At 34.8% G+C, this 72,089-nt stretch overlaps 2 protein-coding genes across 11 annotated transcripts in view; one reads left to right on the top strand and one right to left on the bottom strand.

The window, feature by feature from the left end:
- Positions 1 to 3,262: 3,262 nt before the first annotated feature.
- Positions 3,263 to 47,279, top strand: LOC148622840 (uncharacterized). Of its 3 annotated transcripts, XM_088573089.1 has the most exons (5): positions 3,263 to 3,432; positions 21,926 to 22,005; positions 33,921 to 33,990; positions 36,613 to 36,716; positions 45,940 to 47,279. In XM_088573089.1, the coding sequence occupies exons 3-5, from the start codon at positions 33,967 to 33,969 to the stop codon at positions 46,331 to 46,333; spliced, it is 522 nt and encodes a 173-aa protein (XP_088429215.1). In that variant the 5' UTR covers positions 3,263 to 3,432; positions 21,926 to 22,005; positions 33,921 to 33,966; the 3' UTR covers positions 46,334 to 47,279. The 3 variants fall into 3 exon arrangements, with proteins under 3 accessions (XP_088429215.1, XP_088429214.1, XP_088429216.1); XM_088573088.1 differs by lacking the exon at positions 21,926 to 22,005 and having other exon boundaries at positions 3,264 to 3,432; XM_088573090.1 differs by lacking the exons at positions 3,263 to 3,432; positions 21,926 to 22,005 and adding an exon at positions 29,724 to 29,919.
- A 14,824-nt stretch (positions 47,280 to 62,103) lies between these two features.
- LOC148622841 (uncharacterized) overlaps positions 62,104 to 72,089 on the bottom strand; it is a 25,484-nt gene continuing 15,498 nt past the window's right edge. The window contains exons 3-7 of one of the 8 annotated variants that reach the window (XM_088573094.1): positions 71,717 to 72,036; positions 69,981 to 70,036; positions 65,382 to 65,455; positions 64,658 to 64,978; positions 62,104 to 62,947 (exon numbers count right to left, since the gene is read on the bottom strand). In XM_088573094.1, the coding sequence (XP_088429220.1) occupies positions 62,106 to 62,933 (828 nt within the window). In that variant the 5' untranslated portion in view covers positions 62,934 to 62,947; positions 64,658 to 64,978; positions 65,382 to 65,455; positions 69,981 to 70,036; positions 71,717 to 72,036 and the 3' untranslated portion in view covers positions 62,104 to 62,105. Of the gene's footprint in view, positions 62,948 to 64,657; positions 64,979 to 65,381; positions 65,456 to 65,540; positions 65,644 to 65,684; positions 65,723 to 65,765; positions 69,854 to 69,883; positions 70,037 to 71,716; positions 72,037 to 72,089 lie in introns of those variants that run through there. The other 7 variants (XM_088573091.1, XM_088573095.1, XM_088573096.1 and 4 more) reach the window with 7 other exon arrangements.

Consider the following 72,089-nt stretch of genomic DNA (forward strand, 5'->3'; position numbering starts at 1 on the left):
TTTCATTTCATGTTCATTGTATCATCAATTTCATGGTCATTGTCTGAATATAGCTGAAATATTGCTGCTCGGACGTTAAACCCCAACAAACAAACAAAACAAACATTTGACTTTTCACATGACCATTTGATTCTTGGTGATCCTCGACCTGAGTGTATCCCATGATTATCCTTTTTCCATTAAACATGTTCTAGATTGTGTGGATTTTGTCAACACCAGGCAAAAGTACTTTGATAAGGACAATTTGATTTGTTCAAGACCGTTTGTTTAAAAAACATTATCGATTTCTTGCAAGACATCGGTTGATGTAATAAAGTTTAATTTTTGATGCTTTTTAGATATTTCATGATTGTAATATTTTATCGGAGTAATGTTTCTTTGTCTCAAACCATAGTTGTGCAGGTCCGGGTGTCAAAAGAATAGGCCTGCAGCAGCGCTAAGCTTGTCGTAACAGGCGACTAAAGAGTGCTCAGAAACCTAGCCGGGGGCTAGGCGCTCTGCGCACAGAGCAACTGGGATGTGTGCCCCAGGTGGTGGAATGGGGTACCCCTGACATGTTACATGCTGGGGTTGTCAGACTATAATACGGAAAACCTGACCGCAAACCATAGTGGTGCACCGTGTTGGGAAAGATGCCACGTTCCTCGCACGTTAAAGAACCCTGCTGTGGTATTCGATTGGAGTAGGAACCTTTGCGCTCCGGCACAGGAGGCTAAATTGCCCGACCTTACGCATCCCTCCCTTTTGCTAGGGCAATCAAAATTTGTCGACCCTACTGTCCTTGTGTCTCATCCCGTTTTTCATTTCATCATTTCATGTTCATTTTATCATCCGTTTCATGTTCATCGTCTGAATATTGCTGAAATATTGCTGCTCGGACGTTAAACCCCAACAATCAATCAATCAGTCAAAAGTTGCTGAATCGTGTGTTTTGAGTTTAATTAGAATAAATCTTTTTGTTCGACCAGCATCACAATTTGATGCATTGAAATCAATGTTTATTTTTCTGAAAGAAAATAGACTACGTTTGTCATACATTTGCCAAAAACAAAATGTATAATTTAATAACTCCACATTTATATGGAGTTGTCTTAGATAAATGATGAAAGAATAAAGTTTGTTTTTGTTGTTTGTTGGGGTTTAACGTCCGAGCAGCAATATTTCAGCTATATTCAGACGATGAACATGAAATGAAAAACAAAGGATGGGACACAAGGACAATAGGGTCAACAAATTTTGATTGCCACTGGAAAAAAGGGGGATGGGTAAGGTCGGGCAATTTAGCCTCCTGTGGCGGAGCGCAATGGTTCCTACTCCTATCGAATACCACAGCATGGTTCTTCAACGTGCGAGGAAAGTGGCATCTTTCCTAACACGGTGCACCACTATGGTTTGCGGTCAGGTTTTCCGTATTATAGCCTGACAACCCCAGCATGTAACACGCCAGGGGTACCCCATTCAACCACCTGGGGCACACATCACAGTTGCTCTGTGGGCAGAGCGCCTAGCCCCCAGCTAGGTTTCTGAGCACCATTTAGTCGCCTTATACGACAAGCTTAGCGCTGCTGCAGGCCTATTCTTTTAACACCCGGACCTGCACGGGGCTAAAAGTGACATGATTAATTTTGTTTTAATGTGGACAATATTTTTAATGGTGTACATTTCAGTTAAAATTAAATGTCTTTATGATTTTATCTCCCTTCCTAAACGCCAATGACAAAAAGGGTTATGCAGTACGTTCGTACTTAGGATTAGATATTGATGTCTAGCATGAAAGGTTGTGAAGTTTTTCACGGTGACATATTTCTTGCTTCCCACATTCGACAAACAAAAATCCTTAAAGGGCTTTACAGTTTGATTTTTTAGTTTCTTTTTCCGTTGATTGTTGGGGTTTATTGCCCGAGCAGCACTATTTCAGCTATATTCAGGCGATTAACATGAAAGGTTTGTTTGTTTGTTGGGGTTTAACGTCCGAGCAGCAATATTTCAGCTATATGCAGACGATGAACATGAAATGGATGATAAAATAAACATAAAAAGATGATAAAATGGAAAAAGGAATTGGACACAAGGATAATAGGGTCGACAAATTTTGATTGCCACTGGAAATAGGGAGAGGTGGGTAGGGTCGGGCAATTTAGCCTCCTGTGGCGGAGCCTTATGGTTCCTACTGCGGGAGAATACCACAGTAGGGTTCTTTAACGTGCGAGTAACGTAGCATCTTTCCCAACACGGTGCACCACTATGGATTGCGGTCAGGTTTTCCGTATTATAGCCTGACAACCCCAGCATGTAACACGCCAGGGGTACCCCATTCAACCACCTGGGGCACACATCTAAGTTACTCTGTGGGCAAAGCGCCCTAGTCCCCGGCTAGGGTTCTGAGCACTATTTAGTCGCCTTTTACGACAAGCTTAGCGCTGCTGCAGGCCTATTCTTTTAACACCCGGACCTGCACGGGGCAGTTCGTATGGTAATTTACGTGTTTATTTATTGTAACATGATAAATATTTCATACAACACCAAGATCTACAGATGTGATAATTGGTTGATTGATTGTAGGGGTTTAACGTCCGAGCAGCAGTATTTCAGCTATATTCAGACGATGTAATAAATGGTATCTTCAGTGGTGTTGGTTGAAATATTTTTCCTTATTGTGTTATTCGTTCTCCTCCCTCACATTCCTTGTCATGTTGTTATTCATAAATACACAAAATTGAGTGTTAAAACGACCTTTCGTTATTTCCTATTCTTGTATTGTTCTTTCAATCAGACACAATAGAATGTGGAGGTAATGATGAGATATTATGAAAATGTTATTGCCAACAAAATCGATCTGCTCATTGTCCCTATGATTGTTACCGATAACACGACGTTTACTGTTCATCCGCTCGGAAGAAATAAATACAGTACCAGTTTTATTAAGTAATTAGAATATAACTGCCAAGTAAAAAATCAAAAGCACACACAAATGACAGATCCTTGTAAAAATGTCTAAAGAACTTTGTTTGAAATCTTATCCCTTTAATTCGTTGATTTATTTTAAATATTGCAATATCTGACTTTGGTATTACAAATTACTGTTAATTAGCCATTAAAGAGTAAACTATGGGTCTACTTTTAGGTCCTATAGTCGTAAAGACTATTTAAATATTGTTTTGTCTTATCGGTAAGTTGTTCTTGAATTAATTAATATTAATATGTCACCAAAAAATTACAGTTAGTGATAAGGTAAACCTTAGTACGTAATCGATACTGGGTATAATTAAAACCAATTAGAGCCCATAGGGTGTGATACCTGCAACAAAGTTATGTTTACCATGAACAATTGAAGGTGTTGAACAGCTTCCATTCATTTCGTCATATAACTTTTCTGTTTGTCTCTGTCATATGATGTCATGGAAAATCGGATTTATATAACAAATATTAAAGGTAGGTAAATTTTAAATTCTATTTTGAAGAAGCAACTCTTTTATTATAGATAAGAACCTAGGAAAATATATTGTTAACCTTTTTCATTCAGAACTTTCACCAATACAGCAGTATCTTTCATCATATTATATAACATAAAATTGAAGGTTATAATGAAAGTCATTAAGAAAACCGGTGATATTTTTGAAGACTTATTCTCAAATATTTGGGAAGAAAAGAGACAATAAAGTAATGATAAATACTGATAATTCTGACATGAAACTGATATAAATTTTAAATTTGTTTCATTCTACATGAATTTTACTTCAGAGGCATAATGAATCTTTGATAGATATCTTCCTTTACCAAAATGATACCTCATTCCTCGACCTACGATGTTCAATCAATGTTTTTTTTTCTATAAAAAATTGACGCCTTTAAAGACAAGACTTTAATACTTAAAAACTAAATTGTAGAGTTAGTATTAGTTAACTTAGCTCGACGTTAGTCTCTTTGTTTTATAAGTATTTTGTTAATTTAAGTTAATTTTTTGTGCAGTAGTCTTTTTTTTTCATATTACGGAATGCAAGCATTTTAGCAAGTTTTTCAAAGGGACATAACCCCTCCCCCAACCTGGTTGGAGGTCTTACTGGGGAAAGGGAAACAGTAAACATCTTTCTTGGAAACTTACTCTTTCTACTTCGGTAAGTTCCTGAAGGTTTAAAATAAGTTATTTAAAAGTAATCAAGTGCATACCGCGGGTCTAATAACTTGAATATTGGAATTTAAAGTCTACTGCTGTCCATTGCTCCAATTTGACAAGTCTGTCGGATGACAAATTTGTAGAAAGTTACTCCATTTCGGTTGAATTCTTAAAAAAGAAGCCTAAGTCGGGAAACCGGAAAAGGACTATTGAAAGAAATATCTGCAATGACGAATACATACGGTTGCGAAAATGTTTTGGTACGTTTGATAAATGGTGTATGATAGACAGTTCTTAAAATATATATTGTTTGTTTGTTCAGCTTTAACGTCCGAGCAGCAATATTTCAGCTATATTCAGACGATGAACATGAAATTGATGATAAAATCAACATGAATTAATGATGAAATGAAAAAGGGATGAGACACAAGGACAATGGGGTCAAAAAGTTTTGATTGCCATTGGAAATAGGGAAAGATGGGTAGGGTCGGGCAATTTAGCCTCCTGTGGCGGAGCGCAACGGTTCCTACTCCTATCGAATACCACAGCGGGGTTCTTTAATGTGCGAGTAACGTGGCATCTTTCCCAACACGATGCACCACTATGGTTTGCGGTCAGGTTTTCCGTATTATAGCCTGACAACCCCAGCATGTAACACGCCAGGGGTAACCCCATTCAACCACCTGGGGCACACATCCCAGTTGCTTTGTGGGCAGAGCGCCCTAGCCCCCAGCTAAGGTTCTGAGTACTATTTAGTCGCCTTATACGACAAGCTTAGCGCTGCTGCAGGCCTATTCTTTTAACACCCGAACCTGCACGGGGACTTAAATTATATAAAATGTGTCGAATATCAGTAAAATCAAAAATAAATTACGATATTTTGACCGGTTCGATATACTTCGTACTCTTCTGGATTTTTTTTAAATTGAATTGGTTGATTAACTGATTGTTAGGATTTAACGTCCGAGCAGCAATATTTCAGCTATATTTAGACGATGAACATGAAATGGGATGAAAACATGAAAAATGGGATGGGACACAAGGACAAAGAGGTCGACAAATTTTGACTGCCACTGGAAATAGGGAGATGTGGGTAGGGTCGGGCAATTTAGACTCCTGTGGCGGGGCCCTATGGTTCCTACTCCGGGAGAATACCACAGTAGGGTTCTGTATAACGTTCAAGGAAGGTTGCATCTTTCCCAACACGGTGCACTACTATAGTTTGCGGTCAGTTTTTCCGTATTATAGCCTGACAAACCCAGCATGTAACACGCCAGGGGTACCCCATTCCACCACCTGCGGCACACATCCCAGTTGCTCAGTAAGCAGAGCGCCCTAGCCCCAGCTAGATTTGTGAGCACTATTTAGTCGCCTTTTACGACAAGCTTAGCGCTGCAACAGGCTTATTCTTTTGACACCGGGACCTGCACGGGACTAAATTGAATTAGAATAACCACTATAAAAGCTACATTCAAAATGAAAGAAGCCAATGAACAAAAAAGATGAACAGAAACTGGACAGAGTCAGCAGAAAAAAAAAATAAGCATTCTGGTCTCCATTATGATTTGAGCAATAGACCAGTTCTATTTATCTTTGAAACGATGACAACAATGTAAGTATTTTTATTGAAAAGTTAAAACTATGATAAGATGAACTAAAGAACAGATAAAGACTTGTCTACAAAATATACAATACTGACTGAAGTGTACATTTACAAAAACTTGTCACTATTTACTTCCAACTCTTAAATGATGAGTTATTAATATTAAAAATATATATATAAGTCAATTAAAAGAGCATGAAATGAATAATTGTACAGCAAGTATCACATTTTTTTCTCTTTTGTAAGATGACGCCACTGAATTTGGTTTATCACAAGATGTGCTATCATTGTCTTTTACAATGTCTTTTTATTCATTTCTTTTATAAAATTTATTGTTATTTCAATGGAAATCATGTTGATAAACACTTTTATTCATACTCTTTTTTACTCTTATACTGTGGTAGTATAACAATGTCGGAATCATATATTATAATTATCAACACTATTACGTTTGTTTGTTTGATTTTATTATAGAAAATCTCAATAATAATTTGTGACTCATTGTATGGCTTTGATTTAAATGTTAAGTTTCGACTTGGGGCTATAGCTAGAAAGGTATTATTTATCATTCTTTTAGGTTGAACTTTTGTGCAACATACTTAAGAAGTGAATACTTCCCGACATTGTAATGGAACAAATTGTAGTGATACCCAAAGTGTTATAGTAATTCCTGACTCTAACATTATTATGCTTTTAAATAAATGCATTATATTTCTTGAAAACCTTTTTTTTTCAATTAAGATTTTTGTAATATTGGCAGAAAAATGGGGCGAACCCAAACATCATCAATACCAAAGAATTGAGACTCATGCTTTGACTTTGCTCACATATTAAGTTAGGGAAATGAAGATATGACTGGAAAAAGTCAGATTATATATTGTAGCTCTGTCATTGTTTTGAAGGGGGAATTTTTTCAAAGTTTTACTACTGTCGCCTATGTGAAATAAATAGTACCGTTCTACCTTTATGGTGTTTCACATTTCGCCATTCACTCAGCATTCCATTTCAATGAACTGTAAACGTTTTAAATTTAAAAACGTTTTTGCTTCTAAATAACATATAGGTAACTCTAAACAAACTCGAGGTTTGAAACGTTTTAACTTAAAAATGTCACGTACTATACTATACAAGCAAATGAGTATCTCAGTCTTTCCTAGCAGATAGGCCCCGTGCAGGTCCGGGTGTTAAAAGAATAGGCCTGCAGCAGCGCTAAGCTTGTCGTATAAGGCGACTAAATAGTGCTCAGAAACCTAGCCAGGGGCTAGGCGCTCTGCCCACAAAGCAACTGGGATGTGTGCCCCAGGTGGTGGAATGGGGTACCCCTGGCGTGTTACATGCTGGGGTTGTCAGGCTATAATACGGAAAACCTGACCGCAAACCATAGTGGTGCAGCGTGTTGGAAAAGATGCCACGTTCCTCGCACGTTAAAGAACCCTGCTGTGGAATTCGATAGGAGTAGGAACCTTTGCGCTCCGCCACAGAAGGCTAAATTGCCCTACCTTACCCATCCCCCCTTTTTCCAGTGGCAATCAAAATTTGTCGACCCTATTATCCTTGTGACCCATCTTTTTTTTCTTCATTTCATGTTCATTTTGTCATCCATTTCATGTTCATTGTCTGAATATAGCTGAAATATTGCTGCTCGGACGTTAAACCCCAACAAACAAACCTAGCAGATAGACTAGTTTAGTTAGAATACATACTATTTATAAAGTAGGATAAGGGTAATAAATTGTACGTATCCATACAAAGGAAATGAAATTGGATACACTGTCATAAATCGGAAGCCGGGGCTAGGCGCTCTGCCCACAGAGCAACTCGAATGTGTGCCTCGGGTGGTGGAATGGGGGTGTTATCAAGCTATAATACAGAAAATATGACCGCAAAGCATAGTGGAGCACCTTGTTGGGAAAGATGCCACGTTCCTCGCACATCATAAACCCCTGCTGTGGTATTTGATAGGAGTAGGAACCTTTGCGCTCCCCCACAGGAGGCGAAATTGCCCGAACCTACCCATCCCTCCCTTTTCTAGTGGTAATCTAAATTTGTCAACCCTGTTGCCCTTGTGTCCCATCCCTTTTTCATATCATCATTTCATGTTCATTTTATCATGAAAGTTAATCAGTTTCTTTAAATGAGTCTCTTGCAGACAGAATGTAACTTGAATGAAATATTGAACAGAACAGTTAACTCTAAAATATGACCTTTTAAACCTCGACAATTCTATTGAATAAATTTGGCCATTTTGTTTTGCCGCCATATGATCCGCAACCCCTGGCTAGGGTTCCGAGCACATATTTAGTCGCCTTTTGCGACATGCTAAGCACTGCTGCGGGCCTATTCTTTTGACACCCGGACCTGTACGGGGCTGCTCAAATAGAACGATTGGAGTATAAAATATAATTTGGTTCAGATTTAATCATCATTGGAAACATACATATACCATTAGTATGATAATGTTATAGTTTTTCTGATTAATTTAAAGGTTATGATGTAAATATATGGCATCTACAAGTGTAAATCACTTTTAAAAATCTTCAGAAATAGGTTAAGAACTTTTAATGAGAAAAAAGCCTGAATATCTACATCTGAAAGTTCGTCTGGATTGTAGTATAATTGCCTTGTGTACTTAAATGTAAAACTACCTTCGCTGACTTCTGGAAATCTAATAACTTACTATGTTATGACAAAAGGAAGACTTGTGTAGGTTACGTATTGTTTTAGTTTTGTTTGTTTGTTGAGGTTTAACGTTCGAGCAGCAATTTTTCAGTTATATTCAGACGATGAACATGAAATGATGATGAAATGAAAAAGGGATGGGACACAAGGACAATGGGGTCGACAAATTTTGATTGCCACTAGAAATAGGGAGAGGTGGTAGGGTCGGTCAATTTAGCCTCCCGTGGCGGAGCCCTATGGTTCCTACTCCGGGAAAATACCATAGTAGGGTTTTTTAACGTGCGAGGAACGTGGCATCTTTCCCAACGCGGTGCACCACTATGTTTGCGGTCAGGTTTTCCGTATTATAGCCTGACAACTTCAGCATGTAACCTGCACGAGGCCGTATTGTTTTAGCATTTCAATTAAGATTGTAATTGTGAAATGGTAAAAGTTGAACGATGAATGTGATAAGAGTCCAAGAAAACGAAGACAGAAAAAAGCAAACTATATATATAAACCAAGTGTGGGTATAAAGTAATCACGTTCTGTATGAATGAGAACAATACCGAATTTTTAATATCATTTCTTGGGAACATTGAAAACATTTTGTTTTATACTTAGGGCTATTTTGTGCAGTGATATTTTACACCTACTTATTCAGTCCGTTATTTGACAATTGTTGTTTTCAGTAACTCAATAATATATATCATGTTAGTAATGTGGATGGATTGATGTTTGATTTGTTTGTTTGTTGGGGTTTAACGTCCGAGCAGCAATATTTCAGCTATATTCAGACAATGAACATGAAATGGATGATAAAATGAACAGGAAATAAAAAAAAGAAAGGATGGGTCACAAGGACAATAGGGTCGACAAGGGCAAGGTCGGGCAATCTAGCCTCCCGTAGCGGAGCGCAAAGGTTCCTACTCCCATCGAATACCACAGCAGGGTTCTTTAACGTGCGAGGAACGTGGCATCTTTCCCAACGCGGTGCACCACTATGTTTGCGGTCAGGTTTTCCGTATTATAGCTTGACAACTCCAGCATGTAACCTGTACGAGGCCGTATTGTTTTAGCATTTCAATTAAGATTGTAATTGTGAAATGGTAAAAGTTGAACGATGAATGTGATAAGAGTCCAAGAAAACGAAGACAGAAAAAAGCAAACTATATATATAAACCAAGTGTGGGTATAAAGTAATCACGTTCTGTATGAATGAGAACAATACCGAATTTTTAATATCATTTCTTGGGAACATTGAAAACATTTTGTTTTATACTTAGGGCTATTTTGTGCAGTGATATTTTACACCTACTTATTCAGTCCGTTATTTGACAATTGTTGTTTTCAGTAACTCAATAATATATATCATGTTAGTAATGTGGATGGATTGATGTTTGATTTGTTTGTTTGTTGGGGTTTAACGTCCGAGCAGCAATATTTCAGCTATATTCAGACAATGAACATGAAATGGATGATAAAATGAACAGGAAATAAAAAAAAGAAAGGATGGGTCACAAGGACAATAGGGTCGACAAGGGCAAGGTCGGGCAATCTAGCCTCCCGTAGCGGAGCGCAAAGGTTCCTACTCCCATGGAATACCACAGCAGGGTTCTTTAACGTGCGAGGAACGTGGCATCTTTCCCAACACGGTGCACCACTATGGTTTGCGGTCAGGTTTTCCGTATTATAGCCTGACAACCCCAGCATGTAACACGCCAGGGGTACCCCATTCCACCACCTGGGGCACACATCCCAGTTGCTCTGTGGGCAGAGCGCCTAGCCCCCGGCTAGGTTTCTGAGCACTATTTAGTCGCCTTTTACGACAAGCTTAGCGCTGCTGCAGGCCTATTCTTTTAACACCCGGACCTGCACGGGGCGATTGATGTTTGATGAGACTATTATAACACATTAATATTAGAAGTAAGATAATGTAAATACTATATATCTTTATACCTTAACATATACCATTTGGATTATAAGATGTACCAGAAAAAACATTATCGACATTTAACTTTATATGATGAACATTTATTATATGGCCTATTTTGCTCCTTTGTAAATAGTCTTTTGTATCTACACAAGCTGAGATTTTCTTTGAATGAAACATCGTGACAGAATAACAGGAAATCCCCACATATACGATGGTTGTGAATGGTCATTAGTGCGATACTTTGACATTTACTTGTAACTATAGAATCGCCAATATCAATTATGTTTGTATATATAGTATAACGCATACGTCTAATATTAAGTAAAGTTCCTTATTCCTTAACAGGGAGCTTGTGAACGGAGTGTTGTGTTTAAGGGGTAATAAACTGATCCTATAAACTTAGGTCATTATCTGTAGGTATATCATGGAAGTACTTTTATTTTGATTTTATTATGCTTGGGATTTTTGAGAGTATGTTTGTATATCGTTGTTTTACATTTAGATTTCATTCAAATATTCTTGCATAGGATTTTTACGACAAAACAATCCTAAGTAAATTAATGAACTGGATATCCATTCTCAGTAAATTAATGCACTGGATATTCATACTTAATAAATTAATGCACTGTATATCCCTCCTTAGTAAATCCCCGTGCAGGTCCGGGTGTTTAAAAGAATAGGCCTGCAGAAGCGCTAAGCTTGTAGTAAAAGGCGACTAAATAGTGCTCAGAAACCTAGCCGGGGGTTAGGCGCTCTGCCCACAGTGCAACTGGGACGTGTGCCCCAGGTGGTGGAATGGGGTACCCTTGGCGTGTTACATGCTGGGGTTGTCAGGCTATAATACGGAAAACCTGACCGCAAACCATAGTGGTGGACCGTGTTGGGAAAGATGCCACGTTCCTCGCATGTTAAAGAACCCTGCTGTGGTATTCGATAGGAGTAGGAACCTTTGGGCTCCGCCACAGGAGGCTAAGTTGCCCGACCTTACCCATCTCCCTTTTTCCAGTGGCAATCAAAATTTGTCTACCCTATTGTCCTTGTGACCCATCCTTTTTTTTTTATCATTTCATGTTCATCAGGCTAAATTGTCCGACCTTACCCATCCCTCCTTTTTCCGAGCAGCAATATTTCAGCTATATTCAGACAATGAATATGAAATGAAAAAAAGAAAGGATGGGTCACAAGGATAATAGGGTCGACAAATTTTGATTGCCACTGGAAAAAGGGGGGATGGGTAACGTAGGGCAATTTAGCTTCCTGTGGCGGAGCGCAAAGGTTCCTACTCCTATCGAATACCACAACAGGGTTCTTTAACCATCCCCCCTTTTTCTAGTGGCAATCAAAATTTGTCGACCCTATTGTCCTTGTGACCCATCCTTTTTTTTTATCATTTCATGTTCATTTTATTATCCATTTCATGTTCATTTTATTATCCATTTCATGTTCATTGTCTGAATATAGCTGAAATATTGCTGCTCGGACGTTAAACCCCAACAAACAAGTCAAATATTCTTGCAAAGGATTTTTACGACAAAACAATCCTAAGTAAATTAATGAACTGGATATCCATTCTCAGTAAATTAATGCACTGGATATTCATACTTAATAAATTAATGCACTGTATATCCCTTCTTAGTAAATTAATGCACAGGGAATTCCTTCTTGGCAAATAAATGCACTGGATAACCCCATTTGGTAAATTAATGCACTGGATATCCCTTCTTAGTAAATTAATTCACTGGATATCAACCTTAGTTAAGTAATGCATTGAATACCCTTACTTAAAGGGTCAATTATTGTCTATTAGATGAACGCATGGTGAGGCAGAATGTGTAATAAAAAATCGTCTTAACGGAACTATTATGTTTACGATCCACTTGTACATAAGTCATGATAAAATTCCCGAATATTCTTTTCAATAATTACTATTGCAATATTAAGATAAAATAATTGGTATAAGTTTAACTAATTTTTTGTGGAAACCATATATTACCAGTTTTCAAGATAATTGCTTGGATATCTTTCCATGTACATTATGTTAATTATCTGTTAAATCGTTCAGGTACTGACCCTAAACTACACAGAAATATTCTTGGTACTTTTAACAAAAGGAGTTTTATGACAATATTTTGTAACTGTTTTTTTTTAAATAAGGAGCTGAAATATTGCTACTCTAACAATCAATCAATCAATTATAAGTTTGAAACATTAAATTTCTGTTTAGACAAAATTGGGTGTTATTGGAAGGGATATTTTAATTTGAATAATTCTTCTACATCGATTTTAAGAACCTGACTTTCAAGCAAAACTGTTCTTATAATTTGTAACTTAAAAGAAACTGAAATCTTTTTTGGTTTCGTCTAAACGATTATTCAATAAGGAGTTCCATGTGCCATATTGCATTGTTACTTGGAAAGTCGTAAAGAACGTACGAGGCAAATATTTCCAAACACTATTAGTAGAATTTACATAGGTTTCCCTATATCAGTGGTGACTATATTGTTACCAGTAGATCGATTGTTATACAGAGATACTCCACTATTGACGATGTTGTGTCTCTTCCTACCTTTTCTTGTAAAGAGCGGAAAGATCAAAGATTAAACAATGTCAACCTTGAATAAATATTCTTCGAATTATAATTAACCAAATCACCAGTCTTTATCCAGCATTATAAATCTATTACAACCTTTTACATGCGTGGGAGAAGATCAATTAATAATGCATATCTATGCTAATTTAAACATTTTTTGAGAGATTAAACTTGGAAGTTCAAAGTGCTAATATCGTATACATGACCTTCAGCTTGTTTCTCTTGAAATCGGAATAGAGGATTGAATTTAAATATATATCAAAAGGAAATGCTCAATCATTATCCAAGTTACATAAATCGTTTCTGCCTTACACGTTTTAGTTAGTGAGCGAGAGAGTGTTATAATGTATCAATACAGCAGAGCGTAAATAGATACCATATGCCGTTATTAGTAATATGATTTTGTAACCAGTCCAATAATTGTAATGATTGACTTACAGTCTATATGGGTCATTTTAAAGAGTATTTGTGTAAATAGAGGACATTGGAAAAGAGGGTTTTGACTGCTGTGAGACTATCGTATTTCCTGTCAGCCGAGGGTAGTGACTATATATATAGACACAGTTCACTTTTATAGATATCGAATCTAACCATCAAATATTATTAACCTTGTTACAAAATAGGGCAAAATAAACACAAAGACAAATTTCTACTGTAACAGCAGAATTAGTAAGGATCCTTTGAAAATGATGTTTCTTATGTTGCAGGCGTTGTAATGCACAGAAGTCAACATGAGACGTACTTCTCCGATATATTTGATGTTTGTTTGTTCGTTGGAGTTTAACGTCCGAGAAGCAATATTTCAGCTATATTCAGACAATGAAAATGAAATGGATGATAAAATGAACATGAAATGAAAAAAAAAGGATGGGACACAAGGACAATAGGGTCGACAAACTTTGATTGCCACTGGAAAAAGGGGGATGGGTAAGGTCGGGCAATTTAGCCTCCTGTGGCGGAGCGCAAAGGTTCCTACTCCTATCGAATACCACAGCAGGGTTCTTTAACGTGCGAGGAACACGGTGCACCACTATGGTTTGCGGTCAGGTTTTCCGTATTACAGCCTGACAACCCCAGCATGTAACACGTCAGGGGTACCCCATTCCACCACCTGGGGCACACATCCCAGTTGCTCTGTGTGCAGAGCGCCCTAGCCCCCGGCTATGGTTCTGAGCACTATTTAGTCGCCTTTTACGACAAGCTTAGTGCTGCTGCAGGCCTATTCTTTTAACACCCGGACCTGCACGAGGCCGATATATTTGAAATGAACGTTGTGTTACTGTTAAATAGCGCCTGACGTTCCACGAGGAAACTAAGTTACACTCAGGTATGTGGCCTAGCAACACCCGGGTATGTGGAATTATTAAGTCATAGACAATCAAAATCCTAGAAATGTTCTAGTACGATATAATTTCAGAAAAGAAGCATTTGGCTTATCTGGTTTTATATATGATTAATTGATTGTTGGGGTTTAACGTCCGGGCAGCATTATTTCAGCTCTATTCAGACGATGAACATGAAATGATTTTGTTTGTCTGTTGGGGTTTAACGTCCGAGCAGCAATATTTCAGCTATATTCAGACGATGAACATGAAATGGATGATCAAATAAACATGAAATGATGATGAAATGAAAAAGGGATGGGACACAAGGACAATGGGGTCGACAAATTTTGATTGCCACTAGAAATAGGGAGAGGTGGGTAGGGTCGGGCAATTTAGCCTCCTGTGGCGGAGCCCTATGTTTCCTACTCCGGGAGAATACCACAGTAGGGTTCTTTCACGTGCGAGGAACGTGGCATCTTTCCCAACACGGTGCACCACTATGGTTTGCGGTCAGGTTTTCCGTATTATATAGCTTGACAACCCCAGCATGCAACACGCCAGGGGTACCCCATTCCACCACCTGGGGCACACATCCCAGTTGTTCTATAGGCAGAGCGCCTAGCCCCCGAATAGGTTTCTGAGCACCATTTTGTCGCCTTTTACGACAAGCTTATCTCTGCTGCAGGCCTATTCTTTTGACACCCGGACCCGCACGAGGCGTGACGTCGTAAAGATTACTTTGAAATTATATAGACTCGGGCACTTATCCAAATATTCTTTAGGAATAGATAATCGTTATTTAGTATAAAAAGACTCATTGCAGTGCTGACTAAATACACTACAAGATAATTCACAGACCAAGTTGATGGTAAAACACAAGAAACAAACTCAAATATATAAACACAGCTTCAGACAATATTTGATATACATAGCAAAAATTACTTTAAATTTCAAGCAACTTGTTTAGCTACAGGCAATTTTAAAAAGTTTCCTGCAGGTCATTGCTACAGGTTGATATTTTTGTATTCATAGTTTTCTGTTGAAACCACGTGTATCTAATACAAAGTCTTACGAATAACATACGAGCAAATTTTAGCTACTTGTGAAGTTCCTTAAGAAAGACGTTTGAAGAATATAGCAGGGTTTTTTTCGTATTTGGATATTGGTTACTATTGTTACTGTCTACCAAAGGATTGATTGATTGCTTATTGGGGTTTAACGCCCGAGCAGCAATATTTCAGCTATATTCAGGCGATGAACATGAAATGATAATGAAAAGAAAATAAGGATGGGACACAGGGGTTATCGAGTTGATAAATTTAGATTGCCACAAGAAATAGGGGGTGGGTAGGGTCGGGCAATTTAGCCTCCTGTGGCGGAGCGCAAAGGTTCCTACTATCGAATACCACGGCAGGGTTCTTTAACGTGCAAGGAACGTGGCATCTTTCCCAACACGGTGCACCACTATGGTTTGCGGTCAGGTTTGCCGTATTATAGCCTGACAACCCCAGCATGTAACACGCCAGGAGTACCCCATTCCACCACCTGGGGCACACATCCCAGTTGCTCTGTGGGCAGAGCGCCTAGCCCCCGGCTAGGATTCTGAGCACTATTCAGTATTCTTTGAAACCCATGACCTGTACCAAAGAAGAGATTCAAGTTACCGTTGATTCCTTTTAATTGGTCTATAGTCTTACGATTAACTTAGTTTAAATGCAATTAAAAATACATGTTTTTGCTCTTGATAAACGGTTGTATAAATTGTATTTATCGATCAGTTCACTTGCTTAGAGGTTGCTGATTTGTCGTAAATTAAAACGTCGATTAGGAAAAGAAAATTGTTCAGGAAATGAAAACGGAAATCAAATTTATTTTAACTGAGCTAAATGAATTCTAGTAACATGGTCTTCTTTATTTCCCTAGTAAATATTTTAGGAAAAGAATTTGATACAGATTTCTGCACTTCGTCCAACAGAGCAGTTCTTCCAACTTTTTATCAATGGTTTTGCTGTTATTTATTAAACGGCTTTCGCACAAATTTGGACCTAGTACAATATATTTCTACATTTTTACATAGTAGGTATTCAGATTCAAAATCATGGGCTACGTGTTCGGCATTGTAACGAACTTACCGGCTGATCTTACAGTTAAAAGCTTAAACAAAAGAAAAAATCTATTTTGTTTTAATTATGGTACCTTTTTTTGAAACATGCTTTTTAAGTGTATGCAATACAACTGTCATATCACAAAAGGTATTTTTTCATAAATTTGTTGCATGCGTCAACATCAAAATTTAGTTGCAACAAACTCCCGAAAGAGAAATAACACCTCCAGTAATTTTGTCTGCATTATATAGTTTAATTTTCTAGAAAGCCTCATTGTAAGAAACATTCATAAATGTAGTCAACAGTAATATTAGACATTCAGACTGTTAATTATTGATTACAGAAACAAGTTTACGGGTTCATTAGCGGGGGTGTATTGATGTATTAGATTTATTGCTTCGTTAATCATATTGATTGTTAATTTTCCTTCACTCAACTATTCAATTGTGAATTTCCAGATAACAGCAGATACCCATAATAAATATGCGACTGTTCATTCTTACAAGCACTGAACATGCTCTAAGACTTTAAAATGATTGAAGTCTTTTTTTTTTATTCTTATTAGGCATATGATTTACAAATATGTAATATACATTGTATATACATAGGCTTGGATATTAAATAGAACTCACATTGAACCATGTCAGATAATATTGGGGGGCATCAAATGACGAAACTCAGCCGGAAACGTCAGAGATACAAGAGTTGTTAAACAATTAACACAGACACAAGTGAACTAAAAGTGCAAACATAAATCAACAAAACAAATGCCTTCACGAATCCAGAGAAAACACGTTGGATGGTGAGTAGTTCCTGCTCCTTGCAAAATACATGTTATGCTGATCTTCGGAGGTCACATCATGTGAAAAAGGAACATGTTTGACAGATAAAGACCGTTATCAATGAGCATCGGTATTCTACCATACAAATCGATTGTCGTTAAACTTAAGCCAATTAACTGTATTTTGATACGATATTAATAATCTGTTTTTTCACATGCCTCAATTAAGTTAACTAATTCCGATTATATTATGAACCAGTTCAATTTGAGTTCCTGTGCGAATTACGGAGCCAATATGGACATGGTCTGTTTTAATATTTGCAATATCATTCAATTTAGCAACGTACGTACATTGTTGTAGTAATGTAGATGATAAATATACCATGAAGCTGTGGCCCCGTGCAGGTCCGGGTGTTAAAAGAATAGGCCTGCAGCAGCGCTAAGCTTGTCGTAAAAGGCGACTAAATAGTGCTCAGAAACCTAGTCGGGGGCTAGGCGCTCTGCCCACAGAGCAACTGGGATGTGTGCCCCAGGTGGTGGAATGGGGTACCCCTGGCGTGTTACATGCTGGGGTTGTCAGGCTATAATACGGAAAACCTGACCGCAAACCATAGTGGTGCACCGTGTTGGGAAAGATACCATGTTCCTCGCACGTTAAAGAACCCTGCTGTGGTATTCGATAGGAGTAGGAACCTTTGCGCTCCGCCACAGGAGGCTAAATTGCCTGACGTTACCCATCCCCCTTTTTCCAGTGGCAATCAAAATTTGTCGACCCTATTATCCTTGTGACCCATCCTTTTTTTTTCATTTCATGTTCATTTTATCATCTATTTCATGTTCATTGTCTGAATATAGCTGAAATATTGCTGCTCGGACGTTAAACCCCAACAAACAAACAAACAAACCATGAAGCTGTGTCCAAACATTTAAGTAGCAGTCCGGCTAAGAATCATGCAATTTTCACTGAAAGTGATTTATTGATGTCAGATATTTTATCCAAATTGACTTTAAATCAGTTGGATATATCAGACAAAACAATGAATAAAATGGGAAAATGTTTACACCGTTACTATAGCAACAACCACTCCTAAGCAACCACCAATTTAGGGCCTAATAATCACAAAAATGTCACAATTTGAATGTATTTTTTATATCTAATGGTGGAAATTTACCAAACTAAATAATTATATTAATGAAGTGTGTATTATGGACAACAATTTACAATAAAGTACAATGCAATCTGATTGGTTAAGATCTGGTTACCATAGTTACCATAGCAACCAAAATTCCTAATTTCTGACAATTTGAAATATACGAAAATAGGCTATATTTAGACCCGTTTTGCCTTTGACTCCAAGGTCAAATGACATACAAAATTTTGGCTAAATATCATACAAACTTTTGTCCGGGGTTTAATTATCTTTTGTCTTTTTTCTGAGACATCTGATATTTCGTATGGGGGTTAGGTTTTCTCAAGGCGAGGCGCCTCGTACTAGATTGGTTGACATTTGAACTTGACCTTTGACCTCATGGTCAAATAACAGCAACTTTTGGCCCCGTGCAGGTCCGGGTGTTAAAAGAATAGGCCTGCAGCAGCGGTAAGCTTGTCGTGAAAGGCGAATAAATAGTGCTCAGAACCCTAGTCGGGGGCTAAGGTGCTCTGCCCACAGAGCAACTGGGATGTGTGTCCCAGATGGTGGAATGGGGTACCCCTGACGTGTTACACGCTTGGTTTGTCAGGCTATAATACGGAAAACCTGACCGCAAACCATAGTGGTGCACCGTGTTGGGAAAGATGCCACGTTCCTCGCACATTAAAGAATCCTACTGTGGTATTCTCCCGGAGTAGGAACCATATGGCTCCGCCACAGGAGGCTAAATTGCCCGACCCTACCCACCTCTCCCTATATCTAGTGGCAATCAAAATTTGTCGACCCCATTGTCCTTGTATCCCATCCATTTTTTTCATTTCATCATCATTTTATGTTCATTTAATCATCAATTTCATGTTCATCGTCTGAATATAGCTGAAATATTGTTGCTCGGACGTTAAAACCCAACAAACAAACAAACAATATCAACTTTTGACTTGATGAGTGTTAATGAGGGCAGATGTCATATGACTGATACTAAATTGTTTTTTTTTTAATTTCCTGTATTTTGAGAGAATTCAATCAGACCCAAGAGTAATATTTCTTGTTTTTGTTGATCAACTCTTGACATTATATCCCATTTCCATTTTTTAACTCCTGTTTTACTGAAATGCACATCTTTTTATCAAAATTTCCCGGGATTACACTCTTTTGTTTTCCGCTAGAATCTTGGTTCCCATGATTACTCTTGTAAACATGAACATGTAGATTCTTTACAGAATATTTCACCCCCGTGCAGGTCCGGATGTTACAAGAATAGGCCTGCAGCAGCGCTAAGCTTGTCGTAAAAGGCGACTAAATAGTGCTCAGAACCCTAGTCGGGGGCTAGGGCGCTCTGACCACAAAGCAACTGGGATGTGTGCCCCAGGTGGTGGAATGGGGTACCCCTGGCGTGTTACATGCTGGGGTTGTCAGGCTATAATACGGAAAACCTGACCGCAAACCATAGTGGTGCATCGTGTTGGGAAAGATGCCACGTTACTTGCCCGTTAAAGAACCCTACTGTGGTATTCTCCCGGAGTAGGAACCATAGGGCTCCGCCACAGGAGGCTAAATTGCCCGATCCTACCCACCTCTCCCTATTTCCAGGGGCAATCAAAATTTGTTGACCCTATTGTCCTTGTGTCCCATCCCTTTTTCATTTCATCATCAATTTCATGTTCATCGTCTGAATATAGCTGAAATATTGCTGCTCGGACGTTAAACCCCAACAAACAAACAAACATACAGAATATTTCAAAATGTTTTATAATTTTGTTGTTTAAAGTAATACACAATACTGTGACTTATTCAACATGGAATTTTGTGTCAGAAATTTAGATAAGAACAATTGGGAAATCAACATTAAATTTTATAATATATTATAACTAGAGACTTAAGACAGCCTGAATCGTTCACCTGGTTTACCATTTGCTTATTATAAAAAAAAATGGCAATGAGACAGGCTAAGTTAAAATTAACTGTATAGTCAAATGCAGGAAACGGTTTTGATAGCATTTTATGACCTGAACTAAAATTTTGCTGAAGGCAACAGTTTTTGAATTATTTAAAAAAAAACTCTTCTGACCCCTATGTTCCATTTTTAGTATAGGCAGCCATATACATTTTTAATGGATTAAAATATACAAGTCATTTCGAGCACAATACACTAAAGAATTAATATGCTTTATTTCCATTAATTGATCTTAAATGGTTTAAGAGAAGAAGGTTTTCAAAATTGCACATATACAAGTGGAAAAATTAAGAATTATTTCAGGAGCCATAACTCCTACATTAGTAAACGAATCGTTTCGAAAATGTCGGTATTTGTCAATTTTTTTATGCTGAACTATATAATCCTCCAAAAAAAGGGCAACAACCTTTGAGTTGTTTGCAAAAAAATGCCTTCTGACTCCTGTTATAGCCCCGTGCAGGTCCGGGTGTTAAAAGAATAGGCCGGCAGCAGCGCTAAGCTTGTCGTAAAAGGCGACTAAATAGTGCTCAGAACCCACAGAGCAACTGGGATGTGTGCCCCAGGTGGTGAAATGGGGTACCCCTGGCGTGTTACATGCTGGGGTTGTCAGGCTATAATACGGAAAACCTGATCGCAAACCATAGTGGTGCACCGTGTTGGGAAAGATGCCACGTTCCTCGCACGTTAAAGATCCCTACTGTGGTATTCTCCCGGAGTAGGACCCATACGGGAGGCTAAATTACCCGACCCTACCCCCCTCTCCCTATTTCCAGTGGCCATCAAAATTTGTCGACCTTGTGGCCCATCCCTTTTTCATTTCATCATCGTTTCATGTTCATTTTGTCATCAATTTCATGTTCATCGCCTGAATATAGCTGAAATATTGCTGCTCGGACGTTAAACCCCAACAAACAAACAAAACGCCAGACTTTGATTAATTTAAGTTTTAATTAATCAGAATTAAATATTATCTATTGGAACTTGTATTGTAACTTATCACGGTTAATTTATAATAAAAATCATGTCAATATCTGCAAATGTTCAGAAAATAAAATGTCAGGAAAACGGTTATTTCTGTGAATTGATGATTACAGAGCCCGTAATTTCGGTAAAAATTATCGAAAAGTATACTGTCCTTTATCTTATCATGGTGAACTTATTAACCAAAAAAATATTTCAATATCTGCAAGTGTTTAAAAAAAAGTCCGGAAAACGTCTGATGGACTGACGGTCAGACGGACGGGTCAAACACATTTTACCCAGCGCAACTGCATTGCGTGGGGCATAATTAATTAAGCTCAGAGTTCTCCTTTTAAATTAAGAGAACCCATATTCCATAACAGATGTAAAAGATTAGTACTGCAACTGGAGTTACGCACAATCAGGTGATAACGGGCAAGTGATTCTTTACAATTACGACATACTGTGAGGTGAAATATTGCATGAAATCAGTCATGAACTTAAGCCAAAATTGTGTATGTCATTTGACCATAAGGTCAAAGGTCATGTTCAATAGTCACACACCTTAATTGATACATGACACGCAACCTTGGCGTGAAATACACACATACCAAATGTCAGATATCTTAGTAAAAAGGCAAAAAAGTTACGGCACAGGCAAAACTTGGGTGGTATATTGCCAATATGTGTATCTTATTTGACCATGAGGTTGACAGATTAAATTCAGGTAAAATTTCATATATTCTAGGACGCAACACTCCACCTTGAGAGGATATACCAACATACTAAATATTAGAAGTCTAGGTCAAAAAGACAAAAAGCGTTAAGGTATGGACAAATTTTGTATAAATGGCGTCAAACTTTGGTATGTTATATGAACATGAGGTCAAAAGTCAAGTTCAAATGTCAACCACCCTAATATGTGGTGCCTGGCCTTCAGGTTTTATAATCCCATACCAAATATCAGATGTCTAAGTGAAAAGACAAAACAATTTTAGCCCAGACAAATTTTTGTCTGGTATTTGGCCAAAATTATGTATGTCATTTGATATTGGAGTCAAAATTCAAGGTCAAAAGTTATCCTATCTTGAACATTACACTCTACCTTAATATGATTTACTTACATACCAAAAATCAGATATCTTGGTAAAAAGATAAACTGCAATATGGCCAAGAAAAAGTTTTTATGGTATTTTTCCAAAGCTTATATATTTTTTTTTCCTCGGGGCCAAAGGTCAAAATCAAAGGTCACCCACCTAAAACATTACTCCCTGCCTTGGTGTGATATACTTAAATGCCAAAGATCATGTATATAAATAAAAAACCAAATAATAATGGCACAGATAAAATTATGTATCGTATTTTGCCGAAATTTGTATGTTATTTGACCTTGATGTTAAAGGTCAAGGTCAAAAGTCTACAACTCTGGTATGCAACAATCTTCCCTGAGAAGTTATACCAACATACCAAATATTAGAAGTCTAGGTCAAAAAACAAAAAAGATATGGTCTGGACAAAGTTTGTATGAAAAACGTTAAGAAGAAGAAAAGTCCTTACAGGGGGTGAATTTGGGTGCAGATGAGCAAAAAAAAGATATGTTACATATTTTTATTTTTTATATGTTTCAGTGGAGAGCACCTACTACACATCCATGCATACATTTTATTAATATCTTCTTGCTCCTGTTAGCAAAACGGGTCTGAACATAGCCTATTTTCGTATATTTCAAATTGTCAAAAATTAAAAATTTAGGTTGCCATGGTAACCAGATCTAAACCAATCTGATTGCTTTGTACGTTTTTGTAAATTGTTTTTCATAAGACATACTTCATTAATATAATTATGTAGTTTGACAAATTTCCACCATTAGATACAAAAAATACATTCAAATTGTGATGTTTTTGTGTTTTTAGGCCCAAAATTGGTGGTTGCTAAGGAATGGTCGTTGCTATGGTTACGGTGAAAACATTTTTCATTTTTTTATATTAATTCTTGTTTTTTCCATTAAATCCTACATATTGCAAGTTAATTTGGTTCAAATGTCTGACATCGATAAATCACCCACTGCATGATTCTTAGGTGGACTGCTACTTAAAGCAAAAAGTGATTGAAATTTGAACTGAAAAGGAAGATAACTTTTGTTAGTGTTATAAACTATTAATTCTTGAGTTGTTTTGTCTTGTTTTTTGGGGGGTTTTTTTCGGAAAGAGGTTGTATATTCACATTGTAAAGACGTAAAATAAAAGACGGGTAAAATGACTATACAACAATAGATATACAAAAAAACATCTGAATGGGGTTGAGAAGAAAGATTTCAATAAGTCACTGAATTTTCAAAACGTTTAAAAAGGGGTAATTCATACTACAATAAAAGCAAATTTTAAAACAAATAAAACGATATAAAATGAAGTTAATAACGACAAAGGACAAACCTACAAATCTAATTCATTGTGACAAAGAATGAAAATGGAACACACAGTATAATAAACTAAATTGATAATACATTGTTACCTTCGGCTACTCCTCGTGGTTATAATGACAAAGGGTTTGTAACCCATTGATGATACATTGTTACCTTCGGCTTCTCCTCGTGGTTATAATGATAAAGGGTTTGTAACCCATTGATGATACATTGCTACCTCCGGCTACTCATAGCAGTTACTATGATAAATAGTTTGTAACCCATTGATAATACATTGTTACCTTTGGCTACTCCTTGCGGTTATAATGATGTTATCGGGTAAACAAACTGCTCTACCACCCTTTAGCTGTATGTTATTTATCAAATATCATATTTGTCAACATTGGTGTTGCGTTCAGGCCTTCCTGTTTCATGCATACATGTTTTGGTGACACATGCAATGCACTAGATAACGGTAATATGTTGTCATTCATTTTTGTTAACAGAATAGATAATTACTAATTCAATTATTCCAGACACATAAAACACATCCTTGTGTGCAATTCTTTTTTTTTTCAAAAACGATCACTTGAATATAAAATTGACATTCAGGTTGATTCTGCTGATAGAGGTTATTTCCTCTATGTGTCAGAGTTCATCATAACAAGTACATATTTTACTGGGAAATATTGCAAACCTACTACTGTAATTGGTCGTTAGGGTTTTGTGTTTTTGTGATAATGAGGTCTAGGTGTATAGGGACAAAACAATGACTTAACGCGGAACATCGCATTTTATGTAATGTTAATGTATTAGACACACATAGAAGGTATAAAGCTCTACAATAAATCAACACTTGATTTGTATTGGAAAGTCCGCAGATTGTAGTTTTTGCAATAAAATACTGGAATGTGTACTTTAACAAAATCGTGTTCAAACAGTAGATGGTATAAAGTTGCTTTTGTAAAACTCTTTCAGTATATTTTGCAAAAGGATTGGTTTTGTCCGTATGTGAATATCTAAATTGCATCTTGGTTGATTACGCCAAAATGTACATCTCATAATTTCGGCAGTGTAAAAACACAAATATTGAAAACAAAATTCGGTAAAGCAAACTTCGGAACTGTTTGGTGAAACCCGAGAACTACGGCCCGACAATACTTTAAAAAAAGAAAAAACAAACACCATTAATTCAATCGTGTACTTGCTAAATTGAAGTTATAGAAATTATATCCCCTACTGTTGATTCATGCACTCAGATGTACTAAGATATATAGGTAATTGAAAATAATCCTCTCGTCAATTACCCTGACTTAGTCGAATTGTTCACTTCATCGAGTATATCTTGCATGTCAAATGTTTCGTAAAATTCTTGCTTAACAAAACGAGGTAATTGCTCTAATGAGGTTAATATTTTTTCTTCCAAGTTAACCATAAGTAGTCTATTTAAAACAAACATAAGAACATAATGTACTGATGTCTTCACTCCCTCAACTGATAAAATATTCATAGAAAGCTTCTATCTATATCTTTATTGGTTTTCTTCCAATAGGTGAAATATCGATTTTATTTTTTTTTTGTATTTGATCATGAGTTTGTAAGGATCATTTTCTCAAAACATCAAGCAAACTTTGACTTAGAAATGGCCCCGTGCAGGTCCGGATGTTGAAAGAATAGGCCTGCAGCAGCGCTAAGCTTGTCGTAAAAGGCGACTAAATAGTGCTCAGAAACCTAGCCAGGGGCTAGACGCTCTGCCCACAGAGCAACTGGGATGTGTGCCCCAGGTGGTGGAATGGGGTACCCCCTGGCGTGTTACATGCTGGGGTTGTCAGGCTATAATACGGAAAACCTGACCGCAAACCATAGTGGTGCATCGTGTTGTGAAAGATGCCACGTTACTCGCACGTTAAAGAACCCTGTTGTGGTATTCGATAGGAGTAGGAACCTTCGCGCTCCGCCACAGGAGGCTAAATTGCCCGACCTTACCCATCCCCCCTTTTTCTGGTGGCAATCGAAATTTCTCGACCCTATTATCCTTGTGTCCCATCTCTTTTTTAATTTCATGTTCGTTTTGTCATCCATTCCATGTTCATCGTCTGATTATAGCTGAAATATTGCTGCTCGGACGTTAAATCCAACAAACAAACAAACAAATTGACTTAGAAATGAGGATAAGTGTATCTTTAGTTGGTGTAACCGCTTAGCTATATTGCAGAGTAAATACGGTGTCCTTTTTTACAATCATGAAATGTCGAAATAATACAAAAGTATTACAACAGAGGAAAACGTCTGCCTGTGCAGGTCCAGCTGTCAAAAGAGTTGGCCTGCAATAGCGCTAAGTGTGTCGTGAAAGGCGACTATATAGCACTCAGAACCCTGGCCGGGGGGGTTGTGTGCCCCAGATTGTTGAATGGGGTAACACTGGCATGCTACATGCAAGGGTCGTGAAGCTATAATACGGAAAGTCTGACGCAAACCATGGTGATGCACCGTGCACATTTAAAATTAAGTAGTTATGACGACCATAAATCTTCTTGAAGTGAAATTAACCAAGACATACCCTTGTCTGAGAAGCTTATGTAGCAGTATCCGCACTCCAATAAATAAAGATTAATACAAAAATACCGAATTCATAGGTAAACTCTAGGCAGTGGTCAGAAGAAATAGACAAAAAAAGGAAAATCTGTACAACAAATAACACTTTTAAGGCAAAACGAAAGTTGGAAACAACCATAAAAATCCTTACTTAGCACAGACATTTCTGATTAAAATCGTGGGTTCAACAAGGTGTTATAGCCCACCAGACATCACGTCAGCGAGTTTTCAAATCATATTCACGAAAGTTACGGACCAATCATGATAAGTATACACCATAGTCTGGAAATGTTACATTTTTGTCACTTTGAAAGGAAAATGTTTTATTGGAAAGTCAAAATTATTTCGTTTGTCATAAATCACCTGTTTCGTTTTCTTTATAGATTAAGGACTAGGAATGAAGCAGAAGTTACAAACAACAGTTGTTGCTTTAATTGGTGTTCATTTAAGTAGATCAAATTTAATTAATCTTCGATTTTCTAAATAGTACTATTCGGTGACAAGTCTTCATTTTTATTACAAAAAACTAAAACTGAACGACTGAGGTAGTTAATACTCTTTTTCTCTATTCGCCCCTGTCAAAATCTAGCTTCATACATATATAGAAACAGAATGACGCAGAACGACGCACAATTTTATCCCATAGGTATTCCAATGCCGTTTTAGAGTACTTGCCCTTCAAACTCGACTTTTCCACCAATAAGGTGCACACTTGAAGCATCACAGTACAAACAGATCTTTGACATGTCAGATACCTATTTTGGTATTTTCATACAAGTAACTTAATACAGTGAATTAAGTTATTAAAATATGGTTGCAATTATCACTACAGACATGATAATCTGCATCGAATAATCTACGATTTATTATTATTTCTACAACATGTGTACTGGATTATGTACACCAGATAAACACATTAATGTTCCGTGTGCCATGCCGTCATTTATTTGGGGAAGTATGAAGATCTAGTCCCTTTCTTTTGTTTGTTTAATGTATTATTTGGCAGGATGATGTAAATGACAACATTAATCAGTTGTCTGTTTTGTTTATTTGTCGGGGTTTAACGCCCGAGCATCAATATTTTCCTTGCATTAAATGTTCTTGCCGTGATATGGCCCTGGTCGCCGAAACGGCAATAAACAACAACAATCAATCAATCAATCAATATTTCAGCTATATTCAGACGATGAACATGAAGTGGATGATAAAATGAAGATGAAATGATGAAATGAAAAATGGGACGGGACACAAGGACAATGAGGTTGAGAAATTTTGATTGCCACTGGAAATAGGGAGAAGTGGGTAGGGTCGGGCAATTTAGCCTCCTGTGACGGAGCCTTATGGTTCTTGCTCCGGGAGAATACTTATTTCCTAACACGGTGCACCACTATGGTTTGCGGTCAGGTTTTCCGTATTATAGCCTGACAACCCCAGCATGTAACACGTCAGGGTACCCCATTCCACAATCTGGGGCACACATCCCAGTTGCTCTGTGGGCTTAGCGCCCTAGCCCCAGGCTAGCACTATTCTGAGCACTATTTAGTCGCCTTTTACGACAAGCTTAGCGCTGCTGCAGGTCTATTCTTTTGACACCCGGACCTGCGCGGGGCTACTTTAATATAAGTAAAAAATATTTGCTTAGCTGATTAAATCTACAAGGTACATTCTAAAACAATCCTAATCACATAAATATGTCTTTTCGGCGCATTACGTACTTTCATTTAAGCTTAGCTCTGTGTGTATGTTTATATGATATTTATGTGATTAAAATTGTTACCACTATGGTTTGCGGTCAGGTTTTCCGTATTATAGCCTGACAACCCCAGCATATGACACACCAGGGGTACCCCATTCCACCGCCTGGGGCACACAACCCAGTTGCTCTGTGGGCAAAGCGCCCTAGCCTCCGCCTAGGGTTCTGAGCACTATTTAGCCGCCTTTTACGACAAGCTTAGCGCTGCTGCAGGCCTATTCGTTTGACACCCGGACCTGCACGGGGCTTAATCAGTTGTCAATATTCCATTTTATTTCCTTAAGTTCGATTTTTTTTTCATATCATAAAATTGTATTCGTGTTTTTACATCACACAATAAAGCCAAAGCATCCTCGGCAGTTAATTTTAGGAAAAGTGCATAGGTAGCGGGTAAATCTTATCATTGTAATATTGAATTGCAAATAAAATAGAGCAAAGCGATTATGTTTACTTCATTTCGCATGAAATATTTTCATACTCATTTTCCATAACTGTTTTCATTTTATCTCTTACATTTTGACGATTAAGTAAGTGCATACACGAGCATACATGCATAATTTGGTGTTCTATTCGAAAACAACGTTAGAAATAAGTTCACATATTTGAAAAAAAAAATATTTGCATAGCTGATTAAATCTACTAGGTACATTCTAAAACAATTTTAATCACATAAATATCATATAAACATACACACAGAGCTAAGCTTAAATGAAAGTACGTAATGCGCCGAAAAGACATATTTATGTGATTAGGATTGTTTTAGAATGTACCTAGTAGATTTAATCAGCTATGCAAATATTTTTTATATATATTAAAGTAGCCCCGCGCAGGTCCGGGTGTCAAAAGAATAGACCTGCAGCAGCGCTAAGCTTGTCGTAAAAGGCGACTAAATAGTGATTCTCCAGGAGTAGGAACCATAGGACTCCGCCACAGGGGCTAAATTGCCCGACCCTACCCACCTCTCCCTATTTCCAGTGGCAATCAAAATTTGTCGACCCCATTGTCCTTGTGTCCCATCCCTTTTTCATTTCATCATCATTTCATGTTCATTTTATCATCAATTTCATGTTCATCGTCTGAATATAGCTGAAATATTGCTGCTTGGACGTTAAACCCCGACAAACAAACAAACAAATATATATTAAAGTAGAACATGTAGTTCATTAAGTTCCTTGTTTTCCTAACACATGTTCTTGTAAAAGAAGCAAAGAAGCAGTAAGTTCTCGAGGTGAATCAGTTCGTCATTTATGAATTTGTTTTTTTCTTCCCAATCTGGTCAAGCATCGGAAGCCCTGAAAATGATGTAAGTCATCTAAGAATATATATACACAGTTTTTATTCCTAATCTTGGTCGCAACATCCTTAACATATAGAAGGCTTCGGCTTTAGGAAACTTATCAGAACACTTCAATGCAACTCGGTAATTTGTCTACAAAATGAAAAGCTAAACATTTTTCGCTTAACAGTCTTCATATTGTTCACCATTTTGAAATTCTTAAAACACTTCGGAACATCTTTTAATTTACCTGAATGTTTAAGTCTTAGAAGTTTTGTATTTTTGCAGTGAAATTCTCATTAAACCGTATTTGTATTTTAGGAAGCGACTATATTAAATCTATGATTGTGTATGTTTATTTGGTATTTCTCATCAACGAATTGTTTCGAGTCCACCAATTGATTAGCTCCATAGCGGAGATCACTGTATTGTATTACAACCTGCTAATTCACGGGAACTAATTTCATCACCTTTATATCAATATTGCGGCAATATTTAACCCACTGGAGACAAAGTTTTTCATTTGTACACCAACTAACAATAGGCTACAAAGACGAGACTATATCGCCTGAAGCCGTAAAATACCCGCCAACGCAGGACATGTAGCAAGTAACTTGAGTATCTTTATATGGTTCCTGGATCTGTGTCCTATCTCACTAATAAGTTTCACCAATAACTTGGATACATTCAAATAATGTATGTTATAATTTGATAAAGGTAAGTTATTTTGTTAACTTTACTATAAAAAGGGAAATAAGTTTGAAATAAAGGAAATTGCAAAAAAAAAAGAAATTAAAATGTAAATGAAATTCAAATCTGACTACTCCATGCTTTCTTATGACTTATTCAATGTTGCTGCCTATTCTTCTATAAACGCAAAACGTTTGGTTCATAACAAATTGCCTTATACCTTTATATGTAAGATTTTAATGGAATAATGAGTGGTTCGTGTTCTATTTGAACAGACTGCTGCTATATTTAATCTATTTAAGTGCAATAAATATGCCCCCCAAAAAAATGTATTTTGTATGGTGGATCGTGATCCTTAATTGGTTTTCGATATATATTTGGTTATGTAATTATTTTAGATTTCTTATATAATAATGTTATGTTATATTTTAATCATTTTATCTATTAAGTTTGATTTTAAACATTGTATCAGTAAATTTCATCAACATTTCTGTAGGTAGAAACATTTCATATATGACAAAAATAAACAGGCGAAATAACTACATATTACAATTAGGAATAATATATAGGGCAAAGTTAAAAGATAATTATGAATTATGAATAATTCATAATCATTGAGGGCTGTTACAATAAGAAATATGGTCAATGCCTTAAAAAACCTTATCAGGTACATGCAACTTGAAACAAACAGTGCCACCAACACTAGGATGGTTTTGTTTACTTCAAGGTAACATAAAACACAACCAATCGATATTTAATAAATAATTTAAACATTGAGTACCACAAATAAGTATGCATTTTCTAAAATTGTGAGTACTTTAGTATATTTTACTAAATTATGGTTGTAAGTTCATTCTGATTTCGAACTTAGCTGAATAATTATTATTCGATTTTTTTTTAAATGACAAGAGAAAGTAGTAAAATATGTTTTTATGTCTTTCCAAACACACAAGAAAACCTTTGCTAGTTTATATCGGCCAATGCTTAAGTATAAGCTAATTATTAAGATTAACGAAAATTGTACTGCATGTACAGAATTATCTGAGTTACTGAATGATCATACATTTAGGGAGTTTTTATATCATTTATATGCTGAACTATGAAGAATACTTTTTTTGTAGTTCAATTCAGACAACAAAGCTACATGACTTATTCGTTGAAATTAAGACATTTTATATAATCTAGATGTGTAATAAAATTCCACTACATATTTACCTTCTGAGACCTTCATAATGTCATTTTTTATTGTTATTTTCCTCAGCAAATTACTGTATACATGTAATGATGAATCCTACTTTCGTTTTAATACAAAGCCCGAGTGTTCAGCGTTCATTTAGGAACAGCTAAAGGTGCAAAATATGATATAACATAATTACCGAGCTGATAAAAGCTAGGCAATAGTCAACGTGAAGTCCGTATATTAAATTGCAATATTAAAGAAAGAACCGGAAAGTTTGATACCACCGCAGTTGCAAATGGTCCCGAGTTGGTACAGGCTGGTGGGTTAAACCAGGTTTTATAGCATGCTTTACTCATATAATTATAATTTATAATCATTATTATCGTAAACGGGCAGCATATAATTGCCTCCAGTCAAAGTCGGAAAAACAGTAGGAAAAATAGTACAAAAGATGTTAACAATAAATAAATGAAAGTAAAGGAGCTAAATACAATTGGAATAAAGTAATTCCAGAAAATACCAGCTTGTATCAAATATCTTAATCTTAACATCTGCAAGCCAAATACCGAAGCGTGAACGATGGACAATTCAAATACGTCAAAAAGTTTATGTGACAATACACATGGTCTACTGAGAAAGTCCTTGTAACAATTACAAGCTCAACTGTGAATGTATATTCCTTAGCATTGAGATGTATATATATATATATATATATATATATATATATATATATATATATTGCCACTACGAAAGGGGAAGTACTAGTATACAATTGGGAAGTCAAAATCATCACGTTTGTCATAAAGATTTCAAGCGTCCTGTATTGTCAATGTTAAGGTCTAAGAAGGTGTGTATCAGTTTTCTCTTTGATTTCAAGTTCCTTTGGGCAGATTATATGTAGATATAAGTCCTTAAACTAGTATTATTCAGATATAATACATCATCTTTAAAACGGACATTTAAATTGAAGGACAGGGCCACTCGGTTCTTTTTTTTCCGGAATGTCCTTGCAAATTTCTGACTTGGATAAGATAAAGATCACCAGACATGAGTAGTCTGAGATTAACTCAATAACTTCCACTACGGATAGAACATACAATGCCTGACCTTGATCTCATTAGGCATCCCAAAAGCTATGAAAAAATCGGTTTTGTTAATTTTTTTAACAAGTTATCAGAAAGATAATGCAATTTAAGTGTAATTCTGGTCAGAAAATCTCCAGTTAGACACTTCGCATCCTGGTGCAGATAATTGTGCATTGACGAAACTTAACTGACATAACTATACCAAGTTTTTATTAAGAAAATTCTGAGACGTTCTCCTGAATCAAAGCCTTTATTGATAAAATTCTTTAAAAAAATATTTGTCGTATAGATAAGTTCACCAATTTATTTTTTTCTTTTCAAAATGACTTATACAATCAGATAGTAATTTAAGTAGTGGTCTTTATGAACATCAGGCAGAAAGTGCTTCATGCATATCAAAAACCGAACAAATTCACTTATATTTCTTATTCAGAATCAGTTACAAACCACATAACCAGTCACAGTTTTTCAATTGGGTGTTGCGCTTTTGAAAAAAAAATATAGATTGTACATGAAACAAGCACTTTGCAAGTTATCGTTCTTGATTTTGTTCAGTTTCGTTGATTTTCCTGGGAGATAAATGTATGATTTTTTTTCAAAAGTACAGATCTGAATATGGAAAATTCAACTGTTATGTAAAATATAGCATATGTAAATTGAAAAAGCATTGTTTATTCGGTGGGCTTTCCTTCTCCGTGAATTACTTCAATATGAACAGTGTCTGAATTTTGTATGGACTGGTACATAAATGATCTCACGACATTTCATAGCACCAGCCCGTGATATTTTATTTATTTATTTATTTTTTTTTTTACGATGATCCTATGCATTCAAAATAATGATTTAAATCGAAAATAGAAGAATATTTATCAAATTTGTAAGAATGGAGTATAGTCTGTCAGAAGTTGTTTTTTATATAAAATATTGACTTACTAGTATTTTGCAAAACCATGTGTTTGAAGAAATTGTAATGATTTATTTTTAATTTCATTGTTTAGTTGCAATATATAATTAGAGTACATATATAGTGCAAAGTAAATTTGATCCCCCCCTTTTGTCACAAGCAATTCATAAATCAACATCATACTGTCTACCTTGTTTCGTTCAGGTAACTTATAAATTGTTTGTTCTGTATTGTCTTCGTTTTTTTGTTGTAGCTCTTGTTCATTTATTTATTTATTTATTTTTGCTTTACTGCCATCGATTAAAATGTCCTTTCTTATACAAATAGCATCGATTAAAATGTATCTTCTTATAAAGTTGAAACAACCAGATTTATTGAAGTGGTGTTCAATTTTCTTTTATTATGATATTCTTTTCATAAAAAATAATCATTAACTGAAAATTACCTTCTTTCTTCGACGGTTTTCAACATTGTCAAGTAAACCAACTTCAGACAGGCATGCAAGTTTTTATAAATTAAATATTTCAAAAACATATCATGTTGGAATATTTATCTTGTTGAATTGTTTAAAAAAAAAAAGAGGAAATTCCTTAAACAAACAAACAGTGCGTAAAACCTGTTAGCTTTTTATTTTCGATCGCCGGACCTGAATGTTGTACATTCGACCTTATTCCAGCGGTAAACTGATGTTAAAAACCAAAGTTTAAACGATACTTAGTTGAGTAAGATTAATAATACATTTCTTTGACAAAATAATTGACGCATTCACAAGTTACGAAGAGCTTGGGTCGAGAAAATTATCCATTACATCACTTATTTGTCTTCTATTTATATATTAATATGATTCAATTTTTTATAGGATTCTAGCAGACAACTCTCTCTTTACCATTGCCAATGATCGAACTATGCACATACTCACATTTATATGGGTAAGATACATTTTTGTATGGATGTTGTATTACGCATCGCAAATGTAAAGGCTTTTCTTTCTTATCCAACCATATTTGCTTAACAATATATATCTATATAGGTCTGAAAAATCCCAACGATGTTAGAACTGTCAAATTTGCGATGCAAATTTTTGGTCGTTCCCTCCGCGGGACTCGAACTTGTACCGCTGTGACATCTATGGCAACACCGCCTGCACTAAGTCCAGCGCCCTTGACCACTAAGCCAGCTAGGCTATATAAAAATATAGCTTTCGCTGGCCGGGTTATTCCTCCTCATAGGATTAATCTAGGGTTGTAACTAAGTACACGATATATGGTAGTACGAGACAGCTCATTTAGATGTTATTATGTAGGATTGAGGATCAAATTAATGATGCATGTCACAACAAATCAATATTATACAACGTCTCAGAATGTGACGACTATTCGCTACACTGCTCCATCGGATCAAATTGGTACAGGGAAGATATGTAAAGGTATAGAAAGGTCTGAAAAATTCCAGCGATGTTCGAACTGTCGAGGGAACGACCAAAAATTTGCATCGCAAATTTGACAGTTCTAACATCGTTGGGAATTTTTCAGACCTTTCTATACGTTTACATATCTTCCCTGTATTAATTTGATCCGATGGAGCAGTGTAGCAAATAGAGTCGTCACATTCTGAGACGTTGTATATATGTATATGTTGTAAATGCCAATATAGGCTTTTGTAGCCAAGAGTAAACCATGGAACCAAGATTCTAGAGTAAAATCAAAAGAATGTAATACAAGGACAAATACGGGTAACGACCAACGGGATACAATATAACAACAGATGGATAGGATAAATCGTTCCGCCTTCGTTGAAATACTAACACTTACATAGCCTCTATGTAGAGCAAAACAAAAGTTAGTCAAGACAATGGAAAAGATTGCGTGCTGTAGAAACGCTTTAGGTTATCTATTAAAATGAAGACGGTACTAATTCAGGACTAGTCATGTAACCGTCGGTAAATTTAGGATTTTGGCATTATATAGAACAAAAACAAAATACAAGAAAGTAACAATCAATTATCATAAAGACCAGCAAAACGAATAAAGAAACACAAAGAGTATATTTCATCTGACTTTTTTTTTATTTTTCACGTATTCATTCTTGTCGAGGTCTGAAATAGAATTTGTGTGTATATGAAGTAAACTTGAAGGTGAGAGTATTGAGACGTTACACTACCTTAATTCTGTCTCCATGGTTGTTGACTTCTATCTTCGTTTATCATATTATTACACCTCTAATTTTATCATTCCTCTTTCTCATCGTGATTCTTGGGCTATTATACATGTATAAATCGTCATCTCTAAACAATGAGGTAAGAATTCCTCTCTTTCTGTGTAAAAAAACGACTTGGACTAAATTTGTGTTGTCTAAGTCGCTTTATAATTGCATTTCTTTGGGTTTCACTTAATTAAGTACTTTGAAAACGTCTGTTGATTCTCGATTACAATTTAAGTATTTTCCCTACTTGAAATGTAGACAATTCTTATTTGTATGTGATGTTGAGGCAAATGAAATACGTTGTTGAAGATATCCAATTATCGATATGAAAGATTTCAATGGCTAAACTTCTTTTCAAATACAATCTAAAAAGAAATGAAACCTCATCATACTTTCTCGGGTCCTTAGGGTCAATTGAACTAGTTAAGCAGTAAAGTCTATTAATTTTCTTACATTAAACTTCTGGGTTAGTTCTCCAATATTCGCAAAGTGAAATCCTAAAGGGTACATTAAATGTGTATTGTCTTGAAATGAACATTTAAGTCCTTGTTTCAGTTGACTACTGAAATCTTGAACTTAATATCATCACTATTGTAATCTCCCTAGACAAGAATAGTAGTACAGTCCCTATAAATATCATCGTTGTTCATTTTTAATCCAAGGTTGATCGATCTGACTTTACAAATATGACTCAAGTTAATATTGTCAAGCAAATCATTCCTTAAAATTAATGTTTGTTTCAAAATTGCGATGCATGCATGGTTTCGGGAACACTAGACTAGTTCATTAGCGTTGTTGACTTGATACATTTTCGTAGTTTTCCTTTCCTCTTTTGTCTACCCCGGACTTGATTTTTATGACCAACTCGGCGTGTGTTTCTAGAAAAGCAGAGGACGCTTACCCTACCGGTGCACCTGGTCCATGCTCCAAGTTTTTAGCGCAGTCCGAGTTGTTCATTTGCTTGTGTTACTTTGTGTGTATGATTTTAGTTACTTAATGTTCTTTGTTGTGTATGTCTGTTTTCCATGTGTGGTCTTTGTCCTTGGATTACATTCATTTGATTACCGCTGTAACCTTGGTTCCCCTTGATTACTGTTTTATTAAAAGACTTTTCAAAGTCATTGGGCAATTAAGGTTTTATTTTTGTTAGAAGAGAACACCATTGTGTATCCAATATCAGTTAAAATTATGTCGAGTTTGTTCTTTTATCCCTTCTCAATGATCTGTCCCCCCACCCCCAAAAAAAAGACATTATTATATTTAATTGATAGTCGTTCTTATTTCACAATCTCCCTCTTTTAATGTCAATATTGAAAAGTTTTTCACTATAAAGTAAATTAATTTTGCAGGTTATACTTTCAACATTGCCCTTAATGAGCCGTGGTAGAGTAGATTCAAGATCTGACATTAACAGACACACAAACTTACTTACAGCAATACTTTGGGAAGAAAGGTAAGACTTGAAGTTAAAAAGTAATGGGTGAACTACAGAAAAAAATTGTGAACTGACATTTGCAGAATGAAAAACAATGAGTAAAGACCTTTGGAAAAATGGATGCAAATGAAGGTTCATAACAAAATTATCGAACTTATAAAATCTGTACACTAGTCAAATGGAGTAGTCAAATGAAAATTCCGTATATAAAATGGCAATATCGCGGTAAAGACAATTGGAAACTTCCGCAATGCTCCAAAAATGAAACAGGCATTACTGATAGGATCGATGGGTTAAACCAGGATTTATAGCGGGACTTGAATTTGTACCGCTGTGACATTTATGGCAACACCGCCTGCACAAAGTCCAGCGCCCTAGACCACTCGGCCATTTTCCCGCGGAGGGAACGACCAAAAATTTGACAGTTGTAGGGAATTTTTCAGACTCTATATCGATTTGATCCGATGGACCAGTGTAGCGAATAGAATCGTCACATTCTGAGATGTTTGTATGTATGTGTATGTAAATAACAAAGGTTTTTTTTTATCAAAATTAAAAATAAAAATTAACTGTGAAAAACAATTAAAAAAAAGGTCAAAATTTAGTAGTACGTCGTATTGATGTATAGCATGTAGTGCAGTACCAGCCTTAGATCAAGACCTATTTAGACGTTTATTTAATTTATTGTTATGTTTCGCATCGTTTTTAACGATCCATCACCCCGTAAAAGTGATTGCTGACTTTTATTTAGACGAATATATGTATATAAACGTCTAAATATATTTAACATCACCAAAAGATGGTAAAATTTGCATTGAATATTTCGGATAACTGATATCCTTCTTCAGCATAAAACTCATATATATAAATATGAGACTCGGAACTGCGATGATTAGACATGATTGTTTTCTGCCAATAGCATAGCATAAATGCGTTTGCCACTACGAGGAGGTGCGGTTTTGTACTTCGCTGAAATGCTTTGACTATCGTGTAGATTTTTTTCCGTTGATACCGTAAATATACGATTATCTTGAAATTCTACCGATATGATATTAGTCTACATGCAATCAGAAAAAAAATGCTTTCATTTTGTTCGTATTTCCAACTATCGAGGAAATTATAAAAACAAATTTAATTTTTCTCCATTTTTTTTCCTACACCCAGTTGAAAATTGAATAAAACTGGCAGTCTCTTAGAAGGACGAGTACTCTTTAATATGAAAATATTTCTTGACTAGCTTAGCTATAGAATGGTTGTGGATAGCTTTAAGATTTCTGTATTAGCGTATAAACTACATGTACTACATAAAAAAACTGACCTATAGTACCTGTAGAATCTGCAAATACAAATGTAATGTAGTATAAGACGGTGCTTTTTTCTGCATGTGTGTCATCATATACACTACTGCTAAGGTTATCGAAGAATGATTGATGCTACAGAGGTCTTACTAGATTTGATGGATTAACGGACTATACGTAATATGAAGAGAAACGTGCCAGTCTAGTCTACCGGAACTTCGACATTCTATTACAGTTTTAACTTGTATATTACAGTTTCTATTTCGCCTTTCAACTATAGAATACGCTGCATGATTCGTTGTGTAATCATGTCTTACTTTCAAAAGGTAAAATTCCATGATATCAAATTTATAAAAAAGCAATATTTTTTCGATTTTTAATACAATTATACATGTAACAAAGTTGTCCCGGTAAATCTTTTAATTATATCTGTTATAGTTTTCATGATGCATGAAATACGACTTTCAGTATCCGCTATCTTTTTTAACCTATAGCTACAGTTTGTTTCTCGAATTACCTCGAGTGTCGTAGCGTATCTTTTAAGTTTTGATACTGCATTAAATACATGTACTGTTAACACTCAATAATTACAATGATGCATGCTACGTTTGTTAATACAGCAACAATATACTAGCTACTTTCATGACTTGCCTTTCAGTTTGTTAGTTTTCTCTGTAACATTGTACGCGCTTATGCACATAAAATTTCGTGGGGACGTTAGTGTACCAACGCGCTTCTGCACCGTTGCGTTAAACATCAAACGTACTTCAGCGTTGACCATCGCACTTCCGAGTCCTACATACATATATATATCTCTCTCAAGACTAAGCTATACCCTAATTCTAGAATTGATGCAAGGTTGCAAATTTGCGATGTAAATTTGGTCACTCCCTCGGCGGGATTCGAACCCCTTCTCTGATATCTATGGCAAGGCAACATCGCCAAACGCTCTAGACCACTCGTCCAACTAGGCTATGTAAAATTATAGCTTTCGTTAACCAAGTGATACTTCCTCGTAAGTGAATCTAGAGAGCGAACATTTGCACATGATGTGACTGAACAGGACAACCTCTGATGGTATCGGCCAAGATACATAGTATGCACGACAAGGATCAACAAAGAATGCTAATACAAGGATGCATGTATATATATATATAATCAACTCTAAGCTACACCCCAACTCGATCTAGAATCGATGCAAGGTTGCAAATTTGCGATGAATAAATATATATAAACATTTGAGGTAGAAGTAAAACAAAAATGTTTAAGCAGAATGTTTTTTCCCAATGGAATCGTCTGTTGAAGCAATAGGCGAATATTAATGGTAAACAATATCCGTGTCTTGAAAAAAAAACAGCAAAACAAACAAGAATATTTACTGAATGCAGAACTGAACACGACGCCTTACATGTACATGTATGTCTAATAAATCAATCTTTGCAGGATAAAAATAGATATGTATCTTTAACATGCCATCTTCAGCGATTATCTTTATTATAAGCAGCTAAAAGTTTTATAAATAGACGCAGATCTGTCATTATAAAATGTTGTCTGATATTTGTTTAGTTCTGTATGACACGTACTTCCTTCGAGTACTTGTGTCCAAAGATTTTAATGGTATCCATAGCACGACATTGCGTGTGGTTTTTCGCCTACTTTCGTGCTCTCCATTCTTTAATATAATTTGAAAACTTGAAACCAACTCCTTTAAAGAGTAACTGTATAATAGTAGAATTAAAAATATCTATGTTTATTGTTCCCTTATAGATAAAAGATAGACTCGTGAAAGGTTGACAGTAATATGTGTCTATAGATTTAGTACTGTCATGACCTTGATTTGTATTATAGTTTATCTTACCTAAACAGAAACGACCTCCTAATCAACTTTACTTTCTTGCACATGTAAAATAAAAATGTTCAAAGTACTTATTTCATTGTATCTTATTTTTACCATCTGATTTAAGTTTAATCCATCATTTCTATCGAAAATGTTCGTACTAAGTCAGAACCATTGTGGTGGTTTCCAACTTTCCGGTTATTTACCCTGGTATTGCCCTTTGTTACACGGACTTTCCTTTTGACTATTGCCTAGGTTTGATCAGAACGGTAATTTTCTTATTACCCTTCATTTAAAGTAAGTTTCCCAATTCGGTGAAAATTTTCCGACCCTACCCACCTCTCCCATTTCCAGTGGCAATCAAAATTTGTCGACCCCATTGCCCTTGTGTCCCATCTCTTTTTCATTTCATCATTATTTCATTTTCATGTTATCATCAATTTCATGTTCATCGTCTGAATATAGCTGAAATATTGCTGCTCGGACGTTAAACCCCAACAAACAAACAAACCAATTCGGTGTAATTTTCTGTGTTGTTCATTTTGGCTGAAACTTTTTTCATTGCATAGCTCACGATTATTTCAAAGATTTTTAACCTTTTAGAACCGAAAGTTTATCCCCGCCCTACCCTGTTTTCAAACAGAATATCAGTATTAAGTATACATGTTAAGAGCAAATTGGAATCCAGAGGGATCCGGAATTCTCCTAGGGCAAAGGAAAATTCTAATTTCTTTTAGGACAAAGTTGAACTCCAATTTGCCCTGGATCTTAACCAGTGCAAATCAGAATTTATCCTAAGAGAAATTAAAATATCTGTTTTCATGATTTTATGTCAGTTACATAGTCATATGAAAGATTTTTGTGTATTTCATCTAATGGTTTTAAACCAATTATCTCATACTGTAAACCATTTGACTTAATCCTTTGAATAAAGATCAAAAGTGTTGCTCACATATTTACCTAAATCACAACTAAAATGAAACTTGACATGTATAAAAAAAAAAATTGTTCTACGAAGAATAAGAAAGAGAAAAGATTGTTTTTGTTTTCTGGAACAAAGTACAAGGCTTGGACACAATGTCATTCGAGATAGTGCTACTGTCGAGTATATGCAAGAAGCTAAACGCCGCCGTATTCGTCACGAAACAGAACCACTAGTTATAAAAAAAACAGTCTACGCTGTTGGAAATACTGTGGGTATTAAAATTCACACAGTTGCACGGTCAAATATGGATTCCAATATTCCTCCTTGTAAAATTCTGGATATCAAGATCATCAACGATTCCAAATCCGTATAAGATATTTTCAAAATATGGTATTTTGAAAAGTTATTACTCAGAAGGTGACCTTTTTGACTTAAGGACAGTATGTTTCTCAGGATTAAATACAGTTGATCCCAAGTCATTAGATGAAATAACGCCCATTCAAGCATGTAAAAAAGACTGCCAGCCTGCATCTGTTTGCAGCTGTAACAGAAAACGTCTTACCTTAAAAGGATCATGCTGAAGGTCCAAATCACTTGCTCCAAAAAATGTCACAAACAACAAAATCTGTTGTAATAAATGAGATGTAAATGTTCTGATATTTTATTGTTTTGCATTTTCAGAATAAAATTTCGTAGTTTGGTGTAATAAATTACAGTTCATTGAATATAATATGTATAAACATATTCAACATTTGCATTAACCATAAGCATATTTCACTTTCAGAATGTTCAGTAATATCCGGAATCCCCCTGATCTTTAAATCTAATGTAATTCCAGATCCAACTAAACTTTAGTAGGATTTGGAATCCTCTCAAGACAAATGGAGATATCTAAATTTGTCCTAGGAAAAACTTGAATTCTAATTTATACTGGTTGAATTCCAGGGCAAATTGGAATTTCAATTTGTCGTAGGAGAAATTAGAATTCCAATCTGCCCTTGGCGGATTCAGGATCCTACTGGATTCAAATTCGCCCTGTAACAAACATGTTTTAAATTCTAATTGGCCTGCTGTTTGTTCTTTTTTTTCTTCTTCGCCGTTGAGATTGATAATGTGTTCTTTATTTGTGTTACAAATAAGGATTTTTTTCTCTAAATTAAGATATATAATGTATGTGCACTTTTTTTTAGAATTACAATTGGAATAAATTTATAAAGAAGCTCTGATACTGTTTCATTTTTCTTTAAAATACATGTAAATAATAAAATTCATTCCCATTTTCCTGCTTACAAAGATGATATATTCTCTGTTCTGCCTGTCTGTTTCTATGGGTATACAGTAGATAGAAAAAAACATATTGCAGTTTGTATATCGAATGATTTGACAGAACTATCACTAAAACTTTTATTGATAGTTAGGTAAAGTTGACGTCCGTTTTATTTATTTTTTTTTTGTTTTTTGTTTTTTAATTCTTGACTTTAAATATATATTTCCTTTCCTTTTTTCTCGTTTTTGTTTGTTTGATTGTTTGATTTGTAACTGTTTAGGTGTATTTCTATTGATATTGAATAAAGAGATTAAAGATGCGTTGTCTTAATTTGTTTACATGTGTTCATTTAAAAAAAGATTTTGACATATGCGCAAAGCTTCAGAAAAAAGGGAAAAATACATTTGTTAATTAACCAAAACCATTTTAGTATGATATGTTAGAAAAGTTGCCTTTTCTGTTCATGACTGTAGCATATCTAAGATTTAAAAGATACGTTTTATCTATAGGTCGCTTCACCTAAGAGCGGTCATGCAGTGGCTGTCAAATTTCCGGTTTATTTGTGATAGTAATGTTGTGTGAGAAAGCGCTATAAATCTCAGGTTTTGTTTAAAAGTGCTCCGTAAAAATTGCTTGGTAGCGTTGGAGGGGCAACTGGGATTTAATATATCTTTGATCATGTTCGGTTTGTGTTATAAATCCGGCTCTCAATATTTCATTCTGTTTTCCAATTACTATATAATTCGCACCTAGTGACGTATTTTGTATTGATATAAGTTGTAATTGTCATTATTAAAATCACAGTGAACCAACAAAATTGTAATTAGCCAATAAAGGCACGTGTGACAACAAAGCCAGTTGTTATATTTACCCCAATATTTTCTTACAGTTTGTTCAGTATACGTCAAACAGAGGGTTCAGAATTCATGTTATATTACATCTAAATAGCCTTAAATGTAATAACTATACTCCATCTGAAATCTAATAATTAATAACAATGTTTGTTCTGTACCCTCCTGTTTATATGAATGAACCAATATCAGATAATAAATAGTCGTTTGTTAGTATCTATTATTTATATTATACGAACCGCTTTCATTTTAAAAATCACAATCAGGAAAAGTATATGCAACCACGTCGCACTGTCAAGCGTCAAATACTTGCCAGTCTGTGGATGTTAAGGATCATGAACCAGTAATAAACTTTTTGTTACTTCAAGCAACAAAACTGCAACTATCACACACAAACCGAGCATTCGTGTGAAGTAGACAATTTTTTGTTATGAGTTCGACATTTTGCAGAAATTTTCATCCAATCAAAGACGCACAGCCTGTTTTATCCTTTTTTAATATAAAAAAAACTAATTAGTGTCTATATAATGACATAAAGAGGGCAGTTATGACTTTTTGGGATGATGATCCATTGGATTGAGTAAGAATGCAACTACATGTATACATGATCAAACTTGAAATGACGGTTAATTTTATAATAAAAGCAAAATAGAGTTATCGAGAAAAATATTGCGTTAAGGAAATGTGTGTATGATATAAAAGGCTTTTCTCACAGACAGAGTGACCGGCCAGACTGTAACCTACCTCTCACAAATTAATGTAAAAATAGCTAGTTAATTAACGCTGAGCATTTAATCCCTACACTACAGTGGTACTTAAGAAACCTTAAAAAGTTAATGAAGATTTTTTTACGTTATTGTCCTCTCTTTTTTTAACTCATTTGGCCGAAGGCCATGTGAGCTATTGCCATCACTTAGCGTCCGTCGTGAACAATTTTCCAAAACTCTTCTCCTCTGACACTACTTGACCAATCAGAACTAAACTTGGTATGAATATTCCTTAAGGTATCCTGCATAAAACCAATTTGGGGATTTTTGATCCATTGAAAAACATGGCTGCTGTTACTAAAAATGGAACATAGGGGTCAGACAGCAGTTTTTTTTAATATATCTCAAAAACCATTAGGTTTAGCCAAATTCTGATATGATGAGATCTATCTGTGGTCAAATTTTCAGTTTAATCTGTGAAGCCATGTTGAGTTATGGCCGTTTTTCGAATTTTTTGGCTATTTTTCATGTTATTTCTTTCAAAAATCTTCTCTGAGACTACTAGACAAATTGAAACCCAAATTGGTGTGAATTTCCTTGGGGTATCCTGTATAAAACAAATGTGGGGATTTTCGATCCATTGAAAAACATGGCTGCTGTTACTAAAAATAGAACATAGGGGTCAGACAGCAGCTTTTCGCATATTTCTCCGAAACCGTTATGTTTAGCCAACTTCTGACATATGTAAATGTGTTCAGCGCGAAAAGATCTATCTGTGGTCAAAATTTCATTTTAATCTGTGAAGTCATATTGGAGTTATTGCCTTTTTTCGACGTTTTTTTTCTATTTTTAATGCTAATTCTTTCAAAAGTCTTCTCCTCTTAAACTACTCGACCAATTGGAACCAAACTTGGTGTGAAATTTTTGATCCATCGAAAAACATGGCTGCTGTTACTAAAAAAATAATATAGGGGTCAGACTAGTTTTTCGATTATTATATCTCCAAAATCCTTAGGTTTAGCCAAATTCTTTCAATTACTGAAATGATCCTTATCATAAGGCTTACAAAAGTCTCCGGGGATCAAAGTTGTCAGACGACTCCTTGTAAGAGTTGTTGCCCTTGAAAGACGAAAAATGTCAGTTTTTATTAAGTTTTCAGTCAATATCTTGAAAACTATAATAGATAGAAAGAAACTTTCAATTGATGAAATGATCCTTATGATAAGTCCTTCCAAATTCTTCTTGGGTCAAAATATTTGGACAACTCTTTGTTAAATTTTATGCCCTTGAAAGAAAAATTTAACAAGGTGAGCGAATTAGGCTCAATGGAGCCTCTTGTTTTCTTTCTTTTTTTTTCTTTTTGTTTCTGTTTGTTTTGTTTTGTTTTTTTTTGGTTTAATATCTTTTTTATTTACTGGATTAGTCTGAAAAAAAAAACAACAACAAAAAACTAAAACCACCCTACACTCTTACCGTGCGGGAGCCTATTTCTGCTATCTATTGGTCATTGATTTATTTTTTCGTACATGTACTGTTTTTATTCATAAGAAGAATAAATAGTCTATAATATGAAAATGAAGTTCCAATGGAAACGGCATTATGAATGAACGTGGTTAGGTCATATATGTGTACACAACAATTTAATTAAGTCATTTTCTATACATTTAATCATATTAAAATCAAATAAAGCATTTCAATCAAATAGTGTACAATCCACAAGTAAGCATGTTCATTTGCAATAGGTTACAACTTGCTGCAGATATAACTGTTCATCATTATGTTCACGATCCCAATTTTTCTTTGCGTCTTCCTACGAACAAATAAATACATTATGATTTGGTGGCCATTTATGGCACATGCATTTTGTAATTGTTGACACTAATGAATGAAAATTGGACGATTTTGCTAATAAAAAAAAGTAAAATGCATCTACCTCCGTTATGGAAGACATAGTATTTTTTCATTAATATTAATTTATCAATTTATTCCAATAATAGTAAAATTGTACCGACCTTCCGAGGGATTCTTCGTCAAAGTTGATTACGACCCTTAACATCTTTCTTCACGATCATGTTTTCCAAACAAGAAATCAGTTATCAACATGTTCACATCATTTTCTCGCTTGGTAGTGTAATTTATCAACAAAATTGATAACTTAATGAATTACTAATTAAATTACTTTTTAATTTCTAAAGCTGAATACTCAATGATTATTATAAAATGTGCATTAAAAAGCAACCACGCAATATTCTCTTTTAGTAAATGCATTCACATGTAGAAATGTAATTCCAATATATTTATACGTTAACCAGTGACCCGTAAATATTTTCATTTGTTGACGTGTTTCTTTTTGCAGGCAGTTTGAAGATATAGAGAAAAGGGCTTACGATTCACTAGAAACTTATACACATTTGTCGCCTTGTTGTCCGACCGTAAAACGTAGAATAGCTCCACGAGGTGGTTTGTCCAGGGAAGGAAAATTACTGGAACTTTATCGTGATGTGAATGCTGTTCAGAGATTTTATGAAACAATATGTCACCCAGCTGTAGCTGATCTGCCTTGTAGATTTATAGACCACTCGCTCTACAGATCAAAATGTGTCCAGAATTATACTTACATGTACGCTATAGTAAAAGACTTCAATGTTACCGAACCGTATAGGGTGGATTATATGCGTGTAAAATCCGGTTGTACGTGTAAAGTGGAAGAACCCAGATCAGATTTTATACGAGTTTCTGGAACCAAGTAATATTTTATTTGGAAAGTATTAAAATTCTTACTATTTAGCTGGTGATAAGAATTCGTGTTATATAATAAGGACCCTCTATTAAATGATTTCTATTTTATCAAATTAAAAAATAAGGTTTGAAGTCTCTATTCTCTTGCTGGTCATGTAGAATTTTAAGGCTTTTAACTTGCTGAGTTGATGCGTATTGTATTTTATGTACATGTTTGTAACGATGAACTTGGCTGTGGACATAATCTCTCTCCAAACATGAAGACGTTCCAATCGATCTACAGATGGATAAACTTTATTCGTTGACTTCGATTTTTTTTTCTCGTCGAAACATTTTGCCAACAAGCACAAGATGTTCTTAAATCTGAAAACTCCGTCAGAAAATTCTGTTGTAATTAACTAATGTTACATTACTTTTTACATTTACAGCTATAAATCGAGCATACGAACTTTGAAAACTATAAATAAGAAATATTTGTTACAGTTGGAAAGAGTCAAGAGATCCTTCGAAATTCTTTAATGTCCAGATGGTTCTTATTAAGTTCATATCTAATTTTTGAATATTTGAAATGAATAATAATTTGCAGCATTCACTACCTGGTTATTGACTAGAACTACTATGCTGCATCGAAACGGATTTTGTTCAAGTTTAAAAAGTACACCAATTTTTTTTAAAATGAAATTAATTCTTAAATAATTACAAATCAAATGCATCTAGATTTAAGAAAAATAAATATTGCCCCAAGTGAACCCTGGTTATATCCTTGCCACGAACTAATTTTTTAAAGAAATTGCTTGTTGCTTTATTCAAGTTTACTTGATGTTTTCTGCTATTTCCAACACAATATGCTCGACTACGGTTGCGTTCATCTTACAAATGCTTCCAGCTCAGTCACTGAAATATTACTTTATTGCTGTCAATTCATTGTTGATCTTTGAATAAAAACACGCAAAGTTAGTTGTTATCTTTCGCTTTCACAATCCGACATCCTATTTTTAACGAATGTTATCACATCCTAAAAGGTCAGTTACACTTGAATTTCTCGGTGTAAACTGTTTATCAACTTTAAATGATAATATAATGGTAAGTATTTTTTTAAAACACGATAACTGATTGATTTGTATTGTTTTGCTTTATTCATACAACAAAATGAAGAATTCCTCACTTATTGACCTCTGATTAGAACTCTGGAGGAAAGATAGGTTACCGATCTAATACAAAACAACTCAAAATATTCTCTCTCTCTCTCTCTCCATTATTCCAATATTAGTAATATATGCAAGTCCAGAGAAACTAATGATAATCATAGTACTATGTGACGTCGAACCTCGAAAGTCCAAAGCGAAGCAATGCCATCTCAGGAAGAAATAATGAGCAAACAAAAAACTAGTAGAAGTTTACCAACGCTACTATACTCGTCAAAGTATACGATAGCTTTTAAGCTTTTGACCAGGTGCATCCATAGTTTAGGCGTCCTTTTTGTGTGAAAAAAAAAAACAAAACAAACGATTGGTTAAGACCAATCCGCTGTAAAGAAACTATAATAATGAAAAGATATGTCCGCATAGTGGTAATAATTACTTGCGTTAAATATTCCATACATGACCGTTATATTTGCATATATAATATGTAACAGCATAGACCTGATTTCTCCTGCGTTTCTTTATGAAGGCCGAGATCGACAGAGCAGGTTACATGTGTAAGAGTGGCGGATCATGTCACAATAGGGATATTTCTATCGGCTTACTCTCAACAGGTATCGGCTTACTTATCAAAAGTAAGCCGACACTTTTTAAGTTTTGCAAATCTGTCAGCCAATCAAATCCCCGTTTATATAGGATTTAAACCGTTCTAAAACGTAATGGATAAGAACTTACTAAAATGTGATTACTTGTAATTCTGATTCGAGTTTGGTGCATACTTCGTTGACGACAGTAAATTTTTATTTCATTACATTCTTATCGAAAGATGCCACTTGACTGATTTTTAATCAAAATAATTATACATACTAAGTATTATGTAAGCAGATTTGATATAAGCCAGTGGATCACTTTTCACGACACACATGTGGGATTTGTGTACTACAATAGTCCATAGGCTGGGAGGGTTCACCGTGCACCCATCCCCACTTATCAACTTCATGGTGATTTTTTAAGTACCTTTATACCTCCCATTACCGAATCAATTTGTCGCCAAAGAATATTATCGGATTCTTTTTCAGTATAAGCCTATATTTGTACCCCACTGGGTCAAAAAGCAAAGATTTTTGTGACTCAACTGTTTGAGCGTCTTAGCCTTCCTGGCCTAGCATGTATGAACAAACTAAACAAATTTAGAAATGATCGTATAGCACAATGTCTCAGCTTTACAATGGTACCAAGAAAATTGCAGTAACACTTACGGTTTTGTGGTAAAAGGAAAAAATGTACTCCCACCCTACAGAAAAAACGCTTAAATTGACATATTTTTCAATGTCAAAACCTCTAGGGTATTAATGCTTCAATAAAAATGGCCTTTTTTGCTAGTTTCTGCTTAGTTTTATCCCAATTTATACTTCTGGGGTTCTTTTGATGAATTTTGTCTAGTTTGTAAAAATATGGCAGGTGATATCGATTCTAGATGGTGAGCATAACGGTATCTCGTTACAGCACAGTAAGAACTGGTTAAAAGTTGAGTTTTATCATTGCATCAAAACAGGACTACAAGACCATCAGTTCTAAAACATTTAAAACAAAACGCCAAATTAACCACATATAAAATTGAAATCAAGGAAGCCCGGATTCGAACGGCGACTAAGAAACATCAATGAGGGACAATAAATAAAATATCCGCTTCCAAAAGTTTTACAGGATTATTTTTTTTCTTTTCTGATTTCTTAATAAATGTTGATCCGGTTTTCCCATTTCCAAAAAAAAACCCCAAAAAAAACCGTGTCACCATACTCCTTTTCAGGTGACTTAATCGCATCACAATGTAAGTGGGAATGTAAGCCTTACGTTATTTTATGCATAAACGTTAACCTTGAGTCTGATGCAAAATGCTTTTCCCCGTACATTCTGACAGGATTCCAAGTGTATTGTCATGCTAAACACTGACAGAACATTTATAAACTTTTCTATTACAAATGTATTAATGGAAAAAAAACACCTAAATTATAAAGTTTTTTTTCTCAAATTTTAATTCAATTTACTTATTTTATTAACAATAATACTGACTGATTCTATGCTTTAAACCATGTCTAAGAGTAATTTGTAATATATAAGATATAGGGTACACACTTTTTATTGCACATATAAAGGACATTAACTTTTTTGTAATTTTAAAAGATAGGAAAAAGTTTTTTAATGAGAATATGCATCGCACCCATCCCCACAGCCGATAAATATTGTAAGTTCCTTTTTTCTTTCAGTCAAATTCTCATTTTCCTTCAGTTTTATTTGTGTTTGTTTTTGCTTTTGCTATTTTTTTGTTATTTTTTTTTTATCTTGTGATTTTTCTCCACCAAAACGTATTACTTACTTATTTGTGTGCAGATTATAAAATCAGAGTAGACAAAAAAGGAAAAAAACCTAACTTGTACAATCTAAATAATAATGTGATTATCACATAGTAAGACAGAAAGAAAGAGTAATCAAAGGAACCAAGGTTCTAGCGGAAATCAAAACAAAGCAATCCAGGGACAAAACTCAAACATGCAAGACAGACATACACAACAAAGAACATTAAGTAACTAAAATAATACATACAAAGTAACAGAAGCAAATGAGCAATTCGGAATCCACTAAAAACTGGGAGCATGGACCAGATGCACCTGTAGGGTAAGCGTCCTCTGTTTTTTCTAGAAACGCCCGCCGAGTTGCTCATAAAAGTCAAGTCCTGGGTAGACAAAAGAGGAGAGGACAACTTTGACACGATGAACAATTCAGTTGTCGTGGTGCAGATGGATACATCGTAACGATCCACGAGTTCATTATGTCTACCATAAAACTTCGGTAGTGATGACTTCAATCTTGTAGCAACATAGCCCTGTTCCAGAAGCCTAACTGAAAGAAGTCTAGCGCAATACAAAAAGTCTGCGTAGTTACGGCAAGCTCTAGCATAGGTCTCACTAACCACTTCTAAAGTTTCCATTACTTTGCATGTTACACAAGTAATTTTCAATGTTTCACTGTGAATTCCCAAGACAAATGACACCTTAAAGTTGCATACCACTGCAGCTTGGAAAATAAGGCTTTCAAAATCATTATTCTGATGGTACGATGACCGTAGAAATTCTTCACAAAATTTACTTGAACAAAAAAAAACCCTTAAAATCAACATTTTTACCTTTTCTGCTAACTGACATCATGGAAGCTAATTACTCACACATGTAAACAATATACATATACTTTTGTAGTAAATAACAAATATGACTTTAAAGATACAATTTCACCTTTATTTTGACAACTTTTGATCAAAATACAAACAAATAATGCACCTGCATGTACAATGCATTTATATAGGTTCAGTGTGTTTTTAGTACGTCATAAGGGGGGTAGCCATTTGACCCGGAAGTGGTTAGTGAGACCTTAAAAACATTGTATGTGTTTTTATATTTTTTCTTTTTTAACATTTTATAAAAGCTTGTGGTATTGTGAGTCTAATAAGATCAAAATCAGACATGGGACTACAAAGAAATGGTCATTTTTATATCATGCCCCTCAGTGATATTTTTCCCTAAATAAACTTGTCACACCAAATTGATATCTAAGATAATTCAAGTTGTAATAGTAAATATCATTTGTAATTATGAAAAAGGGCAGATTTCAACAATTAATATCATGCCTATTTCATCACTGTGATTTTTAGTCGGTGCTGTATGACCATTTGAGAACTCTGAATATCCCAAGCAGTGACGTTAGGTATTTCAGGGATGACGTCGAGTTATGAGTCAGTTTTAGTAATAAAAATCTTGTTGCTATGTTGTTTTTTTTTACAATATCTTGCACAATGCACCTCTTAAACTATAGCCAGATTACCTATTTAACTGTACTTATATTATGTGAAAATGGAAATAATGACCAGGAAAGGCAATTTTTTTCTTTGAAATATGCCATTATTTAGCTTATGGTCTCACTAACTACTTCTAACGTTTTCATTACTTAAAATGTTAAACAAGTAATTTTCAATGTTTCACTGTGAATTCCCAGGACAATTGACACCTTAAAGTTCCATACCATTGCGAAGCTAGGAAAATAAGGCTTTCAAAATCATTATTCTGATGGTACGATGACTGTAGAAATTCTTCACAAAAAATACTGAAAATCAACATTTTTACCTTATCTGCTAACAGACAGCATGGATGCTAATTACTCACGCATGTAAACGATATTCATACACTTTTGTACTATACGACAAATACGATTTTAAAGTACACATTTTCAGTTTATTTTGACAACTTTTGATCAGAATGCACACAAATAATACACTTACAATGCAATTTTTTAGGTTCAGTGTGTTTTTGGTACTACATAGGGGGTGGCCATTTGACTCGGAAGTGGTTAGTGAGACCATAAACTACCGGCATACTGTGAAAACTACTACCATGTCCAGATTTATCACCTATTACACCATGCCAAACATTCATAGTAGAAGGTAAAGATTTTCAGATAACTATAATATGATGAAAAAAAAAAACCCTTGAAGAAAACCTCTTGTATGACAAATGCTGCACTTGATACAGTTAGTAAAATACTCTCATTCTTAATATAAGATTTTAACAAACAACTACACGGAAGCAATTTTAAAGAAAAAATGAGATACATGTATTTACTTGATTATCCAAAAGTTTTGATGGACTTTAATTTCTGTCCAACTAGCTAATTAAGATTAAATGGAAGCATTGGCAGCATATCATGATCACCATGAAATCATCAATGATGCTTTACTTTATAATACAAGAAACATGAAAACCTAAAACATTAGCTATACAGACACGTACATGTAACTGCCAAACATAGCATAAGGTATTTAACTTATTTTTATCACAAGTAATTATAAGCTTCATAAAATCTAAAAATCGGCCAAATTTTGAAATATGACGCATTTTAATTGCAATTGAAACTATCCTTGAAATACCGAGGAATTGACAGTCAAACCTATGATTCAAATTTGATTTCCAAAACAGCAGTGTGAAGGTTACTTATTCGATATTCGTTTAATGTTCATTCGATATTCTGATATTCGTTTGACATTCGTACGACTGTATTCATGTATGTCACGTCCAACAAGTACCATGTTACCATTTTGCATATATTTCGGTTTAGTCATTCTTTCTTAATTTAAAAAAAAATTTTGAGCTTAGACGCTCAAACGATTGAGTCACAAAATTTTGGCTTTTTGACCCAGTGGGGTAAAAAGATAGGCTTATACTGAAAAAGAATCAGAGAATATTCTTTGGCAACAAATTGATTCGGTAATGGGAGGTATAAAGGTACTTAAAAATCACCATGAAACTGATGAGTGGTGGGTGTGCACGGTGGACCCGCTCAGCTCATGGGCTACGTGGGTTATTATGTTTTATTTCAGTTTTCAGAAATAATGAGTCGATAAATGTCGACATGCCAACATAAGTATCTCAACAAAATGATTTCACGACGGCAGTAGTGAGAAATATCTCGACCCAAGGACGAGATTTTAAGATATGCTATGTCCACATGTCGAGAAAAATATGTAGACTTGACTAGATAATTTTCGTGTCAAGTTGACATAAAATGTCGTTAATCGACTTTTCGAGATTTTTAAGTAGACTTGTCGTGATAGTTATAATTATATTGACATAATTATCTTGACAGCTCAACTTGTCGATGGAAGAAATAAGCCTCCATAGACATCGAGTATATTAGAAAATGAAAAAAAATGCGAGTGTCAGTGAGACAGCACTCTATGTATGTATTAAACAAAACATCAGACACAACACAATGATAAAAATACAATATTGATACCAAAAATAATGTACTGTATGAATATTTCGGAAAATATTTCCTCTTTTGCATAGCTAAACCCCCCAAAGCAGGGAAATACAACAATAATCTAAAAGTTTGAATACACATAACCAAAAGTACCCCAAAAAAGAGAGCCAAAGAACCATCTAAGGACAGTGCTTCACACGAGGAAGATAACTCCCTAGCTTTAGAAATATTGATGACTATAGTTCCTGACTTGGGACAGGCAAAGGAGACATGTGTAGGGGTTACACATGTGAAGTTGAACGCCCCCCACCAATTACGGGTAAGAGTAAAAACAAATGAAGTAATAGACAAATTATAAAAATCACGCGAAAATTCACCATATCCAACAAGATACTAGTACAAGAGCCTGAACCACAGTTATTGTGCTAAACAAAATTATTGGTACATGCAAAAAGAGGATGTCGCTCTTGTAAACACTCGCAGTTTCTGAAAACAACCTCAGTTTGAGATTCCCTACGATAAAACATCAAGCCTCTCAACATGAGATGCCAGACATGAGACTTTATGTATAGATAATAATAATAAAAATAACTTTTCTGTAATGTCATTTCTTTTCGTTTTTTTTTGGTGGAAGAGAAACATCAAATGGTTTGGCGGAACTTCCACCTGTATTGGACTTTTTGGATGTGGATGTCTGTCCTAAGACAATACTGTTAATCCCTGTTCTATACTCATTATAATTTGGGTAGGTATTTGCTCCATGATAACGTGATCTCTGCTGACAAATATTTTCAATAATGTCGCATTTGATACGACTATCTCCGTTTTCAAATTTGTAACAGCAACTTTTACAAGAGACATGAATCCATTAAATGTTAAGTCTAGATCCTCCTTTGTTTCCATTGTTATCAGACATTTATCTCTTTTTATTTCCTGTTTCTGCATGTTCTGTTTCCCATGCATTAAAGAAACTGTATACCTGTAAAAGTTTTCAGTCTTGTGTCAGTCAAATCCTTAATTGGTCTCGAGTCAGTGAACAATGACAGCATTGCACTTGTATACTTGACGAACTGCAAAACGCTTACCAGTTCAGCCTTTGCAAATGCATTTAATGGTTCAGAGTAGCATTTCTTTAAATTAAACATATCTGCATCTAGTGTTTGGAATGCAAGTTTATTTTTCATTTTTGAGCATTTGTTGGGAATATATGTTCATCACTTGGTTTGTGGTGAACCCTGAAGATATTACTGTAGTCCCAGTTGTATGCATCAACCCACATTTCCCAAATGATAACATGGCCATTTACGGTTAACAAACGTTGATGAATGCTCAAAAACCTCTTGCTTAAAACAATATTTCTCGTTTTTTTTTTCAATTTGATGGCATGGGTCCATCATAAAAATCATTGTTTGCGTTGGATTTCTATACCATTTGGGCATCATTGGAGCTGTGACAGGGATACTATTAGGAAAGTGCATTTTCAGAAATGCCCTATTATTTGCTGACCCATCTAAACTGCAATATAATGGTTTAAATCCCCATTCTTGAAGTGCATCTGCACAACTCCAAAAAGTTAAGAAAATTTCTGCAGGCCATCTAAATCCAGTTAACACATTGAAAACATACTGTAAGACATGATTTGCAAGCTCGCCATCCTGTGTTCCTGTTGAAAGCACATTCGTGTTTCTAGCATGAACACCGCTATCGCTTACCCTATCATTTTAGTATCCATGTTTTGTATTTACTATTTTGTAAATCCTCCTGGATAGCCATTTCATCTAATATAATCCCACTATAATGCCCTTCACTTGTTACCATTTGTGACCTTGCTTCATGTCGCATCCAGTGCATCATCTCATCGATTATGCCTGGTTTTGAATTATTGCATTTTTATATCTAGACAGTAACGATTTGTCTTCCTCACCTGACTTTATTCCATAGCCATGGCAAACCACTGTTGGCACTTATACATATAACAACGTATTTTCTTTGTGCATTTTGAAGCAGTTGCAAATTTGTTTTCCTCACCTGACTTTATTTCATAGTCATGGCATGGTCTAAGATGTTTCATGCAACGGAATAGGGCAGTTATTGATCTTTTCCTAAACTGGATTGATGATGTGATGCATGATATATTTATTTCTTTATTGTTTATTGATACAATAACTTGTTTATTTTATTTAATTGTCATATTAAGAAGTGACCTTCTCCGGTTGAATTGAACTTCGAAAAAATATCCAAAAGTAATTTCATTCGAATCTTGTTTGTAGATGAACAATCATTTGGTAAAAGTTTCCCAATGTCATGAGATGAAACCTCAGCATTGTCTTTGTATACAGGAATCACAATGTTTTTTTATACTGTTAATTGACTTTTCCACTTGTTTTGCACCTTACTGTTGGTCTTTGACAATTTGGGAATAACTGGAGTAAGAGGGAACTTATTGAACCATATTCATCACCAGTTGAACAACTTAAGCCACTTTGTTCTCTTAAATAGCCGCTGATGCTTAGTAATCTTGTGTTACCACCAGTAACCTACAAAACATGCTTGTTGAGACAATGGACTACATGTATTTGATGATCTGTTGAGATTTACAATGGACTACATGTATTTGATGATCTGTTGAAATTAACTTTGCAACTGCTTCAAAATGTACTTTGGATTTAACCTTTCCTTTAAAGTGTTTAAATGTATTGTATTTTAAGACATTTAATTATATATAAGCCAAGTTTAATTAATGAGTCCTTAAAGTATTCACTTTGGTCTGGGAGTACTATATATTATTAGTATAGCATACTCTTAGCTTTTGTTTAATAACTATCAATGCCCCTAAACCCAACCCACCGCCTTTTTTTCCAAAGAATGCTGTAACTTAAGACAATAATGAGCCTTTAAGGTATTTACTGACACAAACTTCTTTTAGTATAATAATTATCAAAAGCCAACCTCCCAACCTTTTTTCCGTGAATGCAATTGCTTATTTTCTTCAAAAGATAACTGTGCATTTAATTTGTCTTAACCAGTTAATGAATAGTTACCAGAATGCCAAAGATTATACTTTTATCTTCGACCACAAGTTGATTGGAGGAATTCATTTCATATTCTGAATTTTCCCTCCATTTAACTTTAAGTTTGTTACTCTCCTGATTTTTGTCATATGCATTCGGAATTCTCTGACCTGGTCATTGCTGTGATGTTTTCATGAATATCTCGTTTCAAATAGAAAGTAAGGTATTCAGCTGCAAACAATTATTTCGTTTGTTTGTTTGTTTGTTGGGGTTTAACGTCCGAGCAGCAATATTTCAGCTATATTCAGACAATGAACATGAAATGGATGATAAAATAAACATGAAATGATAAAAAAAGGATGGGTCACAAGGGCAACAGGGTCGACAAATTTTGATTGCCACTAGAAAAAGGGGGGATGGGTAAGGTCGGGCAATTTAGCCTCCTGTGGCGGAGCGCAAAGGTTCCTACTCCTATCGAATACCACAGCAGGGTTCTTTAACGTGCGAGGAACGTGGCATCTTTCCCAACACGGTGCACCACTATGGTTTGCGGTCAGGTTTTCCGTATTATAGCCTGACAACCCCAGCATGTAACATGCCAGGGATACCCCATTCCACCACCTGGGGCACACATTCCAGTTGCTCTGTGGGCAGAGCGCCTAGCCCCCGGCTAGGTTTCTGAGCACTTTTTAGTCGCCTTTTACGACAAGCTTAGCGCTGCTGTAGGCGTATTCTTTTGACACCCGGACCTGCACGGGGCAAAAACAATTATTTCAAATTGTATCATTAAAATACAGTAAACTTGAAAATAGTACATTTTCATTTTTAAAGCATAATTGTACCCCACGCAACAAAGTTGCCAAGGGAATAATGTTTTTGACCCGTCCGTCTGTCCGTCAATCCGTTTTTTTTAAACGCTTGCTGAGATTGACATGATTTTCGGTATACAAGTTAACCTTGATAAATTACAGGTCAAGTTCAACTTTCATTCCGTTCCAATGATTTTTAGCCAAATTACGGACCTTGAACTTATCAAAACTCACAGAAATAACAGTTTTCCGGAATTTTTTTCTACATGCTTGCAGATATTGACTTGATTTTTAGGATTCAAGTTCGCCATGATAAGTTACAGGTCAAGTGTACATTTTGTTCTGCTACGATGATATTTACTTTAGATGAATTAAAACGCAACGAAACCACAATATTTTGTAAAAAAAATAAGTCCGTATCATTTTCTAAATATATCGGAGAGGATGTTTTCAAATTGCTGGCAATTTTGATCGACAACATATTTGTCCAGTGTGGTAGACACTTTTTCAACAAACGGTCGGCATTTCAATGGGAAAATTGTATTTCTCTACCAGCTAACCTATTCCTTCACTCTTATGAGGTTGACTTTATAGCTGATTTTATCCAAAGGAAGGAACATCTTAGTTTAGGCTATATAGATGACTTATTGTCGTTAAACAATCCTAGTTTCTGGGATTTGAGACAATGCATCTACCCGATGAAGGATACTACGGACACTGTGAAGTCAGCCTCATATCTTAACCTACACTTGGAGATCGATAGTAAAGGAAATCCATTGACCAAACTATACGACAAACGTGATGACTTTTCAACTTTCCTTTCATCTGTGGCAACATCCCTTCAGTACCTGCGACTGTCATTTTCATATCACAACTCATACGTTATGCCAGAGCTTGCGTAACTACGCATTTTTTTGTATCGCGCTAGACTTCTTACAATTAGTTTTCTGGAACAGGGTTAAGTTGCTACAAGATTGAAGTCATCACAACAGAAGTTTTATGAACGTCATAATGATTTCATGGACCGTTACGGTGTACCCATCTGCACCATGAGAACCGATTTATTCAACATGTCATAGTTTTCCTTTCCTCTTTAGTCTATCCCGGACTGTTTTTATGAGCAGAGGATGCTTACCCTACCGGTGCAACTGCTCCATGCTCCCAGTTTTTAATGGTGTCGGAGTTGCTCATTTACTTTTCTTGCTTTGTATGTATTATTTGGTTATTTTATGTTCTTTTTTGTGTGTGTTTGTTTTCCGTGTCTGGTCTTTGTCATTGAATTACATTCTTTTGATTTCCGCTAGAATCTTGGTTCCCTTGATTACTCTTACCAAAACCAGACAAAGTTTTGTTATTATTTTAAACTAACTTATTCACCAGCACTATTGTTATGTAATATTATTGTCTGCTATTTCCGTTCATGTGTTTACATCAATTCCTCTTATAACACTTTACAGGGTCTGGGAGTTTGAAATAAAATTCAGTTCTCAATAAAAACGAGCCCAGTGTTGATATTTGTTATGATAAAAAATAAAGTAACTGTTATGCATTTGAGAAATCCACCTGTAGCAGAAATTAATTTTAATTTTTCAATTGATGGTAATATAATGGAATGTATTACATGTAGTATTTATCAATATTTAGGATTCAGTTGCTTACAAAATTTTTGGATTATCAATTAAGGCAAAGAAGTAGCCAAATTAGCTAGTAGAGCTTTAGGCTTGTTGGTTGTAAAAAGCAAAGCTTGTAAAGGTTTCCAGCACAATATTGTCTCAAAATTATATGATACAATGATTTGGTCAGTAATCAGCTATGGTGCTAGTATTTTGGATACTAGGGATTTCTCGTGTATTAATGCCATCCAAAACAGGGCCATGAGATTTTTCATGAGTTGGTAAATGCACTTCAAATGATGCCATAGCAGGGGATATGGGTTGGAAACCTCCATATGTTAAGCAATGGACATCCATTTTAGCCATTGCGCAATATTTTACAAATATTGACTGCAAGAGAGGGTGATACGCCAAAGTTACACACGAGGTAAATATACGTCTCGGGTGATATATTTTCTGAGTGTGTTGCTCGGTGTATCATCTTCTGCTGCAGGCAATATGTGTTATATTATACTGAATACTTTTTTAATGCATCACACTTTTGTGAACATATCCATACCCTTTAAGGAACTAATGTGATTGATTGTTGGTGTTTAACGCCCAAGCAGCAATATTTCAGCTATATCCAGGCGATGAACATGAAATGGATGATAAAATAAACATGAAATGATGATGAAATAAAAAATTGGATGGGACAAAATGATAATATGGTCGACGAATTTTAATTGCCACTGGAAATAGGGAGATGTGGGAAGGGTCGGGCAGTTTAACCTCCTGTGGCGGAGCGCAAAGGTTCCTACTCCTATCTAATACCATAGCAAGGAGACTAATGTAAAATTAGACTCTGACTAATGTAATTGTAGTACCTCAGATATATAGTAAAAGTCAAACTGGAATAAAATTTACAAGTATTTTAACATATGAATTAATCTACAATAGCAAAAGAACGAAGATGAACATTTGATCTTAAATGAAAATGAAAAGGGTGCGCATACGGACAAGGAATATGGCATTTCCGGTAAAGAGGGAGAGGTTATAATATCGGCGCGATATATCAAAGTGATATTTTGAAACTACCAATATATTTAAGGGGTGAAGCTATAAAGGAATCGACCAAAATAACACGTAATGCTACTCAAATTGATTTTTTTTTCACAAGTATGAAGTATAATATATTCTAATATTACATATGGTGTAACAATCTTCTTTGTTCACTGGTTATTACATGTATGATCACGTGATGCAAAGGATATACCGCGTACACGAAGCCTTTTTTCTATTGACGCTATGTTTCTATTTTTATGTATATTGACGCTATATTTCTCAAGTAGACCCGGATATAAACCGTTCCGTTTTACTCTCAACAAATCAGACGATCGTCGCAGACGAAGCAGACACAAAGAAATACATTATTGACATATGTAATATATAAATTATACGTTTATTTGCCACAAAAGTCAATTTTGTATGCAAATTAGTAAACTAATTTGGATATGCAAATGAATTCTATCTCAATACGATTTTTGTAAGGCCTCCCATTGCATATAGTAGCCGACTGACTTTTGTGACACAAAATAGACTTTTGTCTCACAAAATTTATTTCTGGGACACAATGTGTCACAGAATTGACTTTTGTGACACAAAATTGAAAATTTGTAGTACGTTATAAATATTGTTAATCTTAACTCATTTTTGTTGACAAAAAAATTCACTTTTGTCTGTACAAAATTGAATTTTATACACAGGTACAGCGAAGAGTTGCCCCAAGTAACATAAAAATAAACTAAAGATGAAAACGAAACAAGACATACAGAGGCCAGACATTCGTGACTTGGGACAGGCGCAAAAATGCTGGCCACTGTGGAAAAAATATATCAATTAAACACATCTAACAATCGGTCCAAAAAGGTCTGGGTCCCTTTTTACAACGGGAATAAAGAAACTGAATATATTAAATTATACAAATGTAAAAACTAAGGACTACTAGCAGTTATGTTTGTATGTGGTGAGACTATAATAAAATATTGAATCTTGATCTGAATCTTAGAATATACTAGCACGTATAGTTATTTGCTTTCAGCTTTTGTGGTGCCGAGGTGGATAAGGGTAAAAATGCCAATATTGAAAAGATTCTCCGGGGAGTTTTAATCTGCATCTTGTAATGAAAAAAAATCATTGTATTTTCAAATTAATACAACCATTCTAGCAAAATCAACATAACACCCGTACACCTTTCATGTATAACAGATCATCAATAAACTTCTGTACAGTGACTTATGATTTTATTTATTATAAGCGTTTAGAAAATGAAATAATCTGAGTGATATACAAGTACAAAATGTCAGCATACTTTAGTACCCGTCATAAAAACAAAGTCGTTCTTCCAACCATTTCTAGATTCAAAAAAGCAAACCGATCATTAATATATAATAAACCTCCTTCTTATTTCACAGGTTGTAGATTGTATAAAATTCTACACACGAAACTTCGACATAGGTGTAGTGCCCTGAGTGGAGATCTATTCCGTGTTAATTTTGTGAATAGTCCGGGTTGTGTCTGCGGCTGGGTGGTTGAAGATGCCATACATTACCTTTTGGAATCCCTTTATATTTAAAGGCACGTGAAAAATTGAAAAATGATACTGCCTTTTTACCAGAACTAACAATCAAAACTTTGCCTTTTGGAAATGGCGCCTTATCCGATGATTTAAACTAGTAAGATATATTTAAATCAGTTCAATTATTCATCATACAACCAAAGCGTTTTGACATAGGACGATCACAGCAAGCAATTTTAACTTCATCCTGTTAATATTTCCCATATTTTCTCCTTTTTATACTCTTTTTTTTTAAGTTCAGATAACTATTGCCACAGACATTGAACTGACAAGTTCGTCCCATCTGATAACATATAATTATATAAAAATACATATATACTGTTCTTGATTCATTTTTTGTCACAATTAGTTGTTTACATTTTATATCATGTTTTGATGCTGACGTATGTTCATAAAATATTTGTAAATAATTACGTGGAAAGGACTTTTGTAAGTTGGTATAACTTATGTCCAATCCAATTGCCTGTAAATTTTAGCAATAAATATGTTTAAACTAAAGCCGTTCAACGCTCTCGACGAGGCGTTGAGTGGACAAAATGAGTTGAACTGAACTGAAACCGGACCGAACTGAAAGCGGGGTAAAATATTTTCTGACACCTCTTAATGTGTACATGTAAATATACATGTATGTTGCTACTACCGCTGACTCGGAAACACGAAGCAAAGGGAAGTGGCAATCATATACGGAGTAGAGGAGCATACTTATATTAATGCAAAATCATAAGTATGAAGAGATGATGTATTGATGGAGCCGGGGTGAAATCTATGAACACAGTCCAAATTTTAAAGTTTTGATAATTTTAATACTAGTAATTTGTAACGGTGAACATTCTGTAAAAAGTCTCGATGGCGTTCTAGATATTCCAAACGGTGTTTGTATAGATGTCCAGAATGAATGGAAGAATCCCAGCATACATCTATGACAGACATATTCAATTTTGTCCGCCAATGTTCAATCAACACGGCAATTAGTTCATGATCACACATTGGATCATCCTTACAATAATAGAAAATGTTAGGCACTCGGAATGGTCGTTCTTTGAATGCAGTCATACCATTCTCATAAAAATTAACAGTTTTTCTTTTGGTTATGATGAAATACAATGTCAGGAACTGTTGGATCAAAATACGAACAAGATAATTCTGGGTTAAACCGTAAGATACACCCGTCTTCATACGATCATAGGATCCATATGTTATACTATCGAACACATTCCCAACTAGCCGTAGGGTAAAGTTCCAGTACTTCTGAGGGTGTTTCATCACTTCCATGATGCATGATGTATAGTTAAAAGAGCCTATGGACATACTATGAACGAGAATGTAGCGATAATGAGACATTTCTGTACAGATGTAGTTTAATACTACAGTAGCTAAGTTTACCGACGTCGGAGGCCACGCAAAATGTTTCATGTTACCAGGAACATGGAGTATATCATATCCTAAAGAATGATATAGCTCAAAATAATTACACAAAGACTTCTCTGATGCCCCCAACCAACTGAAAAATATCACTAAAGTTGGTTGGTTGATATTGTTCCCTCTCCATGATCTGGATACCTCCCTCATCTCTAAACCCTCTGATGTGACTGTCTTCTTTAAAATATCCATGTTTTTATTTAAACCTGAAAAATTTCAAATAATTAAGTAACCGTACATGTGCGTGTACCAAGTTGTAAAATACCTTATTTTGTAATATGAATTCGCCCTTACCATACAATAAGAATATAGTTACTCTAGGTACAACATTTATTAAAAAAGTTTGGTTGGTTATATAGAAAACCCTCTTAAATACATGAGCAACCATCCATTATTCGGAATGTCAATATACTCGCCACTGTAGGATATAAATTGTAATTCAATTCAATTTATTATTAGCGGCTTTATCTTTTCAGTACATGTACAAATATAAATGTTAATAACAATATTATGAACGTTAGCAAAATTGACAAAGTTATAATTTTAATAAAATGCTTCACGGAGCACAGCTAAATGCACCCGTAGAAGTCGAACCCTGAACAGATGGGTTGTTTTTTTAATGACGTTTTGGCGACCAGGGCCATATCACGATAAGAGCATTTAACAACCTAAAAACATTAAAAACTGAACAGATGGGACAAATATGGACACAAAATTCAAGCTTGATTCAGTCCTTCATTTTGATTGTGATTAAATGTATGACACAAGATATTATTTTCACTTGAAAGGAAGCGATCAACTTTAATACTTGCAATAAGACTTTGAAAAGATAACATGAACAGACAAACAGATAGACAAAGTGCTTTCTACAGAATCTGTATGGTATGATAAAAAAATTAAAAGTCCAGATAAAAACAAAAACAGTGTTATGGTATTGTATCTTTTTAGGGTTAGGTTGTTACTGTGTACACTTAAGTTATTTCAGACTGGCATGTAATAATTCATTGTTTCTTTACTATTCATGTCATTGATAATGACTGTCAGTAAACGCCTTGATATAGACATTTATTTATTGTTGTATTTATTTTTTAAGTTTAATCAAATGTTTTAAACTCTATTTATACTCAAGATTCAAAACATACACACAAAACTATGTTCACAGATCACAAGGTAACATCACAACATACAAACAACTAAAAATCAAAATATACTACACTCACATGTACATGACATATCACCCAAAACACAAACAAAATATACACACAAACCATACATATATAAATATAAATATCACAAATAAAGTCTATGTGAATATAAATAATGATTATGGACCCTAAATATTTATGCATGTGTAAAAAAAAGAAGAAGTCAGACCATATAGGGCCTACCAAAATGTATGCACTTATAAGCAATTATACAAAGTACACCTCCAAGTGACAACCTATTTCAAACACAATAAAATGTTAACTAGTTGTCACTCTATTTAAACACGATAACACATGTAGTGTTTGTTTACATCTGTCGTGTATGTTATTCTATTTTTAAAATATGTACTTTTAGTTGACCTTGACCTTGTTTACCTATTCGGGACAAAAAAAATCAAGTATCAACAAAATTCTAGGTATTTGATGAATAAATCAAAAAGTCCAAAAATATTTTTTTTAAACAATCACAAGTGTCTAAACTATCATTGTTAAACACCAATGACCGGGAAGTAAAGCTGAATAATCAAAATATTATTTAAAAATAATATGCTTCTTATTCAAGCCTAAATTTGACCAAAATAAATTTTAGCCAAAATTTTCAAACTCGAAAATCAAGGATTTCTATGTCAATTTATAGAAATATTCCATGTAACCAGGTATTCTAGATTATAATAATGTATAATGGATACAATTAAGGATAAATCAACTTACTATTACAATAGAATAACACTAAATTTCACTAGTTAGGATCACACATCCATCGAAATTTCCTCGTAGTTGTCCAACGTCCTGAATATTGACCGGAAGTAACTAAATGACAGATCTGTTTCCGGAAACACCTGGTGCTCCGTACGGATAAAGTATGAGATCTCAAACGGCTTGGCACTAAAATCGGAATATTCCTGAGTCCTAGGCGTAGTAAAACATCCAAGCGGTGGGCGCCATTGTCACAACCTCTATTTCTAGGGGGTTGATAGAAGTAAACTCTAATCTCTAAGGTTCTATGCTTTATTGCCAAATAATGTTAGTGCCCTATAAAATACAGTTATATTCAATACACAGCACAACATAAATAATAGCATCTTGCACATAAAGATAACATAAAAATTAACCATGTGTGTGAATGTATATTTTAGTACATTTACATATCATAGGAAAAATGCAACATTTGAGTAAATTTAATTTACGGCTTCATCAATCTGCTTGTGAAGCATAAACCAACTAGCTAAATATGTAGTTTGACTCCATTTGACTCCATATTCAAATATAGCAAATTATAAGAAAATGGTAAATTATCTAATCAAACATATTAAAGAGCAAAACAACAGCATTATAGTATAAGCGATTTAGTGCATACAATAAGCGTAAAAAAAAACATAGCAACGCAAATACATAAGCAAAGCAAAAACTCAAGAATACAAAAAACTTAGCTTACCTCACATATCGTGCAAGAGGCACATTTGTAAATGGTCACAGGAATAGTAAGTCTCCAGTACTACTGTATTGTACCTGAAGTATCAAAGATCACTTATTGTATTTATAATTTAAAACAATTACTTTATGACCACAGTGTGTGATCGATTTAAAGACTTACACTTTTACTTTCGAGCGGTCCACTCGAACTGTTAAATGAATCAATCATTAATCGCTATTATTTAAGCATAGTAAAATAACATTACAGATTTGTGTGTTTAGGTAAATTATTATGAAAGTTACACAATCAATCAATCATTCATACCGGACTTTCATACGAGGTAAAAATGTTAATTTCAAGACCATTAACATGCACAATTAATCTAGGAATGTTAAAGAAACTAACCTTAGTAATAGTTAAGTTGAAATCAGATGCGTATATAAGTTGAGTTGATAAGAATATAGGTTGCTAGATTCGGATGAACATAAAAACCAACATGTCCGTTCAGATACTTAGGTAAGAGTGTTCAAATGAAAAAGGAATTAACCCGCGACAATTGCCAACCAATAGATGACGAGAAAAGAAGTGCGTACTAATCAAACATGAAAAAGAATATAGAAGATTACGACTAGATTGCAATACAATCACCAGTTTCCTAAAGCTCGTCTGTCAATCGGTCCAAGTCAAATAGTAAAACATAATACACATTCATACAAGTCAAATATTTTATTACACAATACATAAAATATTCATATAAATCAACATTGCAGACTATTACAAATTGTATTTATGGTATTATATGTTATTGTGGAAAATTGTTTAGGGCATAGTTTCCATTCCCTGCTTTAGTTCGACCCGATACCTATTTCTTGAGCCCTATTTCTTCATACGCTAGCGTTAAGGGATTTATTGTTACCCTTGTACAGTTACTTACCAAATGCGTTAAGGCCCTTTACCCCATTCATAGTAATAGTCATAATAGTGTAATCACATTCAGTGTCGTTTATCTAGGTACCAAAGTTCAAATTTTATCAGATTTAAATCAGTGGCGAGCTAAGGACACAATAACAATACAAACACGTATGATTCAATAACAATACCGAATTGACAAAAGAAAAAAAGAGTGAGCAACTGTGTTCATGAGTATATTTATAAGTTATGATAAATGATGCAGTAAGTAATATGATAGTTTGAATTCGCTATGGGGTAGAGGCATTAGAATTGCGTACTACAATAATCACGAAATAATTTTTCCCTATTAAATAAATCTCGCCGTGCCTTATGCAAACACACAAGTATATATCGATAGTTATCTGTTGCAAAAGTCATCAGGGGTAGATACTAAAAGAGTAATAACAATATTAAGTACATTAACCGAAATCAGTAATATTACAATATATCACCATGTGTGGTAGATATATACTCTGTATAAAAAACCCCTCGTGTCTCGAACGAGTAAACAAGTACATATAACCGTAGTTATTTTGTTGCAAAAGTCACCAAGGGTAGATACTTGTAGGTTTTTGGTTTATATAATAATAACATATCTAATACTGAATATATGCATGCACATGCATGTACCCCATCATAAACCCCTCGTGTTTTGTGCGAGCAAGCAAGAATAGATAGTTATTTAGCTGCATAAGTCACCAAGGGGAGATACTTAAAGGTTTAAGGGTCATATTGATAAAACAAAATAGCCATTAACTTTTAGTGCAATTCAAATTATATCCCATCAAGTGAATGCAATACCCAATCATGAATCAGTGTATTATCAAGAATGATCAAATAATGTGTAAACTTAAAGTAATTAACCATCATGTTGTCTCATGGTGGATTTTTGTGTTTTGTTATAAATGTACATAAACTAGTAAGAATATCTATATTTTCCAAGTTCACCCAAACTCATTTTTTGTTTACAGGTTAAATTTATGAAGTTTGGGCAGTTTATAATTATGCTTGTCTAAAGAGTGATTCTATCATTCACTTTTGAACAATTAAATAAAAAATGAGTTTCATCCTCTATTTCATTTCAAGCATAACCTATCTTGCCGGAGCTAGTGCCCTGATATCTTCCAGTCTCCACTCTATGTGTTTATGTGCAGATATTCTTAGTTTGATCAGGTTTTTCCTATGCTCAAAATTCTTTAGGGAAAGATATTTTTCCATCCCAAAGTTGTTTTTAAATTAATATATGTACAGAGTTTCCCATCTAGTTATTAAATGTATGGGAAATCTGATATAACAGCAAAACTTGTACCTCTTTTACCTGTCCATTTTCAACCAAGCTCAAGCTAGCGAACAATAGAAAGCGCGGGAAAACTCCAAAATCGAAAAACCATAGAACATAAACCATAACGAACTTTGCCGTTATATATTCTATATTATTTATGTATCATTGGATAATTTCGTAATAAAATTTTTGACACTATTGTGTTTATGCACGTACTTCTAATGCATTTCAAACTGCTTTATTGAAACTGCGATTGAAAACTGAAATAAAATTTTGAATGCCTACATAGACAAAATATATTAGTTTGCATACTGATATGATTAATTAACTAATTTTGGACTCTAATTAAGGGCCCGATTTGTAAATGTCTGGATCTGACATTGATAACTCTTCCAATTAAAATAGAATAGAAGTTTGCCACCGAATTTCCAAGGTGTGCATATGAACCGTTATTCCAAACTGGAAATTCAAAATTGGCAAAAAACGTCACGTGGGGGACCCTTCTTCAAGGTGTCAAAAAAAACTTCCTACGTCAAAGCTTTTACAGGCCATTTAAAGTTTATACTTTTTTACACTTTCACAAATCAGAACTTCAACATCAATTAGAGAGCTAAAACAAATCTCATTCAACTTTTATCCTTGCTTTACATTTCTGCTGAAAACACATATTAAAAGGGAACTATATTAGAGGTATAAGAGTCAAGACGAGACTATGTCAGCTCAGGGCAAATTTATAGCTATTCAAATAGTTATTCTCGCATACGAGACGGGATAAATAATTGAAAGCAAAACACGGGGAACCAGTCGCTTTACATCGGTAACAGTCAAGGAAATAACACTTGCTGACTTGGCAAGTCGCTTGATTGGCTGAAATGAAGATGAGAATCCGCACTCGGCACGGGATGGCGGCTCTTAAACTAGGTAAACCCGAACAATAGAAAAGATAAGAAGACAGAAAAAAAATGCTCTTAAGTGATGAATATTACTTAGAATAACTTAGATAAACATAACTATCTTGTGTGTGTTTAAAAATATATTCGGTCAAAAAATATAGAAACTGTTACGGAATTATGCGAAATCTACCGAAAATACAGACGTAGCGTACGGTGTTGGTGTCATTTTTGGTAACTAAATTAACAATGTCCAGCACTTAAAGTTCAATAAAATTCTGTTTTCACTAAAAACGTCCCAGGGGTCCGGCTGTCCGTTTTCTCATGGTTATACTTTTATCCAATCACGAGTGGTCTCCACAACACAAAATCGTCCACTATAATAAATATACATGGGGGTGCAAATTCCGCACGTAAATGCAAATACTTACGTTTGTTAATTTACATCACCCCTGGGCCAGATGTGAATAAATAAATGTAAATATGAACAAGGCCGTGAAATAAATTTAAGGCATGTGAATGCAAAAAGAATAAATACATACGGGTCTGATTTAACTTCATCGTACACTGAGACAAATATGGCTTGTAGTAAAGGTAAAGGAGTTCGTTGTCGTCTTTGAAAGGCAAGATTTCTGTCCATTGTGAGAATGTATCAACAGACGACTTAATATCGACTTTTTTTTAAATACACACTCTACATTCTTAGCCATTTTCCTTTTACACACTTGTGTAAATTTTCACATGTGCAATTACACACGTACGTGTATGTAAAATTTGTGCAAGTAAATGGAGCTTTAGACTATTTTGCCACTCACTACAGAATTGATAAAAAAATAAACAGCATAAGTCGGATTAGTTTTTGATAAAATTTCACATGAAATTGGTTAACTTTTTTCATATTTAGGGCATGCCTTAAAAAAAGTTTTCGACACACATGTCTGTCTGTAGCCAGAGTGAATTATGTGGTAAAATTGGGGCCAAATTTTCGAAAGGTAATGATGAACTTTAAGTTTTCATAGTTTTCCTTTCCTCTTTCGTCTATCCTTGACTTTACTATTTATGAACAGCTCGGCGAGTGTTTCAAGAAAAGCAGAGGACTCATTCCCTGGTCCATGTTCCCAGTTTTTAGTGGAGTCGGAGATGCTCATTTACTTTTGTTACTTTGTATATATTATTTTGGTTATTTTATGTTCTTCGTTGTGTGTGTGTTTTCCATGCCTGGTCTTTGTCCCTGGATTTCAGCTATAGAATCCTGGTTCCCTTGATTAGTCTTTAAAACACTTATCCAGATATCGAGATGAAGGAAAGGGAGGGTTCAGAGAAGAAAGGTTGGCTATGCTATTATTGGTAATATAGGAGTATATCATATCCTAAAGAATGATATAGCTCAAAATAATTACACAAAGACTTCTCTGATGCACCCAACCAACTGAAAAATATCACTAAAGTTGGTTGGTCGATATTGTTCCCTCTCCATGATCTGGATACATCCCTCACCTCTAAACCCTCTGATGTGACTGTCTTCTTTAAAATATCCATGTTTTTATTTAAACCTGAAAAATTTCAAATAATTAAGTAACCGTACATGTGCGTGTACCAAGTTGTAAAATACCTTATTTTGTAATATGAATTCGCCCTTACCATACAATAAGAATATAGTTACTCTAGGTACAACATTTATTAAAAAAGTTTGGTTGGTTATATAGAAAACCCTCTTAAATACATGAGCAACCATCCATTATTCGGAATGTCAATATACTCGCCACTGTAGGATATAAACTGTAATTCAATTCAATTTATTATTAGCTGCTTTATCTTTTCAGTACATGTACAAATATAAATGTTAATAACAATGTTATGAACGTTAGCAAAATTGACAAAGTTATAATTTTAATAAAATGCTTCACGGAGCACAGCTAAATGCACCCATAGAAGTCGAACCCTGAACAGATGGGTTGTTTTTTTAATGACGTTTTGGCGACCAGGGCCATATCACGATAAGAGCATTTAGCAACCTAAAAACATTAAAAACTGAACAGATGGGACAAATATGGACACAAAATTCAAGTTCAGTCCTTCATTTTGATTGTGATTAAATGTATGACACAAGATATTATTTTCACTTGAAAGGAAGCGATCAACTTTAATACTTGCAATAAGACTTTGAAAAGATAACATGAACAGACAAACAGATAGACAAATAGATAAAAAAATTAAAAGTCCAGATAAAAAAAAAACAGTGTTATGGTATTGTATCTTTTTAGGGTTAGGTTGTTACTGTGTACACTTAAGTTATTTCAGACTGGCATGTAATAATTCATTGTTTCTTTACTATTCATGTCATTGATAATGACTGTCAGTAAACGCCTTGATATAGACATTTATTTATTGTTGTATTTATTTTTTAAGTTTAATCAAATGTTTTAAACTCTATTTATACTCAAGATTCAAAACATACACACAAAACTATGTTCACAGATCACAAGGTAACATCACAACATACAAACAACTAAAAATCAAAATATACTACACTCACATGTACATGACATATCACCCAAAACACAAACAAAATATACACACAAACCATACATATATAAATATAAATATCACAAATAAAGTCTATGTGAATATAAATAATGATTATGGACCCTAAATATTTATGCATGTGTAAAAAAAAAAAGAAGTCAGACCATATAGGGCCTACCAAAATGTATGCACTTATAAGCAATTATACAAAGTACACCTCCAAGTGACAACCTATTTCAAACACAATAAAATGTTAACTAGTTGTCACTCTATTCTAAACACGATAACACATGTAGTGTTTGTTTACATCTGTCGTGTATGTTATTCTATTTTTAAAATATGTACTTTTAGTTGACCTTGACCTTGTTTACCTATTCGGGACAAAAAAAATCAAGTATCAACAAAATTCTAGGTATTTGATGAATAAATCAAAAAGTCCAAAAATATTTTTTTTAAACAATCACAAGTGTCTAAACTATCATTGTTAAACACCAATGACCGGGAAGTAAAGCTGAATAATCAAAATATTATTTAAAAATAATATGTTTCTTATTCAAGCCTAAATTTGACCAAAATAAATTTTAGCCAAAATTTTCAAACTCGAAAATCAAGGATTTCTATGTCAATTTATAAAAATATTCCATGTAACCAGGTATTCTAGATTATAATAATGTATAATGGATACAATTAAGGATAAATCAACTTACTATTACAATAGAATAACACTAAATTTCACTAGTTAGGATCACACATCCATCGAAATTTCCTCGTAGTTGTCCAACGTCCTGAATATTGACCGGAAGTAACTAAATGACAGATCTGTTTCCGGAAACACCTGGTGCTCCGTACGGATAAAGTATGAGATCTCAAACGGCTGGCACTAAAATCGGAATATTCCTGAGTCCTAGGCGTAGTAAAACATCCAAGCGGTGGGCGCCATTGTCACAACCTCTATTTCTAGGGGGTTGATAGAAGTAAACTCTAATCTCTAGGGTTCTATGCTTTATTGCCAAATAATGTTAATGCCCTATAAAATACAGTTATATTCAATACACAGCACAACATAAATAATAGCATCTT

This window comes from Perna viridis, chromosome 3 (assembly GCF_037379345.1).
Source record: "Perna viridis isolate PV_CMFRI_1.1 ecotype Kerala chromosome 3, ASM3737934v1, whole genome shotgun sequence".
Classification (NCBI taxonomy): Eukaryota; Metazoa; Mollusca; class Bivalvia; order Mytilida; family Mytilidae; genus Perna; species Perna viridis.

Excerpts from the sequence above, each read along its gene's own strand:
- LOC148622840 (XM_088573089.1), top strand. The coding sequence starts at position 33,967 with ATGCACATACTCACATTTATATGG. Across the intron at positions 33,991-36,612 it reads ACATACTCACATTTATATGG|GTTATACTTTCAACATTGCC; the intron begins GTAAGATACATT and ends TTAATTTTGCAG. Across the intron at positions 36,717-45,939 it reads GCAATACTTTGGGAAGAAAG|GCAGTTTGAAGATATAGAGA; the intron begins GTAAGACTTGAA and ends TTCTTTTTGCAG.